Source organism: Ceratotherium simum, chromosome 29 (genome assembly GCF_057802395.1).
Source record: "Ceratotherium simum simum isolate JZ-2026a chromosome 29, ASM5780239v1, whole genome shotgun sequence".
Classification (NCBI taxonomy): domain Eukaryota; kingdom Metazoa; phylum Chordata; class Mammalia; order Perissodactyla; family Rhinocerotidae; genus Ceratotherium; species Ceratotherium simum.
This window is the reverse complement of record NC_141928.1, coordinates 23,876,120-23,948,208: the sequence shown is the minus strand read 5'-3', so window position 1 is coordinate 23,948,208 and position 72,089 is coordinate 23,876,120. Positions and strand designations below refer to the sequence as shown.

Sequence of the window (72,089 nt, the reverse complement as noted above, 5' to 3'; positions counted from 1 at the left end):
TGAATGCTAGATAGTGTGCATAGAAAAACATAAGAGACTGAGATAATAATATTTATACACAGAAATGAATGTACCTCTTCTTCTATTGGACTAATATTGTGAGGGATTGAGTCAATCTAGTCATGAATTGAGCTGGGTGTGGGTTTTGTTGTCATTTTCATTAGTTTCAGTGCACCACAATCTTCATATTCCCCAACAGTAGGTTGCTTATGCTTATAGTAGGGCTTGGGGTCCTAGAAAATTTATCTCAGTTTTCTTGCTCCCCTCTCAGCTTTCAGCACTTCCTGTATACCTGTGCCACAAATAGGGTCTCTCTCCATGCTCTTGCCCCTCTAAGTAGTAGACTAAAGTTGCTTGTTACTTGATGCTAGACTTATAGGAACAGGGAGGTTCCCTGTTGTTTTGGTCCAGCCTCAGTCTTAGGCAGGTCCTGTGCTCCTGTGTTTGGGGTTGGGTTTTCTCAGCATTCCCACCCTTTCTTCATATTTCTGCTTTTCCTTCCCATGTCAGTTAAACTCTGACTTTTAACTGTGCTTCATGTTGGGCAGGAGAGTTTCCTGCTCCTCCTTCAAGGTAGCAGATCACTGCTTAGTTTTGGTGCAGAATCGTGGGCCCAAAGGAGACTTCCCACTTCTTCTTCTTTTTTTTTTTTTTTTTTTAATAATTTTATTTATTTATTTTTCCCCCCAAAGCCCCAGTAGATAGTTGTGTGTCATAGCTGCACATCCTTCCAGTTGCTGCATGTCGGACGCGGCCTCAGCATGGCCAGAGAAGCGGTGCGTCGACACGCGCCTGGGATCCGAACCCGGGCCGCCAGCAGCGCAGCATGCACACTTAACCGCTAAGCCACAGGGCCGGCCCCCCACTCCTTCTTCAATATGGCATTTTTGCTTCTATCCTTCTCCCAGCAGCAATGGGTCTTTGCCTTTGTCCTAGAGGTGAGAGGATTTCCTCTCCCTTACTCCAGAAGCTAACTGAATTTGCTACTACTCCTCTCCCACAGGCCATGGAATTTTGCCTAGCTCTGGAAATGAAAAGATTTGCTACCCCTTCCCAGTGGCTTAGAGCTTTTGTTTCCTTTGAGGGAAGGATCTGGGAAATTGGGTGGTATTTTGTGCCTGTCCCCCAGTAGTAGCTGATCACCTTCTTCATGCCTGCACCACCTAGGGAAGGCTCTCACAAGTTTCCTGCCCTGCCCCTAGTCTTTCTTGTGAGCACCCAGTAGCCACGGAATAGAGTTTGCTAGTGAGTGCAAACTTTTCTTGTGTCTGGGGCTTCTAGCCATTTCAAAATGACACTAGATCATACTTGGCTTTTAAGAATTTGTTAAAATTTTAGCCAATTTCTTCTTACCTGTTTTTATTTTGGTACCCTTTTTCTCCCATGATCTGCCACGGGTGAGAGTTTGTGTGTTCCATCTCTCTTTGGAGTAGCTTGTCACTCTTTGGAATTCAGTTTACTTGGTTGCCTTTTGACCTCAGGTCAAAGGCAAATGTGATGGGCTCAAGCAAATTTAAGATTTTGTAGATTATCTGGCTTTTCTGTGTTGTTAGAATGAGAGTAATAGTTTCTTGAGACTTTCTACATCCTAGGTCAAAATAAAACTCTCTTCTTATAGCTTCTTCACCAGAAAGATGCTACAGTTAGGAAAAAACACCAGGAAGAACCTGATTTGCCTGGTTGTAATTGGGCTTGGTCATGTGCTCTTCCCTCCACCAATCACTTTCCACAGGAGTTGGTATTATGATTGGCCTCACCTGAAACGGGAGCAAGAGATTCAGGATCTCTTACCAGAAGAGACAGAGACAGTGCCTAACAAGCAAAAACAGTAGCCTGAAATTTGATAAATACCGATCATTTCTAAAATTATTTTTAATGAAAAAAGTAATATTTGCACAAGCAAAAAATTCAGACACTACAATGAGATATCATTCTTTCTCCCAAATCATACTCCAGTCATCCTTCTCAGAGGAAAGAACTGTTAGCAATTTCTTAAATATCCAACCAGAAAGTTGCTCCGTGTATACTAACACGTACACACACAAACACATAGCTCCACTTGAAATAGATGCTTTCTTAACCAAACCTCCACTTAACTGACTCACAAGATTAACACTCTTCATTCTCTCTTTAAACACACAATGCATATGTCTGCTTCTACCAGGTGAGCTTCATTCTTATCAAAAGTCAGTTGTGTTTATTTTATGCCTTTTTACACCAATTGTGGTTATTATTAAAGTAATTAAATTAAATGTTACATAAACTGATTAAAAAGTGACCACAAAAGAAGCCATCATCTATATGAAATGAAAGAAAGACTTGATAAATATAAGTTCTTAAAAAAAAAAAACTATCAAATAAGCTGTGGGAGAAACAGCTAAAAGTCATTGGGGAGAAAACTGAAAAATCAAGAGGGATTTTGTGCTCAGATTGCTTCAAAGTTGTTTAAGTCTTCCTTCTACCTAAAGAGACATACATAATGTTTTAAAAATTACAGTCTTACTTTAAATGGAAAGCATAGAAAGTACACTTTGTGTGTATTTTTACAAGAAAGACAACATGGAACTGTAATTAATAAACTCACGCCCAATGAAAAGGTTTTAAGTTAAAATTAAATTTTTAAAATACATTAAAAATATATCATTTTTGGGCCGGCCCCGTGGCTTAGCGGTTAAGTGCGTGCGCTCTGCTACTGGCGGCCCGGGTTTGGATCCCGGGCGTGCACCGACGCACTGCTTCTCCGGCCATGCTGAGGCCGCGTCCCACATACAGCAACTAGAAGGATGTGCAACTATGACATACAACTATCTACTGGGGCTTTGGGGGAAAAATAAGTAAATAAAAAAAAAATTTAAAAAAAAGTATATCATTTTTTATGATGTCCTATTTTAACGTTTTTGATTAAACAACCAAGTAATAGTCTAAACTTCCTTGGATAAAAGAGTTTCTACTGTGTGTATTTGTATGTTTGTGTGTATGAAAAGGCAACTAAAGAGTACTAGTGTGTGTGTGTGTTCACACATGTGTACACATGCACACTATCTTAGTGGTCAGCAATCAGGAAATGCGTGTCTAATAAAACGGCATTTGGTTCAGATCCCGGGCGTGCACCGACGCACCGCTTCTCCGGCCACTTCTCCGGCCATGCTGAGGCCGCGTCCCACATACAGCAACTAGAAGGATGTGCAACTATGACATACAACTATCTACTGGGGCTTTGGCGGAAAAAAAGGAGGAGGATTGGCAGTAGATGTTAGCTCAGAGCCGGTCTTCCTCAGCAAAAAGAGGAGGATTAGCACAGATGTTAGCTCAGGGCTGATCTTCCTCACAAAAAAAAAAAAACGGCATTTGACCAGAAATCTGAAGGAAGTGAGTCAACCATGCAGCTATCTAAGGGAAGAACATTTCAGGCAAAGAGAACAGCAAGTACGAATGTCCGATACAAGCCCTTGTTGGTGGGTGACTGGTTAAAATAAAGTAGGAGTCACTCACACACTAGAATACTGATTAAATACTAGTAGCTGATTAAAAATCGAAGTAAATGACACAAAAATATCTCCAAGATATGTTGTTAAATAATAAAAGCAAGGTATAATTTTTCTATTCAAAGGGGATCATTAGAACTTATGTCCTATATAATTGTACAAAATATATAAATAAAAAACTATTAGAAATACAAACTGAAAGGGAAATAAACAAAAAACGTAACAGGAATTTTAACTCAACGTTATCAATTGGTAACATTAAGTAGACAGAAAATAAATAAGGTTAGAAGATTTAAATAAAATAAATATGATTTAACTAATAAATATGTGATTTGCACCCTAACATGTACTTTAAATAAATAATTTTAAATTTCTCTGATTCTTTTCCAGTTATACCTTTTATTTCTATTTTACATCTTGCAACATTGACTAGAACTTTCAGATCTGTATTAAAATTTAGACTAAAGGACTGGCCTGGTGGTAGTGTAGTGGTTAAGTTTGTACGCTCTGCTTTGGTGGCCTGGGGTTTGCGGGTTCAGAACCCAGGTGTGGACCCACCCACCACTCATCAAGCCATGCTGTGGCAGGCGTCCCACATATAAAGTAGAGGAAGATGGGCACAGATGTTAGCTCAGGGCCAATCTTCCTCAGCAAAAAGAGGAGGATTGGCAACAGATGTTAGCTCAGGGTTAATCTTCCTCACACACACGCACAAAAAATTTAGACTAAAAATCATTTATGACCTAAATGATCTAACCACTGTCTATCACTCTGATTTTGTATTGTACCAATCTTCCTTCTGCCATAGAGCATAGAAGTATTATTTATGATGACCAAAGGGGATAAAATGTTATTAACCTTGGCAATATCAGTGTATCTGGCCAAAGTCCGGAAGTGGAGGAGTAAGGGAAGTGGTGCAAATGTAGAAAGTGGGACAAGAGTTAGGAGCAGGAATTTGTAAAAAAGACATTCACTTTTAATTTTCTGTGTTTCTATCCTATTTTGAACAATTTTAAAATCACATCTCTGCATTACTTTGATAATTTAAAATCAACAAGTAAAAAAGTACCAAAACCCTGAGAGAAACCTCACTTGGTGATAGTGGGTAATTTATCAATTTGCAGTTGTATTTGTTATTCCGGTGTTTTATTTAGAATTTTCACTAATAAATTTGGTCTGGCCAGTATTCTTTTTGTAAGTGCTAACTCTGATTTTGGTCTAGGATTATGTTATGCTATGTTTATGTAACAAAGTGAGAAGTTTATACCAATTTTTTCAATGTTCATTCATCAATTCATTTATTTTCTTTTTCTTTTTTGTGAGGAAGATCAGTCCTGAGCTAACATCCATGCTAATCCTCCTCTTTTTGCTGAGGAAGACCGGCTCTGAGCTAACATCTATTGCCAATCCTCCTCCTTTTTTTTCCGCCAAAGCCCCAGTAGATAGTTGCACGTCATAGTTGTATATCCTTCTAGTTGCTGTATGTGGGAGGCGGCCTCAGCATGGCCGGAGAAGCGGTGCCTCGGTGCACACCCGGGATCCGAACCCGGGCCGCCAGTAGCGGAGCGCATGCACTTAACTGCTAAGCCACGGGGCTGGCCCTCATTTATTTTCTTAGTCAATAAATATCTATGTCCTGTCAGGTATAATTTCAGGTTTTGGGGCTACAGCAGTAAACAAGATAGACAAGGTTCCTACATTCACGGAATAGAGCTTTCATTCTGAAGTAAGGGAGACCAAAAATAAAGAGATAAATCAATAAGTTAAAAAATCAGGGGCTGGCCCTGTGGCTTAGCGGTTAAGTGCGTGCGCTCCCCTACTGGTGGCCCGGGGTTCGGATCCCGGGCGCGCACCAAAGCACCGCTTCTCCGGCCATGTTGAGGCCACGTCCCACATACAGCAACTAGAAGGATGTGCAACTATGACATGCAACTGTCTACTGGGCCTTTGGGGCGGGGGAAAAAAAGGAGGAGGATTGGCAATAGATGTTAGCTCAGGGCTGGTGTTCCTCAGCAAAAAGAGGAGGATTAGCACGGATGTTAGCTCAGGGCTGATCTTCCTCACAAAAAAAAAGGGGGAGGGGGCCTCCCTGCACAAGATCAGATCTAATAAGTACTTGGCAAAAATTGAAAACTGAGTGACTTTAGTCTTGATGGTCTGAGCAGGCCTCTTTGAGGAGGTGATATTTAAGCTGAGACCTAAACAAGAAAAAAAGAAGCAAAAAGAGAAACATGTAAGTTTATGAGTCATGCCGCTGCTATAATCAGAAAAGAATTTCACTGACTTAAAAATCATGTAATCTGTGTATGATCGTATGATGTTAATTCTTTCCTCATATTAAAAATAAACCCCTCACATGTACACAAAAATCCTTCTTCAGATGGGAGTATAGTAAACTCTGTTTTTTTGTTCACTTAGTCAGTGTCTAAGCAAGCAGTATACTCTGTCTTTGTTTTTTAATTGTAAGTGAAAACCATAAGCATATACTTAACTAGATTTAATATGTTTACCCTGGGTGGTCACTGTGTCACTCTGTTCCCCTTTCAGAGGAGCACATCCTCTTACCTTCAAGATGTTTTCTCTTTCATTTCTCCTTTCCAGAGCATAGCCTGCCACTGGGAATATACCAGATAAACTTGCTGCAGTGAGAAGCAACTTAATTTCAAATCATCATTTATAATTTTGGAATATCCTTTTTTACTTACATACTGTCAGAATGAAACAAAAGTTTGCTGGGAACTTTGAAAACAAAGGAGGTCATACCAGAGAATCAGTGATACCCTAGACATACATACTGATTCCCCTTTACTGTACTCCTTGGAAATACACTATTGGTTGTAATTATTATTAAATTGTATTTTGTTGTAATTGTAATTTGTTGTAATTATTATTAACATTATTATTTTTAGTGTGGATTCTGAGCACTGCTTAAATGATAAAAATATCAGCAGCTCTGGGGACTTGGTCATAAGCTCCAGTTGGAACAGCACATTTCTTTAGGCTTTTCCACTTCAGGGTTCAAAAGTGATCACAAAGTTGACATTGACCCGGCATAAAGATTCTTTAGTACAATTGAGTTGGAGCTCATTTTAAAAACCACTCTTAGTTTCCACTGTCCATGGAGTATTAATATTAATGACCTTAACACTGGGCCGCCTTGAGTATAACTATATGTGGTAGCCCTTTAAAAAAGATACGTGCTTCAGAATGACCTTCAGATACTCTCAAGATGACTTTCTTTTTAGCTTCTACTTATAAGGAACTCAGATTTGTTTATCTTTGAGATAGCATTTTGTCTGGTATAATTTCTTACATGCATCCACAAAAGGAAAAAATCCATAGCAATTATTTCAAAATATAAATAAACATGTTAAGCCCTCCTTACCTGCCCACACTCTCCAACATAAAAGCATGGTAAAATCTTGAAACTTTCCATATTTGAACTCAATTCGCTAGGCCTCTACAAGCTTACCTTCTTATTAATATTTACCAAAAGCCCTTTTCAAAGTAAGAGACAAGATGACAAATTTTCTATTTATTGTTTCTTTGTTTGTAGGGCAATCAAGTTATAGCTAGAAAGTTAAATAGGAAGAAACTTCTCCCAAAGGAGTACAAATAAAGTTCTGTTATATTTCCAGTTTCAAAAGAGGGACATGAAACTGAAAGATGCTTCTTCTGCTTTAGTCTCCTAATGTCTACATCTCACCATTTTCGTTGTGTACTTGGTCAAACTGGGTCTTCCATATCACAGGTATTCCAGGAATTCCTGGTGGACGGTATACCTGTTCTCAGATTTGGGGAGCACCCAGGATTTGATTAAGACATTTGGAAGCCCTAAACATTAGGGCTTATCCCTAAACATTAGGTCTACCAATCTACCACAGATGCCTAATAGATATCTCACTTGTAACATGTCCAAACAAAACTCTTAATTTCCTCTTCAAATCGGCTCCTTCTGGTGATCACCATCCCAGTATAAATTGGACCACTATTCACCCAGTTACTCAGGCTCCATATCTTAGAGACATCCATGATTGTTCTCTTTTTCTCATACTCCTATATCCTATTTATTAGCAAATCCTGTTGGCCCCACCTTCAAGACACATCCTGAATCCAACTGCTTACTCTCTTCACCTCCATTGTTCCTGTCCTCGTGGAACCTGTATTCTAATGGAACAGGCAGGCAATAAAAATAAATATACGCCAATACAGTCCACATCATCCTTTTCCTGGACTACTTAATAGTCTTCCACCTGGATTATTAGCTACCACTCTTATCCTCATGGACTTTTCTCTATCCAACAGCCAGAGACATCCTTTTAAAATGTAAGTCAAATCATGTCACTCGCGTGCTCATAATCTTCTAGTGGCTTCATATCTCAAAGTAAAATCCAAAATCCTTACTATGACCTTCAGAGCCTTATATTTTCTAAACCCCAGCCATTACTCTGACCAATTTCCTACTTTTATTCCCTTCACTCACTCTACTCCAGGCCCACTGGCTTATCTGCTCTTCATCCAAGAAGCCAAATGTGCTCCTCTGCAGGGTCTTTGCACTTGCACTTCTCACTAAATGGAACTCTCTTTCCTTGTATATTTGTGTGGCTTACTCCCTCACTTCATTCAGCTCTTTGCTCAAATGTCATTTCTTCAGAGAAGCCCTCTCTACCACTGCAGCACCCATATTTACTCTCTATCCCATCTCCCACACTATTACATGTATTTATTTATTTTTATTTCCTGCCTTCCCCATTAGAATATAAACTCCAAGAAAACAGGAACATGGTTTTGTTCACTGCTATTTACCCATCACTCAAAACAGTGCCTGTTACAGAATAGGTGTCCAATAAATATTTGTTGAATGAATCAATGAATGAATAAATGTGCTTAGTCTACCTGTTGAGTGATCCAACACTGGGATCCAGAAGAGGATGTTCACTAAAATCTTGAGGGTAATTTGGCTCAGTGTGGAGCAGCACTTTCCTTAATATTAATAATGAGGAGCTTCCATTGCAAATCAAATAAAGGTATAAAATTTTTTAATCTGCTTCTCATTCTTTCTCTTGTAAGGATCTAATAATAATTCATCTTGGAAGAGTTATGAATCGCCAAACATTAATGCAACTGCTTTACTTTTGTTCCTTCTTCAGGATAAGTTATTTCCTATTTCTTTCAGGCATATACATTTTATAGCCCTCTGGAAGGATTCCAGTTCCACTGATAAACGTATGTACCCTAGCCAAGATTAGTTAGTGATATAAATTATGGAGTAAATCAAGGCCCAGGGACTAGATGAGCTGGTCAAGGTGATGGAGGGGCATAGACATAAGAAGAGATTGGGAAAGATGCTGTAATGTAGGAGGTTATAAATGCTATTGAAAATTTCCCTATCCTAGTCAGTCTTAAGTTAGGACATAGCCTGACTCCCATTGTATCATATATGCTAAGTGGTTAGTAAAATATCCCAAGTTAACATAAAAATATTAAATCCAATCTTTTTGGAACACTAAAAGCAATGTGAACACTAGCAAAAATTGTCAAAATAAACTTTTTTAGAACTCTGAAAATTAACCAAAGACCTACAGCCATCTAAGGAGCTTTTATTTAAGAAAAATGGCTGAATCTAGGTAAGAATAGTTAGCTTTGTGACATTTTCACGTGCCCTATTTGCATACTTTGAGGTGAATGGAAACAAACTACAACATACCAAAACTTATAGGATACAGCTGAAGCAGTGGAGAGAGAAATTTATAGCTGTAAACACCTGTATTAAAAAAGAAAGATCTCAAATCAATAATCTAAACTTTCACCATAAGAAACTGGGGAAAAAAAGAGAAAACTAAGACCAATGTAAGCAGAAGTAGGAAGATAGTAAAAATTAAAGTGGAAATAGATGAAATAGAGAATAAAAAACAATAGAGAAAATTAATGAAACCGGAAGCTGGTTCTCTGAGAAGATCAACAAAATTGACAACATTTAGCCAGACTGACCAAGAGAAAAAGAGAGAACTCAAATTGCTAAAGTCAGCTATGAAAGAGAGAACCTACTACCAAGCCTTCAGAAATAAAAAGGATTACAAGGGAATAATATAAACAACCATTTATCAACAAATTAGATAACCTAGATGAAATGGAAAAATTTCTAGAAAGACACAAACTACTGAAACTGATTCAAGAAGAAATAAAATATCTGCATAGACCTATAACAAGTAAAGACATTAAAATAGTAATTAAAAAATAAAAACCTTAGCCAAAAGAAAAACCCAAACCCAGATGGCTTTGCTGGTGAATTCTACCAAACATTTAAAGAAGAATTAGGGGGCTGGCCCAGTGGTGTAGCAGTTAGGTTCACGCGCTCTGTTTTGGCGCCCCGGAGTTTGCTGGTTCAGATCTGGGGCGCTGACCTACGCACCACTCATCAAGCTGTGCTGAGGCAGCATCCCACATAGAAGAACTAGAAGGATCTACAACTAGGATATACAACTAGGTACTGGGGCTTTGGGGAGAAAAAAGTAAAAAAAAAAAAAAAAAGAGGAAGATTGGCAACAGATGTTAGCTCAGGGCCAATCTTCCTCAAAAAATAAAAATTAAGAAAAAAGATAAATGGGGACGGCCCCGTGGCTGAGCGGTTAAGTGCGCGCACTCCGCTACCGGCAGCCCCGTTCGGATCCCGGGCGCGCACCGACCCACCGCTTCTCTGGCCATGCTGAGGCCACATCCCACATACAGCAACTAGAAGGATGTGCAACTATGACATACAACTATCTACTGGGGATTTGGGGAAAAAAAGGCGGAGGATTGGCAATAGATGTTAGCTCAGAGCTGGTCTTCCTCAGCAAAAAGAGGAGGATTAGCATGGATGTTAGCTCAGGGCTGATCTTCCTCACAAAAAAAAAAAAAAGAAAAAAGGTAAATAAAGACGAATTGACATAAATCCCTCAAAAACTTTCCAAAAATTAGAAGAGGAGGGACTACTTCCCAGCTATTCCATGAGGCCAGTATTAGCCAAAACCAAAACCAAAGACATTGCAAGAAAATACAGCTACAGACCAATATCATTTATGAATATAGGCATAAAAATTTTCAACAAAATACTAGCAAACTGAATCCAGCAATATATAAAGAGGATTATACAACATGACCAAGTAGGATTTATTCCAGGAGTACAAAGTTGATTTAACATCTGAAAATCAATCAATGTAGTACACAGTACTAATAGAATAAAGGACAGAAACCACATGATCATCTCAGTAGATGCAGAAAAAGTATGTGACAAAATTCAACACCATTTTATGATAAAAATATTCAACAATCTTGGAATATAAAGGAACTTCCTCACCCTGATAAAACCCACAGCTAATATCATAATTAATGGTAAAGGACTGAAAGCTTCCCCCCTATAATCAGGAGCAAGACAGTGATGTCTGATTTTGCCATTTCTGTTCACATTATACTGGAGGTTCTAGCTAGAGCAATTAGGCAAGGAAAAGATATAAAAGGCACCCAGATCGAAAAAAAAGAAGTCAAAGTATTTCTGTTGGAAGATCATGATCTTATATAGAGATAATCTTAATGAGTCCACAAAGAAGCTATTAGAATTAATAAATAAGTTCAGTAAGGCTTCAGGATACAAGATCAATATATAAAAATCAATTGTATTTCTATACACTAGCAATGAACAATCCATAAATGAAGTTAAGAAAATAATTCCATTTATAAGAGTATCAAAGAGAATAAAATACTTGGAACTAACTTTAAGAAAAGAAATGTAAGACCTATACACTGAAAACTAGAAAACATTGTTGAATGAAATTAAAGAAGACCTAAATAAATGGAAAGTCATCCAACGTTTATGGATCAGAAGACTTAATATTATTAGGATGGCAATACTACCCAAATTGATCTATAGATCCGTTGAAACTCCTATCAAAATCTCAGCTGTCCTTTTTGCAGAAATTGACAAGCTGATCCTAAAATTCATATTGAAACTCAAGAGACTCCACAAGAACCAAAACAATCGTGAAAAAGAACAAAGTTGGAGAACTCACACTTCCCAATTTCAAACTTACTACAAATCTACAGTAATCAAGACCATATGATACTGGCAAAAGGATAGACATAGAGATCAATGGAATAGAAATGAAAGTCTAAAAATAAATCCATACATCTATGGTCAACTGATTTTCAACAAGTGTGCCAAGACCATTCAATGAGGAAAGAATAGTCTTTTTAACAAATGGTGTCAGGGCAACTGGATATCCACATGCAAAAGAATAAGATTGGACCCCTATCTCACACCATATCAAAAATTAATTCAAATTGGATCAAAGACCTAAATACAGGAGCTAAAACTATAAAACTCTTAGAAGAAAACAGCAGTAAACCTTGTGACCTTGAATTAGGAAATAGCTTCTTTGATATAACACTAAAGCACAAATGACAAAAGAAAAAATAGATAAGTTAGACCATTAAAATAAAAAACTTTGTGTTCCAAAGGACATCATCAAGAAAGGGAAAAAGACAACCCAAAAAATGGGAAAAAATATTTGCAAATCATATATCTGATAAAAGACTTGTATCTAGAATATATAAAGAACTCTTACAACTCAATAATAAAAAGATAAAAACCCAATTTAAAAATCAACAGGGATTTTAATAGACATTTCTCCAAAAAATATATACAAGTGCCCAATAAGCATGTGAAAATATGCTCAACGTCTGTCTTAGTCCATTTGGTCTGCTAAAGCAAAATACAGCAGACAGGGTGGCTTATAAACAATAGAAATTTATTTCTCACAGTTCTGGAGGCTGGGAAGTCCAAGATCGAGATGCCAGCATGGTCGTGTTCTGCTGAGAATCCTCTTCAGAGTTCATAGCATGTGCCTTCTTACTGTATCTTCACATGCTGGAAGGGGCTGGGGAGCTCTATGGGATCTCTTTTATAAGAGCACTAATCTCATTCGTGAGGGCTCCTTCCTCATGACCTACCCACCTCCCAAAGGCCCCACTTCCTAATAACATCATCTTTGTGGGTTAAGATCTCAACGTATGAATTTGGGGGGTTACAAACATTCAGGCTAAAAGATTTTTCTGTAGACATACATTTTTATTTCTCTTGGGTATAAACCTAGGAGTGCTGAGTTGTGTGGTAACTTTATTTTAACCTTTTGAGGAACTGCTAGACTCTTTTCTTAAGTGGCTGCACCATTGTACAATCCCACCAGCAATATATGTGGGTTCCCATTTCTCCACATCCTCATCAAAACTTGTTATAGCCATCCCAGTAAGTGTGAAGTAGTATCTCATAAAGATTTTTTTTTTAAGATTTTATTTATTTATTTATTTTCCCCCCAAAGCCCCAGTAGATAGTTGTATGTCATAGCTGCACATCCTTCTAGTTGCTGTATGTGGGACGCGGCCTCAGCATGGCCGGAGAAGCAGTGCGTCGGTGTGCGCCCGGGATCCGAACCTGGGCCTCCAGCAGCGGAGCGTGCGCACTAAGCCACGGGGCCGGCCCCATCATTAAGATTTTGATTTGCATTTCCTTAATGGCTAATGATATTGCTATGGTGTGAATTGATTTCAATTCAGTGACTTTTAGTACAGTCATAGAGTTGTGCAACCATTACCACTTAACTTCAGAGCATTTTCATCACTACAAAAAGAAACCCTTTACCCATTAACAGTCATTCCCCATCTCTCTCTCCTTCTAGCCCATGGCAACCACTAATTTAATTTCTATCTCTATAGATTCACCTATCCTGGACACTTCATAAAAATCGAATTATACAGTATGTGGCCTTTTGTGACTACATTCTTTCACAGCATAATGTTTTCAAGGTTTATCCACATTGCACCATGTATCAGTACTTCATTTCTTTTTATAGCCAAATATATTCCATTGTATGGACATACTGCATTTTATTTATCCATTCATCAGTTGAGTTGGATGTGGGTTGTTTCCATTCTTTGGCTATTATGAATACTGTGTGCTTTAAAAGAGTGAATTGTACGGTATGTGACTGTATCTCAATAAAGCTGTTATTTTAAAAAATAACAAAAATAACAAAAGTTGAAAGAGGTTAACTAGGATCTTTCATATTTAAGACTTCCTAGAAATTTTCTGTTGTTTTGGAAAAACTCAGTGTAGTGGGTATTGTGGTTATCTCTCCAACTCTATTTTTCCCCATTCATTACATAGCTACCATGCAGTTTGGGTGTGATTATCCTTACTACCAGCTTCCACGGGTCTTGATTTAACCATTCTAGTCTTCTTGTCATAGCCTGAGCCAGTTAGCAAGTGGCATCACGGGTATTCCAATTAGAGGGAAAAAAAAAAAGCTTACGATTTTTGTTGGGTAGTTGCGAACACTAACTCATTTTGTGTCTTCCTGCATGTGAAGGGAGAACCATGAGGTACGGGTAACTGTTAACAGCCATCTTACAACCATGAGAGAAGTCAACTTGAAGACAAAACTGACACATAGAGAAGGAGAGAGCCAGGACTATCACAGAAAAAAGAAGAAGAGCCCTGAGTGAGCCTTGCCTGACTCTGTGTCCTTTAAATAGTGTGTGACTGTATGACTAATTTGCCTAGGACAGTCTCAGTTTACACCAGTTCTCTGAGCCTGATTGTTAAAACAGTAGTCCTCCCTTTCTTTCTCAAAAGTGTCCTAGTTTAGAGAATCATTTATATGGTCACACTCCCTATAACTGGATTTTCAGTTACATATAAATCAATTTATCAGTTAACCAAGGTCAACTGTTTCTCAGATTGTGTCCATTCAGACTGTTTTCTGGCTGACTCGCAGCATGCTCCCTCAGATTGTTCAGTAGTTGGAAATACTTAGATTCAAAAAGTAACCACAGAAGACAGCTGGCTTTCCTCTCACTCTTTACCTGGCAATCTCTTACCCAGGACCCAGGACTTCTCCATGAAGTCTTTCTAGATTTTCCTAAATAAAAGTAATCATTCCTAACTCCCAAACAGTTCTCCTCATTCCTGTTTATTAACACTTATAACATTGCATTACAATGATCTGTTTTTGTGTTTATCTTCCATAGCCAACAGTGAACTTTTCCTGAAAAAGGATTATACCAATTTTAACTTTGTATCCAAAGCATGAGAACAATGTGCTCTTGGAACATAGTTTCTTCTGATATTTGTTGCTGAGTAAAGGAAAAGAAATAACTGGATAGGAAAGCTGTTCGTTTGTTTACCTCGTCGTCTTAACAGTCTGTTCAAAAAATTTTGCCCAATATTTTTCATTATATAGCAACTAACCCTTAATGATGTCTCCCAAGCCCAGATGATCTCAAAATAATCAAACTAGGCAATTGAATTTAGGGATGAGCTTAGTGTAGAAAAGGCCTCAATAGTTGTTTCTGTTTCCTTGAATTGGGCAATGGACTGTTTCATGCTTCTTCACATTTGAGATCACACCTCAAATTCATGCCCGCAGTGAAATAAAGGCTTAAAAATAATCTGATATGCTTTTTGAAGCATAAAATTACCAGACTTGGTGGAGGGCTCAATCTTCACAAATTCATTGTTCGTTTCGTACTCATTCATGCAAATGTTGTAATCCTTTTTAAAACCAATTCTAAGCTTAAGAAAAAATATGTATATACAGTCATATAAACTAGACTCTGAAAACTTTGCCTTCTGTTAATCTTGATATCCTGATGCATTTTATTCTGAATATTTTAAGTTGTTTATTACCAAAAATAATATTAACACTTATTCAATATCACTGTTTCTTTCATACCAGAAGGCCCCATGTGTATCTAAATACCTTTTTAATCTTATTCTTTGCTTGTGTGGAATATTTTATTTCAAGGCCTGAAATTTATTTTTCTCATGAAATAAAAATATCTTTGTTTGCTTTTTACTATTTAATTACATTTTTCCTATTCCATACAATTGTCATCTAATTGTATTTGTTTCTGATTGGCTAAACCAGTTATACTAGCAAGAAGATGAGATCTATAGGATATTCTGGTTTGTGTAATAAGCAAAAATTGTGGAGTGTTGTGTGCTTCTGTCACAGAGACTGATCTGCTAAAAAAAAACTTTATAAGTATAGCTAATTTCATTTTTTATAGGTAAAAACAGTAAAGAGAGGGGCCAGCCTGGTGGCGTAGTGGTTAAGTTTGCGTGCTCTGCTTTGGTGGCCCAGGGGTTCGCTGGCTCGCATCCCAGGCCCGGACCTATGCATCACTTATCAAAGCCATGTTGTGGCAGCGTCCCATATAAAGTAGAGGAAGATGGGCACAGATGTCAGCCCAGTGCTGATCTTCCTCAGCAAAAAGAGGAGGATTGGCATCGGATGTTAGCTCAGGGCTAATCTTTCTCAAAAAAAAAACAGTAAAGAGAGAAATGGAGAAAACAAGTTAGTGATCTAGAATGCACTCTCTCTATTAAGGAAAAATAATAAAACTTTCATAGAATTCATATGTGTCTGAAACTGTTCTAAATATTTTACATATGTTAACTTTAGTCCTCACAACACAGGTCATATAGCTAGTAAATGGTAGAACTGGGATTCAAACCCAGCCACTTTGACATTCACAGTGTATGTGCTTAACCACTAGTCTACAGTGTAGCCTAAAACAAAGCATTCCTAAGATAGAAGATATTTTACAGAGATCCTAAGCTCAGGTGATCCAGGTTATCTCAACAGCCTTTGTTCCTTAGTAAAAGTTAAATTCACACTTTAATTATATTGTTGTTAATGCTATGAAATAATACAAGAAGAAACAGATTTTATTGGCATTTTCCTGAATTATTTTATGAGAAGAAAGCACTTATGAAAAAGACTGTTCCTTTTTTTAAGCTTCAGTGCATGGTTGTGTATCCTAGTTGTTAGTTTAGTTCTCTATGTGAGCCGCCACCACAGTATGACAACTGACGGTGCGGTTCCCTGACCGAGAAATGAACCTGGACCATGGCAGTGCTGAATCTTAACCACTGGACCACTAAGTCTGGCTCAAGACTGTTCTTTTTAATTCTTGTACGTGTTGTTTACTCTCTTAGATGAATTGTTCTGAAACGACAGTATATTTCATGAAATTCCTCTTAACTGAAGCAAAAGAAATGGTAAAAGGAAAGAGAAAGACGTTTAAATTGCCAGTGCATCGTAGCATAAAATATTATGATCTATTCTTAATATACTGTCCTATGTCTCAGGTGGTGAAATTGACTTATACAGAACATTGGTTACCAAACTAAATAATGCTAAACCAAAATCTACTTTGCAATCTGAACTTTGAGGATTGATCATCCACTATATAATGTTTAAATTCACTTGATATTATACTTGCTTATATAAAGATCATTGGCTTTGGAGTCTGACAGACCTGGGTCCAAACTGCAGCTCTCTTATCAAATGTGTCACTTGGGTAGTTAATCTTTTTGGCTTCTAATTATACATTTCATGACTTTTGTGAAAATCAAGCCAATTTAAAAAATTTACCTGGCACATAACTTATGTTCTTGTGTTCAATAAATATTAGAGTCTTGATCTCTGTTTCTGTCTCTCTCCAATAAACTTATCAAGTTTGTTTACACACTCACACACACACACAGCCTAGGTGAAAGTTTTAACATTATAAACTTTAATAAATAAATTGAATTGAGTCATAACTACCTATCTAAAAAGAAAGCAATTTCAAAAACATTGTGGAAAAGAAAATAGTTGATACTTACATGGGACATATTTGGAAATCTTTTAAATTTAGCTTCCTTTAAGAATGAACATTAGTGCTTCAACCTAGCACACTATGGATTAAAACAAAATCAAATAGAAATTTGAAAAGAAAAATGAGTATGAGGTAAAACATTTTAATTAGTCATTTGAATATGAGTTAGCAAAACAGCTGAGAAAGAAATGAACTCTAGTAAACTCCAGGCACTCCCATGGACAACACCCACGCATACAAACACACTACACCAGTGGTTTCTCAAGATCAGGCCCTAAACTGACAATTTGCCTAGAACCTTTGTGCATTTGAAGGCTATTCACAGTAATATAGTATCTGTGTCTGAAGACTTTTACAAAGTTACCATTTCATGGGTAACAAAGCCAATGTAAGTTAAGCACCTGAGCTGATAAGTAGTAGATAAGGCATTTTTCTACCAATTTCAAACGTGCTCAGGCAAAAAAAAAGAAAAGAATTAAATTGCTTCTTTTGGCATTCGCACCACAAATTTCAGATCAATTGATTCTAACTTTGTCTTTGAAATTTCAAATTTATCCAATTTCTGGAGGATCACCTTTTTTACCATACTTTTTTTTACCTTATTATTATCATTATTTTTAGTTTTCACAGGGCTGAAAATTTACAGCATTCCTATCTTTTAAAAATAACAACATTAACCATAGGAAACTGAATTGTGATCTTTAAAATGTTTATGTGAAAGATTCTTTATAATAATGACAAAGATGGAAAGTATGTCCAATATCGACATAAAAATTATGCTGTTAACTCTGTCAAGTAGAGCATGGGCTTTGGAGTAGGTCTTCAGGTTATGATTAGATGAGCTGATATGTAGTTACCCTCACTCTAACTCTGTGGTCTAATTTTGTAATATGAAGGAGGTGGTATGGTACTTAATGTGTATTTTTTCCACAAAGAAAAAACATTTTTAAAGAATTTGCAAACAAAGGAGAAAGTTGAGCAATTTTTCCAGTGACTTCTCTCAATGTAGATTATTTATTTACTCGTTCAACAAATACTTGAGGGCCTGGAAGGTGCAAAGCCCTAGGAGTAGACAACAAACTAGTTTATCTCAACTTAGACACTTATAAATTCCCTATATATATATTTTTTTCTTTTTTTTAGTGGAGCACTCACTAATTTTTTTTTAAATAGACTATTTTTTAGAGCAGTTTTAGGTTCACAGCAAAATTGAACAGGATGCACAGAGAGTTCCCGTATACTCCCTGCCCCAACAACACATACACAGCCTCCCCCACTATCAACATCCTGCACCAGAGTGGTACATTTGTTACAGTTGATGAACCTGCACTGACACATCATTATCACCAAAAATCCGCAGTTTACATTAGAATTCATTCTTGGTGTTGTACATTCTATGGATTTTGACAAATGTATTATACATGTATTCACCTTTATAGTATGGCACTGAATAGTTTCACTGCCCTAAAAGTCCTCTGTGAAGTGCCTATTCATCCCTTCCCTCCCCCCCACCCTTCCCACCCCTACCCCGGCAACAACTGATCTTTTAACTGTATCCATAGTTTTGCTTTTTCCAGAATGTCATATAGTTGGAATCACAGAGTATGTAGCCTTTTCAGATTGGTTCCTTTCACTTAGTAGTGTGCATTTAGGTTTCCTCCATATCTTTTCAAGGCTTGATATCTCATTTCTTCTTAGCGCTGAATAATATTCCATTGTCTGGACGTACCACAGTTTATTTATCCATTCATCTGTTGAAGGATGCCTTGGTTGCTTCCAAGTTTTGACAGTTATGAATAAAGCTGCTATAAATATCTGTGTGCAGATTTTTGTGTGGACATGAGTTTTCAACTCATTTGGATAAATACCAAGGAGTGCGATTGCTGGATCATATGGGAAGAGTATGTTTAGTTTTGTAGATAACTGCCAAACTGTCTTCCAAAGTGACTGTACCACTCATAATTTTTAAAAATAAATTATTAAAAATTTCTACATTGTTTTCATCATTGATTAACTCCTTTGTAAAATAGAAAAATGATCATTTTTCATCATTAAAACAATAATGCTCATTATAGAATACCAACAATATAAAAAGGCAGATTTTAAAAAGCAACACATTTCATTCCTCAAAGACAAATGCTCATAATCATCTGGTGTAATTTCTTTTAATCTTCTTTCTGTGCATAGCTTTTCAGTGTCACATTTTAAATTTGATTTATCTAGAAATCTCACCAACGAAGAAGTTTTTCTTAGATACAACTCACATCAAGAATCCTGATTATTGAAAATGTAGTAACCTTTAAAAATACAATATCAACTTTTAAATATAGGCATTGGGACACAATGTAACTAAGAATATCAACTTGCCAAAGAGCAATTGTTTTGTTTCTCTGGAGTAATTTATATACCTGTGTTCTCCTAGCCTTCTGCTCTGGTTTTTCTGGGACATGGGGCCAGAACCAATACAATTTCATTTCAGTTTCAGTTTGGAATCAGCTGTAAGTAAAATCTTTTGGTTTGTGTTTGACTCAAGCCAAAAATACGTTCCAACTACTTGGTTTGAACCAGACATTTTGAATTCTTTTCTTGTTAAGGTTTTATAAACTATCTAGGGTCATTAAATGACAGCCAAATTTGGATTCTGTTGCCTCTAAAAACATAGCTCCATAAAATGTATGAATTCTAATATATACTTATGTTACTGGATTGCCAGTGGAAAAAGTCAGAAGCCCTGAACTTGGTGGAATTTGTTTTCTAAAAGAGAGGAGGGTCCTTTAGCCAAACAACTAAAAAAAGGTTAACTGACAAAAGTGAGCTCAGTGGGCAGGGTCTTTGCGAGACTCCTATGCTGCTGTACTACACAGAAAACATTTATGCTTTTGCACTATCTATAGAATGTTAGGATTACACATTTAAAGCTGCTGCTTTAAAATCATCACCAGGTTTGGACAGACCAAGTTTAACTCTGCTCAAGCATAACATAGCTGATCTTTACTGATTATACTCAATCATAGCAATTCTGTTAACTCCTGAGACTATCTGCTTCTCTCTTGTTTCTTTGGGCCTCATTTTCCATGTTATTGATCACACTGTATAAAAATCCTTTGTTGTAAGGTTCCAAAAAAATTTTGGAGAAATGCAGGATATAATAAAATGCTTAAATTGACCAATTGATGTGGTTCATCAAATCTAAAAGAGCATTAATTGTAAGAGCACTATTATTTTATATACGATTAAGAAAAAAACACCGACCAGTTAATTGTAAGATGCCATTGACTGTGAGATGCATTCCCGTTTCAGAAATGTTAAAATGTGTTAAAGTGTTTTTCAAAAGCATCTTAGAATTGATTAACTACAATAGGGACATTTTTAAATTCCCATTTGTAATGTTATTTTGATGTTAGTGTAGTGTCCTGCTATAATTTTAATTTATCAACCAATAATTCTCAACAATGGAAGTCTGGTTTCTAAGCACTGTTCTTTCTCACTGACTTGAGCCCGGTGAATCAAAGGGTACAGGGAATATAGGATTGGTTCTCAATAGGGACATTAATTTGAACTCTTTTCTGATTGTAGTTTATCGTTTAACTGTAGATTGAGGTAGCTCATTCAATCAATATTAACTATAATAAATAGCAGTGATAAAATAAGACTTCTTTTCAATTTTGAATTCAATTCTGAAATCTCAAGGGAGGTCATGCATTATTTAAAAGGAAATCACTTGAAATAATAAACATTGTCTAAACATAAAACAATCAAGAAACAATATAAACTCATCTAAGCTAAAGAAACAAACAGAAACATTTAGTACTAGATTAAAACATCTCCCTGGACTGATTTAAAATTATGATGAACACTAAATTACCTTACTCTCCACAGTGCCACTTCTTTCCATTATAGAGCAGCGCCATCCACATGTGTGATTTAAAATTTTCCAGTAGCTAGCCACATTTAAACATTAAACACAGTAAAACAACCACAAGAGCAGTGAAATTAAATTAGTAACATTTAATTTAACCCAATGTATCAAAAATATTATTGTTTCAACATATAACCAATATAAAATCAATGAGGGGGTATCCGGTGTAAGGTTTGAACTCACAGCACATCTCTATTGGTACTAGCTACATTTCAAGCGCTCAATAGCCACCTATGGCTACCGATCTGACAGTAGTCTTAGGGGACTTCGATATTAACTGATTCTTTACATTCTCAGTTTGAGAATTTCTTTTAAAGTACACGCTGGGGCCGGCCCGTGACTTGGCAGTTAAGTGACTTAGCGGTTAGGTGCGCGCGCTCTGCTACTGGCGGCCAGGGGTTCAGCTCCAGGCACACACCAACACACCGCTTCTCCGGCCATGCTGAGGCCCCGTCCCACATACAGCAACTAGAAGGATGTGCAACTATGACATGCAACTATCTGCTGGGGCTTTGGGGAGAAAAAAGGAGGAGGATTGGCAATAGATGTTAGCTCAGCCAGGTCTTCCTCAGCAAAAAAGAGGAGGATTAGCACGGATGTTAGCTCAGGGCTGATCTTCCTCACAAAAAAAAAAAAAAATTTAAAGTACACGCTGTCTCTGAGGGGCTTAGAGATCTATGAGGCACAAGGAGATTATTTCCTCTCCGGTTTGTTGTGATCCAAAACTCCACAGCATTAAAAGTAGTGAGGGAGGAAGGCAATGGGACACCCTTGCGCCCAGTAACGTGGCGTCGAGGAGGGCCTAAGCCGCTCCGAGCAATGCCGGCGGAGAGGCTGCCGACACAGTGCTGGAAGTTGGATTGCGAGACAAGGCAGGCGGCTGCCTGGAACCTCGTGTCTTTTGCTGGGGCGCCCTGGAACACCAGAGCCAGACAGAGGGGTAGCAGCCTGCGAGCCGGACACAGGGTCACGCTGCACCGCCCCCGCCGCCGCGGGAGGCCAGCCCAGGGCTGCGACGCTGGCCGCCCGGGGCTCCTCCACCAGACGCGGAGAGGTGGGCGGTGGCCGGGGACAGGAGCCTGGGGAAAGCCCGGCTCGCGCCCATCGGGAGAAACCTCCCCGGGGCGAGCTCGCGACAGTGACGCAGCGGGCGCTCGGGCGGCAGGCTGGGCGGGGAGGGGAGGCGCGCCCCGCCCCTCGGAGGGCGGGGGCGAGGCGGGGCGCGCCGGGGAGTCGGGGCGCAAGCTGCCGGTTTCGATTAGAGCGCGCAGCTGCGGCGGCGGAGAAGCGTGTGGAGCTGCGCGGCCCGGAGCCCGGCGGCGAGGCGGAGGGGCGGCGGCGGGGGCGCAGGCGCCCAGGGTCCGGCTGGCGGCCGCGAGGGTGTGGAGGGGCGAGCCAGGGCGCCGGGCCACGGCCACTCTGACCACGGAGCCCGGCCACCGCAGCGCCCGCTGCCGCGAGCGCGCCTAGGGTAGCGCGCGGGCGAGGGCGCGCGGGCGGGGGCGCGCAGGCCCTGCCCGCCCCTTCCGTCCCCACCCCCCTCCGCCCCTTCCTCTCGCCACCTTCCTCTACCCTCCTGCGCCCCCGCGCCGGGCGCCCACCCTGTCCTCCTCCTGAGGGAGCGCTGTCCGCGGCGGCGGCGGCGGCGGCCGGAGAGGGCCGGGCCGGGTCGGGCCGGGGGATGGCGCTGCTGGACCTGGCCCTGGAGGGAATGGCCGTCTTCGGGTTCATCCTCTTTTTGGTGCTGTGGCTGATGCATTTCATGGCCATCATCTACACGTGAGTGAGGGGCAGCTGGAGGAGCCCGTGGCGAGGGTCAGGGCCTCGAGAACAGGAGAGGGTGGGAGGGATTGCGCTTTGGAGGGGATTGGGCTCGGGTGGAGGTGGAGAAAGCTAATTCTCAGACTGTTCACCCCATTCGCTCTCCCCTTGGACCAGCTGGGGCCGGGGTCTTCGGGAAGGAAAAGTGGCGAGTGAGGGGGTTGCGTGGCTGCGGGCGACTGCACAGCCAGGGCAAAGGAGACTATGCTCTTCTTACCCGTCGGTCGGAAGGTTGCTTGCTTGGTTTGATTGTGTTGGGGATTCGTGTGATTTTTCATCTGGGCCAGGATGTATGGTGTATTGTTTTTTTCTCTCGACCTGGGCCACATTTCTATTATGGTGATGATCGTTTCCACTCTTTTGGGAGCTGCACACGGCTACCTCGAGACCTCCCTGTGGATTTTCTTCTTCCTGGAAGAGCTCTCTGCCTTTACTTAGATGGGTGTGAAGCACCTGTGCACCTTGAAAAATGTCCACCAAACCTCCGAGCTGGCGTTATAGCCTTGAGTCATGTCAGCTTGTACATTTCAGTGTGGTTTTCTTTCCTGTTTTCCAATTCCTCATTTACTGTCTTATTTAGATTTGTACCCTCCCCAACACATACACGTCTTTTCATTTATTTAACAAATACTTCTTGAGGCCTACTAGATGCCATTCACTGAGGACAGTGATGAGCAGGACAGAATTACTGCCTTCATAGAGCTTACATTCTAGAAGGGAGAGACAGTAAAAATCCGAATAAGTTTATTTCAGATAGTGATACAGCCTATGAATAAAATAAAACAGGATGATAGGATGAATAGGGACAAGGAGTATGTGGCTAGTTTTGATATTTCAATTGTTTAAACGTCTTTAAAATGAAATCAGCCTTCAGTAAAGGAATGAAAGAATTGTATAGAGCACATTACTGATATGGATTCACTGGCTTTTTAGCCTAAAAAAAAAGATGACTGTACATAGTAATTTTTACCACCAACTAGAATAAGATTATGTTAGTAGAGGAGAGGGGAGGACTTTTAAGAAATTAGTTTTAGGGATTTTTTTTACTTATTGCTGTAGGAAAAGTGTGCTTTCTCTTTTGGAAATGCTGCATTTTAGTAGTGTAGTGTGGCATTTCCCGGTAATGGAGAAAGATGCTACATTGTATGAGACATACTGATATTTCTTTGAAGATAAAGAAGAGATGCCACTCGGCTATTGTTGATCTTAGTGTTTGGAGTTTGTGAGCTGTAGTCACCGAACACATTCTGGAGTTCATTTTAAATATATGAGTTCTTAAAAAACAATTTTGTTACTTATTCCAATCATAAAAATAAAAAATGCTTACTATATAAGGAATTTAGACAATACAGAAAGGAATGAAGAAGAAAGTTAAAGATGGCACACCAAGGTCTATTACCTTGTGAGCCTTTTGTGACTATCCTTCCAATTATATTTCTGTGTGTCTTTGTGTGTGTGTGTGTGTGTGAGAGAGAGAGAGAGAGGGAGAGAGGGAAGAAGGAAGAGAAGGAGAGAGAAAGGGACCATATTATGATTATTGTTCTGTAACCTGCTTTTAAAATTCATTTATGCTTTCTGGGAAGCTCTTTTGTACAAGGCACTGTTCTAGGTGCTGGAAATAAGATTGAAGAATAAGACATCCAGAGCCCCTGCTCACGTAGAGCTTCCATGTAAAATGTCATGACCATTTCTTTCATGTCAATAAATGTATGATCTCTGCATCATTTTTAATAGATGCATGGTATTTTCATTTATGAGGTACTGATATGTATTCGTTGTTATTACTGATGGGTATTTAGGTTGTTTCCAATTTATCAAGATTACAAACAACGCTGTGATGAATTCATGTGCATACACATTTCAGAGATGATCTCCTTAGTTTACATTTCTGAAAGAGGAATTATTGGGCCAGAAGTGGAGCACATTTTAAACTTTGATACTTTGTTGCCCTATAGGAAGGTTGTATCTATTCATAGGCCTGCTAACATTATATGATAGTCCCCATTTCCCCTTTCTAAGTATCAGACTTTTTACTGTTTTCTGTTTTTTATTTTCCTTCCTTTAATTACTAATTCCATTGAACACGTTTCGTATATTTGTATGCTAGTTACTTTTAGTTGTAAATTGCATACTCATAATTCTTTGCCTTACTGCTATCTATTGCTGCATTAACCTTTGCATATGAAGATTCTTTTTCTGTGATATGTTGCAAGTTTTTTCCCAGCTTGTTTTTTGTCTTTCGATTTTGTATGTGTATTTAACATGGAGAAAAGTGTGTGCCTGTGTATTTTAGGTAGTCAAATTATTTTTTTGTTTTCTGACTCTGGTGTAATTTTTATATCTTATCCATTCCCTCCAACTATTATATAGTTAGTATCTGTTTTCTTTTAGTATTTTGAGTTTTCTTAGTTGTCTTTTTTTTTACATTTTGCCCTTTAATGTACTCAATATTTTACTTTGTTAATGACGAGATCTAGAGCCTTAATTTTGGGTTCACCTACATATTTAGCCACCTGTCCCAAAATCATTTATTGAATGATTATTTGGCTATTCCACAGTTTTGAAATCCTCTGTTTATTATTAACTGAATTCTTCTGTATACTTGGGTATGTTTCAAGGCTCCCAGTGCTGTTTCATTGATCTATTAGTTCTTGTACCAGTATCCATTATTTCAATTAGCAAAGTTTAATTACCTTTATTACCTTATTACTGGTGAGGCAAGCCCCTCCTTATTCTTTTGAAAACTTTTTTTGGCTTTTTACACATTTTTACTTAAAGAGGAACTTTAGAATCTTTTTTATTTTCAGACTCTAAGTAATTTTGTTGTTTTTTTAATTGAAATTGTTAAATTTATGGCTCAGTTTGAAGAAAATTGACTTCTTTCAACATAGGACCATGATATATCCCCTTCCCTCTATTATATACACACAATGATAAAGTCACACTTCTTTAATTAAAATTAACACTAGTATGTAGCCTAATATTCCAAGTAACCGTCTGGGAGTGTTTATACTCTTAGAATTGAGACAACTCCAGAATTAAGTTATTTATTTTGTGCTCAATGCTAAAGAGCAAAGTTTTCTTAAAACACTTTTAGTTGTTGGGAGTATTGCAGACATTTAGTTAAGTATTGTAGAGAGGCTTCATATTTATTTTCTAATGCCCCACAAAATTACCTTTTTTATTCACAGTAACAGGATCCTGAAAAGTTATGTGAAAATAGAATAAAGAATACGCAATTAGTTTATAACAGATTATAATGACTAGCTAATTAAAGCAATCTTGTGAACACCTTTCTGAAATGGATAACCGAACATAAAGCAAATAATCAACAGCTTAATTGATGTATAAATTAAATCTTACCCTTTTTTTTGATAAGTTCCTTGCTTCTGGTCCCACCTTCAGAATTATTTACCTGTTTGATTTGATTCCTTTCTTCTTCAAGTAAAGATACTTCCCAGTTTAATATGAATTGTTTTCAAGCAGAGAACTAAGTTTGTTTTTTTCCTCTTCCTCTCTCTACTGTATTTAGTAAAATTGCAAAGTTGGCATCTTAACATTTTGACAAGCAAGTTTAAGGAATGTTGGCAACAATACTTTGGTTAAAATGCTGTGCTAGGGCCGGCTCCGTGGCTTAGCGGTTAAGTGTGCACGCTCTGATGCTGGCGGCCCGGGTTCGGATCCCAGGAGCGCCCCGAGGCACCACTTCTCCATCCAACGTGAGGCCGAGTCCCACGTACAGCAACTAGAAGGATGTGAACCTATGACATACAACTATCTACTGGGGCTTTGGGGGGAAAAAACTGAATAAATAAAAATTAAAAAAAAAAAAAAAAAAAAAAAAAAAAAAAAAAAAATGCTGTGCTAAATATTCTGTATATTATTGAAGAATATATTTTTCAACGTATGTTCTGTGTCCTCTCAAATCCTTTTTGAAATAAGGTAAAGTATAAATAAATTAAAATTAGCAGATATCGATGCTCTCCTTCAACCTTGTGCTTGCAACTACTGGTAGAAATGGAGCCTATTTTCAAGAATTTATGTATCTCCATATCTGGTTGTCAGATTAAGGAGCATAATCTGTGGGCTCCTAATTGTTAAAATGTTTAAGTAATACAGATATTGTAGTAAAATTGCTGAGAAAAACTATAAAACATTTTTAAAAAGAACAGTTGGTTATTTTTTTTAATTAAATACAGTGTGTAAAGGTATCTAGTTAATTTAGATTCAGTGTTCTATTGTATTGTATCTTAAAATGAGATAAAGTGCTCAGTATTGGCTTGTATTAAAAAATGGAGCTGAATGTGATCAATACAATGAACAGTTCTCATTCAATGCAATTATTTGTTCTGATTTCACAAATGTCTTACAATTCGTATAACCCTGCAATTAGAAAAAATTGAGGTAATTTATAGACTAGAAAACCATTAGTATTTTCAGTATTTTGAAACTATCTCTACTCGCTGATAGCTCTACCTACTGCTTTGCTCCTTTCCAGTTTTAATATTGAACTGATGCATAGTCATTTTATAATGTACTTTAGATGGCAGGCGTTTGTGGGATTTCTGCCTGTAATGTTAAAGATAACATTCAGATTAGAGCATTTGAAATTCAAGGCTCTTATTCCAAGATTTTTTATTTCCTAAAAAGGACTAATGATTATAGCCTCTGTAGGCAGAGTTGTTAAGTGGACTTTATGAGTTTTTTTCCTTTTTTGAGAGCCAGTGTGGTTTGATAGCCTGGGGGCTGCCGTGAAATCATATAAAAGTCTGGAACCAATTGTTTTCTTCCCTTTTTAGCCCTTTGGAGCCATATTGCTGGAAAATAAGGGTTTTCTAAGCAAGACGACTTGCATTTTTCTCCTGCATCTCCATTCTTTTTCTCTTCTCTCTGTTCTCCTTCCTTTCCCTCCTCAGATTATCATTTTCTCTCCTCAGATTATCATTTTCTCTCCTCGGTACATAATGTCCTAATGTTTAGTGTTAGGCTTTTTCTTTTCTGTTAATTGACTGGAGGTGCCAGGCTCCTGTGGAAATACTTCTTGAATCCATAAATATTAACTACCCTCTAGTAAAGCAGGGGTCCTTTTCCTGGAGATTTTTTTCAAGTTAATTCTGCTTTTTCTAACTTTTCTAGTATAGCAAGTTTTCTACCTGCTGCATAGCTTTAGAATGGAATTTAAATACTCATTGTACCCAGATACTGTGATAAACTACCTGTCAGAAAGCAATTGTGTTTTTAATGTAAATTTTAGCATTTCAAGTATTATTTTTAGATAGTTTGATTTTTTTTTTTTTTTTTTTTTTTTTTTTTTTGCCTTAAGTTCATTTATACATTGGTGTTCTGAGCCTTAGTGGAATGTAAATTGAGAGCTGCTTTTCTGGGTGCATCTGAAGTCCTGAGGATGCACTTGGACTTTGGTCCAGTGTTGATCAGTCAGGGTCATTGCTGCCAGGACCACTTTCGGGTGCATGAATGATGCGGTTGAGCCCTTTTAACCTGAACCTGGGGAGGTACAGAGTTGGACTATAGTGAGAAAGCTTTAAAAAAGGACAATGGAAATTGTAATTCAGTTTTAATATTCAATGATGGTTCTATTGATTCATCCCCCCCCCCCATTTTCCTATATAATTAGTTCAGTACACGTTCTCTCTATCCTCGATTGCTGAAACTATCTCTACTCGCTGGTATCTCTACCTACAGCCTTGCACCTTGTCTACTTGATTTTTTATTGTAGCCTTATCCTTCTGGAGCACTAATCTTAGATCGTGTGCTTAAAATCTTACCCGTGGTTCTCCATTGCCTTCAGGTTAAAATTCAAACTCCTTAACAAGACATATATAGTTGTTTTGGAGCTGAGCCATCCCCTGCTACCTGTTTCTCCAGCAACATTGAATTACTGGCATTCATCTGAATAAGCAATGTACTTTCTTTAGAATTCTTTCCTTCCTTTCTTTTTTCCCTCCCTCCTTCCCTTCCTTCCTTCCCTTTTGTTTAACTAACTCCTACTCATTCAAATCATTGTAGACTTTAGCTCCTTACCGGGTTAGGCACCCACTCTATGTCCTTCCATAGTATCTTGAATTTACCCATCTAAATTGTAAATGTGTGTTCAATTGTTTCTTTTCTCAATTAGATTACAAGCTTTTGAGAGTAGAGACAGTGTCTTATTTACTATTTTATCTCCAGTGTCTACTAGGCACTCAATTATTGCTTGTTGAATGAATGGTCTTTGAATTTTTTCCAACAGTAATGGTGGATTTTTGCTCATTCATTAATTCACTGTCATTTAGCCATTGTGATTTGAGGTAGATGGTCAGAATTTGGGATGTTTACAGTGGCCATGGACTTTAATGAAATTAATTGGACCACACGGAATCTTTATTTCGCTATTTCTAACTAATTGCAGGTTAAAACAGAAACGTTTACCTACAGATTCTTTGTTAGATCTGAATTTCCCCCCAAGGTTTTTACAAAGGGGATGCCTGTCTTGCCATCAATGATCTTTACACTTAGATCTGTCCTTAAGAGAGTGCAGAGCCCAGGGCTATCCTGTGTTGGTTGACATGCAAATCATAACAAGTGTCCCCCACTTTTCCCCCCATCCACAGAATTTTATTTTGTACACAAAATAGTTTAATTTAAACATTATGTTCAGCTTTAAAAGGGTAACTTTAAGGAATTGTCTAGAAGAGGATAGGGACAATCCCATTAGTTTCCCTTTGATGTGAAAAGAGTGGATTTTGAGTTTATGGTGTGTTTGAGGGTCTCTTGTGCTTCTGAGCACTATCTGCTAGGGCCACATCTTCTGCTGGGTGCCTTTCTTACTTAGTTGCTGTTAGCAAAATACAATGCTCTATCCATTTCCCATACACTAGGGATAACTATTGTCACTCAAGGATTAGTGAGTTGGGTTTGGTTTTTTTGGGGGGGGGTGAAATTGATAAAGATCTTCTATTTGTTTTCTATGGTGATGGAATCTTTTATATTCAGTAGTATATGTCTATTTATGGTCCAATGAAAATAGCTTGTGTTTTCCTATAAAGCTAACTCACTATTGGTTATTTGGTGTTCTCTGGGGAATCTTGTGTCTGCAGAGTTAAGGTTGCCCCAGAAGGTGTGCCTCGTGTTGCTGATGAAGTCCATTTTGATGCAGTACCATTTTTGAAGGATAAGTGCTGTCTGGAAGTAACATTAGTCATCACACATACTGATCATAAAACCCACAGTAACAGCCTTCCAGGGCACAATCATAAGTAATAACAACAGGAAGAATCATTGGAAATTGCTGGCATGGACTATGTGAAATAAAGGACCTGCTGATACGGCAGTCAGCCTAATTTTACAGGAAATATTAACAAGCTTGGTGTTGTGGAGCTGAGGAGATAAATTCCCAGAGTCAAATAAATTGGTTAATCTGAATCACCCAGCGGAACTATACAAACAGCACATTCTGGGGCTGTTAAGCAAGGTGAACTTCGTCCTCAAGGAATCTATAGTCTCCCTTAGAAGCCTGGAGCGCGCTTCTCGTGCCTCACTTCTGGGAGGTGGAGCGCTGAATTAAGGTCACTGCCAAGGCTGCAGCCAGCAGAACGAAGGGGAAGAAAGCCCGCCTTCTCTCCAGGGGCTTTCCTCTCATACCAGGCTTTCCTCCTGCTCAAAACTCAGTTCGAATACAAAACTATAGAATCAGTCCTTCACAAATGGTACAAACCATTAAATAAACTGTTGAGTGAGTGGGAGCGAGAGAGCAAGAGAGATGGGACTAAAAGGTTAGAAGGATAAAACAATAAGCTAAAGTGATGAAACAGACAGGAACAATTTTAGAGACTGAGATGTTAGGACATACACATCAACTGGGAAAAATAAGGCCATCCCATCAGCTCAAAAGTTGAAAAACCCTTGTGCAGAGAGGCAATTAGGATTCCTGAAGCTTAAGCAGCTGTCAAGTCCAGCAAAACTCCTGAATATTTCTTCCCATCGCTTGCAGTTATTTGAAGTGTTCCCTGAATAGATGTCCTTCTAGCTCACCATGGAAAGCAGGATCTGGAAGGCCTCTCTCTTTTGCCTGTGATTCGTCCCTCACAACCTTTTGGACTGAAGTTAACTCTGAGACAGCGTCCCAGATGGTACCTGCACCCCTGTTTCCTGTCCCCACTGCTGGCAGGTGCAGCCCTGCAGCCACTTGCTGTGAGCACCTCCTCCCTGTCCTTGAGGGTGACATGCCTTAATTACATGAATGCGATTTTTTTTTTTTGGACACAGAGTGACTCTAGCTCCTGACTTAAAATTTAATTTAGAAATAATTCCTCAGGAAAATGACACCTATTGAGAATTTACTCTGCTTTTTATCTCTCCCAAATTGCTCGTTTATGTTTCAGGATCATTTTATTATTTAAAAATGAAACAAGTGAAACCCATTGACTATCATATAAGAGGTCCACTCCTTTTATACCCAGTGTGTTCCTGAAAATGTAATAAAATCAAATTCCTTAAAATTAAATGGGGATACATGTTAGGAGGGTACATTCTATTTCAAGAGAACTAAGAATATTGTTAAAATCCCAAATTTTGGCTCTGCTGGTCCTGATGCCTGAGACACGCTGCCGCTGATCGAGACCTTTCTGGGTGTTAGGGGTTGTGGGAGGGAGCCCGGTGGGAAGGCTGTCTTGCAGTCTTTGCTCTGGGGACTGTGCTACTTGTGGTGATTTTATTGGTCAACAAAACATAATAGAGTCTCTTCTGGAAACCCTCAAAACATCTTCCTACTAGAAGGCAGTGTCCTTGGATTACATAGTAACCAATAGTTACTTTGTACGTTGTATTTGCTGCAGTGTGGAAATTATCTTCCTTTGCCTCCTCAGCTCTGAAGGTGGCAACCTCTCTCTGTAGCAGAGCCAAGTGAGGGAGATTCTTGTGGCTGTGAACCCAACATTTCGAGTCAGGCTCAGAGGATAGAGGAATTAAGAGAATCAGACTATATGTGGCACCTCTGCCCAACTGGGAACCCATCTAATAGTTTAAAAGGAGAGCTCAGCTGAAAAACAGTAACAGGCCATTTTCAGTAGATAATAATTTGTGATATTTAATGTGTCTCACTCATACTTCTTATTCTTTCGTGGTTTTTACACTTTTGGATGATGTCTATAGAACTTTAAATTGGTTCCTAAATATTGGGTGTAATTTTAACTTTGAATATAATTTTAGCCTAAATATTGGATATAATTTGAACTTTGCATTAAATGTGTTTTATGCCATGTTTCGATTTATTCTGTTTTTACCATGATTTGGGGCATTTGATGATTCCCCTTCTCCTTTTCATCTTTCTTAACACGCAAGAGTTGGTTTTATGTTTTTTAAAGAAAGCCATCATAATGGCCTAATATTGAAACATATGTGAATCTTTACATAGATGACTTTCCAGTCCTTCCATTCTGGTGTATGTTTCATCAATGTTTGACATCTCTAAATCTCTTCTTAGAACTATGGTAATTCTGAGAAGTTACATTTGGTGGAAAATGTTAAAATTAGCAGAGTTTTTTTTTTTTTTTTAATTACCGATAATAGCTGTCATTGAATGTTTACTTTATCGTTTAATCTCATCTATTTCTCACAATTACTTTATGAGGTAGGTACTGTCATCTACACTTTTTTTTAAAACTTGAGATAAAGAAGTAACTTGCCCAAGGATACACAGCTCTGAAGCTCGTGTAGCAATCCAGGCAGTCTGCTCCAGCCCAGGCTCTTAAACCAGTATGCTGTATGCTGCCAGTGATAACCTAAAAATAACCCCGGAAGTGATCCATAAGGATAGGGTATCTGTATGGGAGTTTCTCCAGTTGCTGTAAATCTCAAGTTTCTGATAATTGGCCACATTTAGATTACTGTGGAGAGAGCCCCCCTACTCATTCTCTTCTACAATTCTTCCCAAATCTCACATGACTTGTACTGCTCTTTTCACAGGCTTCTCGTTTTCAATCCATCCCGTAACTCCTGATCTTTCTAAGAGTTTCCGCCTCAGCCCTCTTGTATTCCTACAGCAGTCTAGTTTTCCTAGGTCTGTGGTTCTCCACTTGGACTGCACTTGGCAGTCACCAGGAGGGCTTTGAAAAAAAAAAAAATACTGCTGTCTGGGTCTCAACCCTAAAGATTCTGATTTGATTGGTCTGGGCGTCAGGATCTTTTTTTTTTTTTAACTCCTTAAGTGATTTTCCTGTGCAGTCAAGGTTGAGAACAACTGCCCTTGACTATTTATCAGCAGTTGTGGCCTCTACCTGCTACCTCTTGGCTTCGTTTAATTCTCCATCTAGCCCAGAACTCACAGTTCATCACTTCATTATCTTGCCCCTTGCCTTCCCTCATATCGGCCTGCCCTGTTATCCTGAATCCATCTCATAATTTATAGCTTCTCAACTTGCAAAATCCTGCAGAGGGTAAGACACAGCCACGTGGATTAGTACTACTACACATTCATGGTCTCAGATCTCAGCTAAGCCTACAGTGCTATCTGGCAATACTTTGTTGCTATATTTAGCCCTGTCATCCATTACTGACAGAACCTCTTCTAAAACTTCACCCGTCTCTCCTCATTCTTGTCAGATTACCTTAACTCCTACTTCACACTGTGGATCCTGTCATGCCATTAATTATTTTTTATTTTCTCTTTTTACCCAGTGACTAGCTTTTCCCCTTACGGTTTATATTCAGGTATTAAAAATTAAACTGAAAAACCCTTCTCCATCTAGTTACTCTTTAGCCCTTTTACTCAGTCGGGTTGCAGAAGAAACTAGTGCTTATTCACTGTTATCACATCTCACCTCCCACTCATTTACTTCTTAACCTGTTTTTATCTGTCTACCCCTGTCCAAAGTGCTCTGAGGTCACCAGTGTCCACCCAATCTAGTGGACATTTCAGTTCTTGTCTTGACCTCTCGGCAGCATTCAGTGTTGTTCTTTCTCAAACTCTTTCGAAAAGAAAACAGGCTAGCCAGACAAACCCTTCTGTGACTTTACTTTCTTCCTGGCTATCTTTCTCCTTCTCTGGGCACTCTCTCTCAGTCCCCTTCATGCATTACTCGTTCTACAATATTAGTTATATTGATTTGTGGCCACCTGCTAATGGCATGCTCTACCTAGGAGAGCCTGTATTTACTAAACTGTGGATGGCTCCCATATTTTTATCTGTAGACTACCCTTACCTTCGGAGCTCTATGTAGCTGTTTATTTACCCTTCATTTATTCAACATTTAAAAAAATTGAGAACATACTCTGTATCACTGTTTTGCTGGACCCTGGAGAATTTATGGTCTACTGTAGTGTGTCTTCAAGCGTGCATAGCCTGCATCAGAATCATTTGGGATGCTAATAAAAGTGCAGATTCCTAGGCTGTGTAACTGGTCCATTAAGTTGTGATTTCTGCCTTCGGGCACTATGTATACTAAATGTTGAAAAACACTAGTCTCTTGGCCTGGAAATTGTCTCAAAGCAGTAAGCTGGAGCAGTTAGAGGACTCACTTCATTTGTTTTCCATGTCTCAGGAATCACTGTCTTTCTTTACCTGATGTCCAGTATCTTAAAAATCCTTGTTTCCTATATTTTGTCTGATTTTTTTTTAATTGTTTCAGGTGGGAGAGTAATCCAGTCCTTGTTTCTTCCTGTCCAAAAGTTGAAGTTCTGAGGGGTGGGAGAGGGGAGGCCAGGGGTTTTGACACTTATGTAAGGACAGAGACAAAGCTGCAGGCTATTAATAATAGTCAAAAACTGGAAACAACCAAAAAGTCCATTAACAGAAAGTAGATAAATAGAATGTGGTATATTAATACAAGGAGTACTATACTGTAATGAGAATGAGTGAACTACGACTAAATGGAACAACAAGGATGACTCTCATAAACATGATGTGAAGTAAAAGAAGCCCGAGACAAAAGAGTTCATCCGATGGGATTCCATTTAGACAAAATTTTAAAACCAGCAAAATCAGTCTATAGTGTTAGAAGTCAGGATAGTGGTTACCCTCGAGGGGAGGGTGGTAAGCAGGGGCTTCTGGTGTTCTGGTAATACTCTGTTTCTTGATCTGGGTACTAGTTACATGGGTTTTCACTTTGAGAAAATTCATTGAGCTGTGTATTTATATGTGACTTGACTATATGTATGTTATGCCTCAATGAAAAGCACCCCCTCCCACCCCCACAAAAAAGGTCAAGGCTGTAAGCCAAATGCACGATAGGGAGGTAGGACTGGATTCCCGGTGTAGAACCTGAAACTGAGCAAGTGCTGTACCCAGGACTCTAGAAGAAAGCAAGTTACCTGGTCCAGGCTGAGGGTGGAAATGGGCATCCATGGCCATGAAAACTCCTGTGTAATGTATGGGTGCAATGAGTTCAAGTTCATATTGTCTAGGTAATGCAGAAACCCTGACCCGAGATACTAAATAAAAGCAGGTTTGAAACCAGTAAACCTTGTAGGACCCTGTCAGAGCCACTCATAAAACCGGTCCACTTGGAGGACTCCAGCACTCAGGCTACCTTTGAGATACCAGGCAAATGGGCTGTTGATCACGTTTTGAAATATACAGCTGTAGATTAGTTTACAACACGCTGGCCATGGCCAAAGCACCCCTGGCATCATTTCTGTGTGTGGCAAGCAAAGTTAAAACATTCTTGCTCCAGAGCATAACTTTGTTGACATTGTAAGAGTTTCACAAGGAGAAGAGCTTCTGTACCAGTGCAACTCTCGCGTTGAACCGCAGCTCCTTGACAGGAGGGAATTCGCCTGTTTGTCATTTTATCTCCAGTGCACAGGATCATGTCTGGTGTACATCTGGGGCTCAAGATAGGTTTGTTCAGTAAGGGAATGTGAAGTAGTCATGGAGCACCACTGTGTGCTGAGCATAGTGCTATGTAATTTTGTGGCTGTGATTTAATGTATATTCTTTTATTGTTTTGATAAACATTTCAAGTAATTTGTAACAAGCGGCTATGTCAGTTGTGTTACGTAAGTCAAAACAGTATTCTCTAAAGTAGGATTCTTGTATCCTAGGAGGTACACTGCAAGATGACCCCTTGGGGTATGGAAAGAAAATATGAGAGACAGAGAGATATTGAGATTGGAGGGGGGCCACAAAGGAGAATATTTTTAAAGGTCCTGCCATATAGTCTGGCTTATAATATTTTGAGTAGAAATTTCAGATGTAGTACCTATCAATTTTCTTCACCATAAACCTGGAGAGGGCTTCATGGTTGTTTTGCAGATCAAAATGTCTTTGATAAAATACTGCATTCTTGATATGAAAGGATAGGAGGTGTATCTATACGTATTAGCATTTAAAGTAAAATGTCTTAATGAAGAAGAAGGGGAAAATAGGATCAACACTAGACCATTTAGCAGTTTAATTTACCCTTGTTGTTGTTATTCTAAAGCCTTGCCACATGTAGTGTGTTATTGGGCTAGGTTTCTCTGTAATTGGTTATCACCTCACATGCCTGTTTTGATACAGTGTAATAGCACTTAATCATACAATGGGACGAATAGGTAAAAATTACTGGGATCTTAGACTTCTTATTGTAGCCTCCATGTCTTGAACTCTTTCATGATCTCGATATCTTTGCCTCTCATTCTTTCTGAGCTACATTCTGGATAATTTCTTCAAATCTAGATTCTAGTTCTCTTTTAAACTGTGTGTATGCAATCTTCTGTTTTACCTGTCTATTGAGTTTCTAATGTCAGCAATCATAGTTTTCATTTGTAGACCTTGTGTGGTTCTTTTCATATATTCGTGGTCACCTGTGATGATCTCTCTCATTCCATCTCTTGGGTTTTGTTCAAGCAACACAGGTAGTTTCGGTTCCAAACCCATGTGGTAGGTGCTCTCCGGGGAGACTTTCTCCTTTCATTCCACCTCACTCAGGACTGAATCCAAGATAGGCAGCATCCCAATCTTCCCTCTATGGGTCAGGATTTTTCTACTTTGTCTTTCAGGGATTCCATATTTATACAAGGTTCTCAGAATAGATTTCCTGTCATTCTCGTCTCAGGCTTGTCTCCATCTCTAAGACCAACAGATGGTCTCAGGAAAGACATCGGCTCCAGTACTCACTCACTCAGAGGTTTCTCATTTCTAACCTGGGTGGCTTTCCTTTATTTTCCTAACAGTTCAGTAATAGATTTAAAAAATGCTTTTATGGACCAGCCCAGTGACATAGTGGTTAAGTTCACACGCTCTGCTTCGGCCGCCTGGGGTTCGCAGGTTCAGATCCCAGGCGCAGACCTACACACTGCTCATCAAGCCATTCTGTGGCAGCGTCCCACAAACAAAACAAAGGAAGATGGGCACAGATGTTAGCTCAGGGGCAATCTTCCTCACCAAAAAAAATCTTTTAGTGCACTTTTATTAAAAAGGAGGGAAGAAACACTGCTGTACGGTATATAGGAAAGTTAAGAGAGTAAATCCTAGCAGTTCTCTTCACAAGGAGGAAAATACCTTTTTTTTCTTTTTCTTTTTCCTTTTTTTTGTATCTACATGAAATGAGGGATACAAACTAAACTTATTGTGTTATCTCACAATATATGTAAGTCAAATAATTATTCTGTACACCTTAAACTTATACAGTGTTGTATGTCAATTATATCTCAATAAAGCTAGAGAAAGAAAGAAAGAAAAAAAAAAAAGGAGGGAAGAAATTATAAATATTATATAATAAGTGTGTGTGTGTGCGTGTGTGTGTGTGTGTGTTTTGCCTTGTATAAGTATTTAAAAAAAATTTCTGGAAAGATAAGCAAGAAACTAATAATGCTGGGGAGGTGCTGATAGGAACAAGGCAGATGGGGGACAGCGGTGACAGGGAGACTTTTATGTGAAACTCTTAATATTTTTAGTGATTTGAGGCATATGGATATATTACTGGTTCAATCAATTAAATATATAATATAAACTATTTTCCCTCAGCAATCTAGATGTGTTTTGTAGTGAGTGACGTCTCGTCTACCATTTTGTTAGAAATGGAATAGTGGGGGCCGGCCCCGTGGCTTAGCAGTTGAGTGCGTGCGCTCCGCTGCTGGCGGCCCGGGTTCGGATCCCGGGTGCACACCGACGCACTGCTTCTCCGGCCATGCTGAGGCCGCGTCCCACATACAGCAACTAGAAGGATGTGCAGCTATGACATACAACTATCTACTGGGGCTTTGGGGGAAAAATTTAAAAAAAAATAAAAAAAATAAAGAAATGGAATAGTGGTCATTTTTGTGGTTATATAAATTTTAGATCATGGTTTTACCTCTGTCCAGCCCTCTAGATGAACTCTATACATCAGTATTTTCCAAACTATCTGTGGCAAAGGATCGGGTCTTTAAAATTGTCCAGGGGCCGGCCCCGTGGCTTGGTGGTTAAGTGCGTGTGCTCCGCTGCTGGCGGCCTGGGTTCGGATCCCGGGCGCGCACCGATGCACCACTTGTGCGGCCATGCTAAGGCCACATCCCACATACAGCAACTAGAAGGATGTGCAACTATGACATACAACTATCTACTGGGGCTTTGGGAGAAAAAAGGGAAAAAAAGAAGGAGGAGGATTGGCAATAGATGTTAGCTCAGGGCCAGTCTTCCTCAGCAAAAAGAGGAGGATTAGCATGGATGTTAGCTCAGGGCTGATCTTCCTCACAAAAAAATAAATAAATAAATAATAAAAAATAAATAAATAAAATAAAATCATCCAGTCTGTCATGGACTGATACTTTGGTAAACTACAATAAAAATAAATTTCTGATCATGTGATTGGATGGCATGGCAATGTCCGATTTCTATAAAAGTTTCTAAATACTTTCAAGTTCTTCTCGTCGCAGACCAGTATAAAGCAACTCATGGACCGGTGCTGTGCTGAGCAGCACCTCTATAGATGGTGCTCATTATTTTCTGGCATTTGGTGTTGTGGATCAGAAACTGATACCACCCTATCCTTTAAATTTTCTTGTTGGTTTAAAATTTTTTCCATTGTGGGTAACCTGTTTTCTTTCTGTAAAGATATGTTATGGCCTTATGGGAAACATTAGGTGTTTGCTGCAGCACACTACTAGCTTAGTTAGCAGAGCGAGCCTGTGGCTACCTGCTGTGGATGATGGTACTGGTGTACTTCCAGAAGTCATTCATAGATTAATAGTGTATTTTATCGAACCTAAAGATGCATTGCTAGTGCTGTTTTCTTGATCTTCTAGAAGGGTCTCATTGGTTGGCTTTCATGCTACTAAGTCAGGTCTGCCAGCTGGCCACCAGCAATTATAAGATGCCGTTGATTTCAGATATGTTAAAACGTATGTCTTAAAATATCTTGCAGCTGGCCCTGTGATTGTTCTAGCTTCTAATTACTGTTGAGTTCTTGGATACTTGCTTGTGAGGAGAAGCCTTTGGTGATTTCCTTTAGAAACTTCACCACCCTGCTCAATGGCATCTGTTCTCTTTATTGTGACAGCCTGACATTAACTGGGGCACATCTTCTCTTCTCCAATTGACATGACTTCCCTCATTAGGAGCCTGCGCTGCAGCACCCTTGGGATGGACCAGCACTGAGAACCTTGGCCAACGTATCTGTGAATTGGTGGCACTGGTATATCTTCCAGTGTCATTAATAGATATTTCTCTCATCAGTGAGATTTTTTTCTTACTTTCAACTTCCCTCTGTTCTGCCCTTGCCATTCTGAGCTTGTGACTATTGAGAGTGCTGCTAATTATCCCATTTTCTTGTTTGCCATGCAGGCTGCTTGGTAATTCTTTTAAGCGTGTGTTATGCGAACTGTTTGTTTTAGAAATTTCTCAGATTTTTCTGGTTACCCTTCCTTAGGTTTCTGGTGCAGACAGGGATTTTTTTCCTCCTATTTTCCTAGTTCTTGGGCCACTTTGATGGCAGTTTGGAAGGAAGGGCAGTTAATGTGTGGACTAACAATGTCATTCATTTCTTCACCCTGTATTTATTGAATGCCTACTCTATGCCCAGCATAGTCCTCGCACTGAGAGTACAACAATAAACGAGTATTAAGCTCCGGCCTTCACTGGGACACTCATTCTGCTTAGTTCTGGTTTTCCTAAACTGGAAGCTTACATGCTTCTACTTTCTTTCATTTTTAGATATTCCTTTAGAAAGATGTCAATTAAAAAAACATTTAACTTAGAATTTAGTGATTTATTCATAGCTAGGTATATACTGTATGTCAATTTGGCACTAATATATTCTCCAGAAATAATATATGTTATCGTTTGCTTTTTAGCCGATTACACCTCAACAAGAAGGCAACGGATAAACAGCCATATAGCAAGCTCCCAGGGGTGTCTCTTCTCAAACCACTGAAAGGAGTAGATCCTAACCTAATCAACAACTTGGAAACATTCTTTGAATTGGATTATCCCAAAGTAAGTACAGCGCTGTACTCATTAGGAATGGGCTAGACCATGCCTTTTTTTTTTTTTTTCTCATAGCAAACACTTAAAGAATTTTGACACTGTATAAGGTGAAGGTATTAAAAATTCTTGATCCTGTTGGCCTCATAAAATTTAGGCTTTAGTACTAGTAGTCACAGGACAGAAATGGGGTTGAAGAAGGGGTGTAAATTCCTTTTCTAACCACCTGTATGTCCATCTGAATTAGAAATCCCTGAGTAAGCCTCCTGGAACTCAGACATTGTTAAGTGCCTGGTAGTTTGAGTATAAAAATCTTGTTCCAAGAGCATTACATGTGAACAACAGGAAGAGGAGGCAGTGAGAGTGAAAAAGCAATGCTCAGTGGTTGGAAATGGGATGCAGGACAGCCAGGACTACACGTAACTCCCCTGGAGAATCTGTCTTTTGAGCCAAGAATAGGTTCGAGTTAGAGTTAGTGGTAAGATGGAGCTTCATCATACTTACTTTTTAATTTATTTATTTTTCTGGATTTTAATACCTAATTGTATTGCTCATATCATTTATCTGTATAATCTGTATAGTCATGCATCACTGGATGATGGGGATACGTTCTGAGAAATGTGTCGTTAGATGATTTCGACGTTGTGTGAACATCATAGAGTATACTTACACAAACCTAGATGGTCTAGCCTACTAAACACCTAGGCTTTATGATACTAGTCTTATGGGACTACTGTTGTATATGCAGTCCACTGTTGACCGAAATTTCGTTATGCAGTGCCTGACTCTATATCTATAAACTCAATGTACTCCCTTCATTGGAGAACTTCCAGGTTTCTTGAGATGGGAGGATTCTTTTTATCTCTTCCCTTTAGTTTCTTAGGAGAACTTAATATTCCCTGATTTTTGTATGTGGCTTTACTGTAGGTTTTTGAATTTTCATTTGGGAGGCAATTTTTGAAAGGGCGTTCTGGTGGTAGTAGATGACATGTGAGATGAATGTGTCTTTAAATTGCTACCTGCTTGATTTTCAGTCCAGTTTACTTTTCCCTCTGTGGTCTCTATTCACTTGTCCAATTTTTACCCTTATTGCCTCAGTTTTTCCATAGTGTTTGCCACTTGGAGACCCTTTCCCTCCTATATCTTTAGGACTGTGTAGCCAAAGCAGTGAGAGGGAAGATGATATACACACTGCCCTTCCCATGGTGACTTGTTTTTATGCTCTTGTTTCTTTTCTTTTAGCCCTCATTTTTCTCAGTAGCACCAATAAAAAGAACAGAGAAGACACAAACGTGATCGCCTTACTGCAGCTCTTATTAAATGTGTAGACATGAGTATAAATATAAATATAGACATGAGTATCATTCAGTTATTTTTTCAGTGTTGTTATAGTATCACTTTCAGAGTTTTGGAGTCTAGGTGTTTGAAGCAAAAGATTGTGTATTTCTTCTAGTTGTGTGTATATATATATATATTTAATAATTTTAGAGATCTGAATCAAATGCATGTATTATCTGTCCAATAAATTAAATACTTAATTTTCTAAATAATTATGTACTTGATTTTTTTAAACTAACAATGCAAAAAGTGGCCTTTTATAATTCAGGAATAGTGATAGAAATAAAATTAATTGTAAAATAAGCTTTGCAATAAGAAAGTGGAAGTTTTTCAAGCCCCATGTTATATAAGTAAATGCAAAGGAAAATTTATTTTCATGAATGAAAGAATATTTTCATTAATTACAAATAAATCTTGGAGCATAGCTTAGAATCATATGAATTTATCTTTGTGAAACTTAATCTCACATTTCAGTTTTTTTAACCATAATCCTACCCTTTCCCTTTCCCCATTCAACCACTCTTAAAACTTAGTTATGGGGGCCTGCCCGGTGGAGTATTAGTTAAGTTCGCATGCTCCGCTTCGGCGGCCCCAGGTTTGCAGGTTCAGATCCCGGGTGTGGACCTATGCACCGCTTATCAAGCCATGCTCTGGCAGGCGTCCCACATAAACTGGAGGAAGATGGACACAGATCTTAGCCCAGGGCTGATCTTCCTCAGCAAAAGGAAGAGGATTGGCAACAGATGTTAGCTCAGGGCTAATCTTCCTCAGAAAACAAAAACAAAAAAAACTTAGTTATGGAATTTTTATGTTACAGCTCTTGTGAGATGATAGTCATGGAATTTAAATGGTTTCGGAAGTTAGTGTGGGTTTCAGTTGTAGAAAGACTTTTTAAAAATAACCCAGGAACATATGTATCCATTAATTATGAACATTTGGGATGAATCAATAATTGATTTCTTCTTCTGAATGAAGTTTTTTTTAATTACAATTTGGGATTATCTCAAGAGCTCTAGTTTTCTAGTTCTTTTTCCCCTTATGTCATTAAGGCATTTAAATTGGTTGAGGAGAAAGCTATTTTGACACTTACTATAAAATGAGTAACAGTGTATGCAAGAGATTATTTTTATTCTTTTTTTAGTTCACAATTTTATTTTCTAACTATAAGTATTATTAGCTGCATAAATAGAAAATTTAGAAAGCAGAGAAAAAGTACAAAGTACCTGCAATCTATAGGAAAATTTTGATCTCGTGGCATTTTAATTGCTGTGTAAAAGAGCAAATGCAAAGGCAAATGCGTCGCAAGAGACTGAAGTGAAACCACTGAAATCACACAAATCTGAGTGTGAACAGATGAGTCATCTGTGTCACCAAGGAGGCAGGTATCTATGAAATGAACACTCGTGTGCCTGCCAGGCCCAGCCCACTTTCATATTTGCTTTTTGTTGAATGTGAACATTTTACAAAAGTATAGAAATGTTTCATTCTGGACATAACTTTTTCCTCTGTTATTTGATTCGGAACATTATAGGCCGTTTGGGAAAAAAATAGAACGTGTTGAAATTCTAAAATTTTATTTAATTTTGGACACGTACAAGATTTACTACTGGTACTTGTTCTGAATTTCTAGGTTTAAATTTTGGTGAGACTATTCCTATACTAATTGCCCTGGGAGATTTCTGTGCTTTAAATATCTTATAAATCTACTTTATATTGATACTTACTCCTTGGAAAAAATATAAGAGTGAAAGAGTTATACAATTCATTTTTCACAAAATGGAGTACTCATGTGGCATCAGCATAGAAAAAGGCATTTGGGGAGAGATTCAGGGGTAGCAGGAAGATTCAGTCATCTGTGTCTAAGGAGGCTTAATGGCTTTAGTTTAGTAAATTTTGGCCACATGAAGAATTTTTAAATTAATGATTCGAGTTCTTAACAGAGTGAGGCCATGGTAATTGTGATTTTCTTTTTCTTTTTTGCAAATTTAGAATTGGTTTAAAATGTGACAAGTCCAGTGCCGTGTTTGGGTTCTTTACTGTCAGTGCTGTAGCTGTTCTTAGGAGGAATTGTTTTCTAATGGAATAGTCTTCTAACAAAGAATTAAAAAAGATGGAAAATAGGATTGGTTATCGAAAGATCAAGCATAATACATGTAGTATAACTACTAAGTCTGAAAGATTAGGGATTTACCAAATAAATTTGAAAAAGCTGTATAAACTACCTAGTTCTTGAAAACAGATAAGTATTTAATATTACCTGTCAAAACTTTGAATTCAGAACAGTTTTCTTACAAAACATGCCTTCCTGGTATCTATCTTTCGCTCAAAAGTTACGCTAGGACAAATGCCTTAACTTAACAAATCACCTGCTCTGTGCCAGAGAATGTTCTAGGCATTTCAGGTCTAAGTCCATTCTGTTATAAAACTTATATTCTACTGTAATCCAAACACCATCATAAAATTTTTCTGTAAACATGATGTCTAGTTATCTATAAATAATGTAAGATATTCCTACTTGATATGCAATATAATTGATTAGTATATATTAAAATAATTTTGTATTTTAAGAGGCTATTTTGTGTTGTTTACTGTAGTAAAAAGTTTATATTCCTAATGTCTACAGGGCCGATCAATGAAGAGATTTTTCTAATATTATTTATACATCTAAGTCTAATATTATTTATGCATCTAAATTTATTTATAAAAGCAAAAAAGCAGCATTCATGATTGTTACACTTTCAGATATTCAGTTCTTAAATATCAAAGGGCCGACTGCTAGTTTGTGGAATTTCTAGACCTCTCTTGTTCTCAGCCTTTTAGTCATTTCATTGTTTGAAAAGAAAAAGGGAAAATTAGTCAGTTTAGCTGTTTGTATAACAACCTTCCTAAAGATTGATGGAGGCTGACCTTCTCACCCACAATACTCTGGGGTTTATTTCTAGATTTTACATATTCATACTGTGCCCACTGATAGTGGAATTTACTACACCTTGTATCCCTTTCAGATTTATAAAGTAAATGTTTTCTTGAAATATTTTTGAAGTGTAATATTTTTAATAAACACTATATTTTTGAATATATATATTTATGGGTAATCATTTAGATAGTGTACAAATATCTGAAAAATTATTTTTGTGTTGGCTAAGAAAGCCTTTACCCAATTTAATATCTTGTGTTTTGCCAGTTGTAGTGTAGTTGGAATGATTTAACTATTCTAATAGAGAGATTCCTAGCAAATAAAATGTTTGATCAAATTGTGAAGACACAGAGGTAATTACCATAGCTGAAAAGTGAAGATTCCTGGTTAAAATTTAATACTATAGACAACACTTGGAATGCTGCCCCCAATTTGGTATAATTTTCAATATCAGAAACAAATAAGCGAAAGTTATGTGTTTAATAAGAGTCTAAACCTTTTTTAGATAATGTGAATTGAGTTTCAGTTGCACTCTGGCTAATCAGGAGGTGTTTTTCATTTGAAATTAAGTTTAAGAGATGAATCAATAAAAATAAAAACTTTAAACCAGGAGGTGTTCTTCATTTGAAATTAAGTTTAAGAGATGAATTAATAAAAATAAAAACTTTAAACCTTGCTTTTGAATAAAGGTAAATTGTACTTTCCTTATTTATACTAACACCGTATATATCTCAAAAAATGTTTGCTACAACCTAGGATAGCTTTTTTCTTCCCATTGAGTACATTTCTAGTATTATATATTATAAAGTTTTCTCTTGCTGGGGAAAAAAGCGAAGATTAGCTTTTTAATTACGTTTTATGGAATTGTATTGCTTATAAACATTTCCTTTCACTCTTGTTCACTCATACCTGCAAAACAGCATAACTTATAAAAGCATTAAAGAAACTACAGTATTTTGGAAAATCAATAAACTCTTTAGTAGGAAATAGCAGCTCACCACAGTAGGAAAACTAATTGTTACTTTTACCCTTTAGAAAGCCGCTTAACCTTTCTAATCTTCATTGTTATGGTCACTGCCTTTTGGCTGCTCAGCTAAACATTGTTTTGAAAGTCAGGTGGGGAGGAAGGCTGATGCTTTATGGGACTTAGAGTCAACCCTTTGGGAAATTTCAGGGATGTGGCAAGAGGGGTGCACTTTCCATTCTCAGATTTTTATCTGGTCTCTAGAGACCAGGTAGCTCTGACGTTGATTATCTCGATACCTATTGAGTGGCAATTTTGGTTGGTCATCATTAAAGGTAGATGTTGGATAGAATGTATAACAACAGTAGGTAGAAAGCATGAGGAAAGTATGCATTGTTTTTCCCTCTACTTAATTATTGAGAAAACATTTTTTTTACTTGAAAAAAATCTTACCTTATTCGCTAAACCTTCTTCATTGACCTTAGTCCTGGTCCTGATGTGCTCAACCACTTTGAGCACTGTTGCCAGTTTTTGCTAAGATAATATATATTAGGCAAACAGTAATTAATTATTTTGCTCAAGGGCTCTGTAAACATTTTATTTCCATTATTTACTTGTGTATGCTTATCAACAGAAGTAAATAAAACAGGCCTTCTCATTACCTGAGTCAGTCCCTGTATGCTAGACACTTAAAGAGTTGTATCCTTAGCTTTTTATCTTTTAGAGCACATAGCTTTGTTATTTTTTTGTGGACATAATTAACATTCCTCCTTTGCTTAAAAATATTCAACCTGTTTTAGAAAGACAGTTTGGTAGGAAATTTGTCATTGAGTCAACATGAATTTATCACCACTTTTGAAAAAAAATACTACTTAAAATAATACATATCCCACAAAATAATAGAGTAGCATCTTTGTATGTGAAAGCAAACACTTTTTAAAATCGAGTAGTTTACTAAATGTTAACTTGGAGGTTTAACTCAAGATTTTATAAACCTGGTTACATGTCAGAATCACCCAGAGATTCTGATTCAAAAGTCTAAGAATGGGCCCAGTATTTTCTTTTTTAAATAAATGTCCCAGGGTAATTTTGACACAGCCAGTTAAGTGCTAAGAAATGACTTCCTTAATTTCCTGTCAAAGAGTAAACATAGCACTGGGCAAAATGAATTCTGTGTATTTTCATAGTGAATAGACTGAGCATGCTTTTCAGGATGATAAATTTTGAATCAAATCAAATTCTATTTTATTTCAAAAAATGTTATACAACAAAAAACATCTAATCTCACTTTGTCCTTTTCATGTGAAGGGTTTGGGAAAGCCCTTTAAATATTGTCATAATGGGATTTGACATATAATTTATAGCATCTTCCTGAAATACTAAGTTCAGAGAAATTTTCTAGAGAATGGAGGGTGTGTTTATTTTGCTTTCTTTCTATGTTGCTTTTACACTGCTAGGCACCCTGTGAGCCTTTAGTAAATCTTCAATGATGAAGACAGTGGAGAAGCTTGAGATCTAGTTTAATTACTAGGCCATGCCTGTCTGGGAATGGCAAGACTTCAACTGTGGACACTGCCAATCTCTTCACTATCTCTTCCGCTTGCAAACAGGCCCCTGTTCTGGAGAAGCTGCTCTCGATTAAAGGAACACTTGATATCATAAGTGTTGGCATCCGTTATGAATGCTCTCTTAACTTTTAGACTGTGGGTGTACAATTGCTTATTTTTCTTAATGCTTTTTGATCAGTCCGTAAATGCTAATCATAAGTGCTTATTTTTGTAAAAGAGGTTAATTTACATAAAATATGTTCTTTGACTAGTATGAAGTACTCCTTTGTGTACAAGATCATGATGATCCAGCTATTGATGTATGTAAGAAGCTTCTTGGAAAATATCCAAATGTTGATGCTAGATTGTTTATAGGTGAGTAACAAATAAATTCTGCAATAACTGTTTTGCTTTAATAGTATTAAGAATCAGTAATCTTCTTTACATTAAACATTAGATTAAGGTGTGAGCCACCCATTGAAGTTATTAGCATGTTTAACTACTTTATATATGTTTGTTGGAGTAATGGAAGGTGTTTCTATCCTTTTGAGAAAACTTAAGTTATAGAAGTGAAGATTTTTTTTTTTCCAAATCTGGGATTAACAAAATAGCAAAAAAAAATTACCCAAATTATGTTTTACTCATCAATCGGACATGAGTGTCTGTTATTTTTGTTTCTTTAATATTTTCAATGTGTGGCCTTTTCTATGTCTCACTCACTATAATGGGCATTGAGCGATAGAATTCACTTCTATTATAATGCAAAAGGAATATTTTTCCAGAAGCCTACAGGCTTATTCTAAAGATTTGTAGAGGTATATTTGCCATTAATATTGATTCATACTATTAATGCAAGAACTTAGAAAACGGAAACTAATGAATTTTCAAAGATAAATGATGTAATTCTCTTTTTGAGAATGAACAATTTTTTCTAAATATGTTATTATGGATAATAAGGGATGTAAAACAATGTTAAAGTATGTTTGTTTAAATTATTAAATATGCAAGTACTTTTCAGTTCTCTCTACCATATATCTGTATAATAGAAAATATTTTCAGTGTTGCATGAATTTTTCACTGCTGTGCCTTTAAATTTTTAGGTGGCAAAAAGGTTGGCATTAATCCTAAAATTAATAATTTAATGCCAGGATATGAAGTTGCAAAGTATGATCTTATATGGATTTGTGATAGTGGAATAAGAGGTGAGGTTTTTCTTATTTATTTTATAAAACTATTCATTTGGTGATAAAATGTCAGAAGCAATTTAAAAATACATTTATCGATCTTTTTTGTTTGCCTAATAAAGTAATTCATTTCACCATTATTTCATGGTAATATATCAAGTTATATTTACTAAAATTTTGATTTTTTTTTATGCTAACCTAGAATGTTACATGTATAAAAATGTTTTCATTTTGATGAGAAAATTCCAACTGTTAAAAAAAATAGTCATGGTCCATTATAAGGTCTACAGCCTTTTTCCCAGGTGTAAATTTTCTCTTGTTCAGATGACACTTATATTTTACTTTAATCTGTTTGTGGTGTGCATAATATACTATCTCACACAAAGGGACAGAAATTAATAGGTTCATATTTTATTAGAATAGATACATTTTTTAGAATACCTCCGTGGCTTTTTACTTAGATAATTTTAGCAGGAAGCCTTTTATATGCCGAAATTATAATATGCATTTTTGCATTTTTAAACATCTTATAATAACTTCAGTGTTCTGCAATATTCTGTTATATTCTAGTTACCTTAAGTTTCTCAAGCTCAACACTGTTGACATTTTCGGGGATAATTCTTTGTTGGGCTGTCCTGCAGGGTGTTTAGCAGCATCCCTCTGCTTGCTAGATGCCAGTAGTACCCCTCTCTCAGTTGTGACAACCAGAAATGCCTCTAGACATTGCCAGATTTCCCCTGCGGGCCAGTGGTTGAGAATATGCACTAGAATATGCGTATTTAAGGTCCAAATACACTTTTATACAATTGTTTTAGTTCTTAAATACTTGAAGGAAATAAATGAAGTCGTGTAAAATGATATGAGATTTTTGCTATTTGAAGACGGGCGAATGATTTAAATTTTTTTATTAGCTTAAAGTGCAAATTTGAAAATTAATAAAAGTGTGGCACTGCTCATTAATCAGGATCATTATAAATCTATGAATTCATGGTCAGGGATTATGTTCTTTCTTCACATTTGCTCTCAAATCATTTACTGTCGTATATTTGTTGTGTTTTCAGTGTGCAAATCTCTGTCAAGTATATTCTCATTCAATTCCCACCAGCAGTTTTATGAGACAGGATATCTCATACCCTCTAAAAAAGTGGAGGCTATGGTTGGAGAATGGAGGAACCAGCATAAAAGCTGAGGTCCTTTGACCTCTGCTCCTTTTCCACTAGGCCACATTGTCCATTATTCTAGTTTGGAGTTTCTGAAATGGAGGGAGTATTGTTTTCAAGGTATATCCCGCCTTTGGTACATGTTAGGTATATACCAGCCTGCAAATGTACAGGGTAAATTAGCTTATCATAAATTATGCCGTTTTGAAATTTTGTATTCTACTCAGAAGGATGATTGAGATTCATTTTATTAGATCCAAATGTAAAGAATTTATTAAGAATTTAATAACAACTCACAAAATGTATTTTACATGAGTGGGCATTTTACTTAAAAGATTTTTTTCTCTCTCTCCCTCTCTACCTTTTTTTGTTTTTTATCGTAGTAATTCCAGACACACTCACTGACATGGTTAACCAAATGACAGAGAAAGTAGGCCTGGTTCATGGGCTGCCTTATGTAGCAGACAGACAGGGCTTTGCTGCCACATTAGAACAGGTAAGTGTGATGGTCATAAATAATATTCTTATTATCAGACCCCAAATCTCCTAGAAGCTGGAGACTATCCTAAGTCTGAGAGTTGGGATGAGCTACCTGAAGTTGACTATTAAGTCCATTTTAACCTGCCAAGTACTGAATCCTCAAGTTGAGTAGCTGTTTTTATTAGTGCGGAAATTCTCAGCTGAACTTCCTGCACTCTGGCAGTGACTGAACAGGAAACATCTGTGGTCTTATTGCCAGCCAAACAGTCTATTCTTTTTCTTTATGGTCCTCGCTTTCCACTCTAGAGTTCAGTTCTAGACTATTGACTTACATAAAAGTACATGTTATACAGTTCTTTCAAAGATCCAATCTGAAAAGAATCCTTTTTATGTATCCAAGTATTTCAGCAAGTATTTCAAATATATAGGAAAAAAAGGAAAACTGTTCATACAAGTCATTATAAAATCCATTTGATTTCCTTTTAAAACAGATTTCTAAAAGTTATCTGAGACTTATTTTATGTTTTCCATTTTTTCTCTTCACCTTACAACAGAAACGTAAACGTCTGTGTAGGAAACTATAAATTATGGAAAAATATAAGAAGCAAAAAACCGAAAAACAAACCACTCATAACCCTACCGATTAAAGGAGGTTTCTATTTTTTAAAAATTTTTTTAAAAATTTGTTTTTGTTATAGCGTTTTAGCACTAGGATTCTTTTTTTTTCCTATGTACCTTTTAAAAAACAAAATTGAGTTAGCACTCTAAGAATAATTTGTATCTTATTTTTGTCACTTCATAAGGTTTTCCCCATATCATTAATAATTTTTTATGACAGTAATTTTTATTGGCTCGTAGACTATCATATGTATATCCTATACTTGACTTAACCATCCTGTACTGTTAAACATTTAGGAGGAAAAACTTGTCTTAATGTTATAAGGTAAGGATATATGGTTTCAGTCTGTAAATATATCAACTTGCTTTTAAGCGTATCTATATTTATATTCTTTTGAATCACAATCTTATGATTACCACAGATCTGAGGGGGTAAAGGTACCTGGTGGAAACTTGCGTTTAACCTTTGGCCAAAAAATAACCATGAGCTTTCTTTTTTTTTTTTTTTTTCCCAAATGTTCATAGCAGCTTTAATCATAATAGCCAAAAACTAGAAATAACTCAGTATGTCCTTGAATGGATACATACCAAAGAATACTAAAGATAGTAAGGAATACTAAGCAGGAAAAAAGAATAAACGGTTGATATATGCAACAATTTGGATAAATCTCCAAGGAATTATGCTAAGTGAAAAAAGACAATCCCCAAAGGTCACACACTGTGTAATTCCATTTATATAATATTCTTGCAATGAGAGAATTATAGAAATGGAGAACATATTAGTGGTTGTCAGAGGTCAGAGAAGGGAGTCTGTGGCTATCAATGGACCAGGTAAGGAATCCTTATGGTGAAGCCGTTCTGTATCTTGGCTGTATCAATGTCAGTATTCTGGTTGTAGTATTGTACTGTGGTTTTGCAAGATGTTACCGTTGGGGAAAACTGGTTAAAGGTTATGCAGGATCTCTTTGTATTCTTTCTTTTTTTTTTTAATTGAGGTAACATTAGTTTGTAACATTATATAAATTTCAGGTGTACATCATTATGTTTCGATTTCTGTGTAGACTATATCATGTTCACCACCCAAAGACTAATTACTATCCATCACTGTGCACATGTGCCCTATTACCCCTTTCGCCCTCTTCCCTCCTCGCTTTCCCTCTGGTAACCACCAGTCTAATCTCTGTATCTATGTGTTTGTTTGTTGTTGTTTTTATCTTCCACTTACGAGTGAAATCCATGAGCTCTTTCTTAATATTGCCTATGAATATATCTGTCCCACTGCAAGAAATTGTTAGTCTTAGATACCAGAGTTTTTGTTTAGTATAAGAAACTCTGGATAGTTACTTTAAAATAAAATACTTTTTATTCTTATATGCCACATTGTGTTTTTGTTTTAGAAATATCCAAGTTGATTAGTATGCCAATGATAAACATCTCCCAGATCACACCCACTCCCTTAGTTTGGGCTGAATCCCTCAAGATCACTCTCCTGTACTTGGAGTGAAGGAAAATGGGCCAGAGGAATTCTTCCAGTCTAGAAAGAAATCCTGGGAGCCTTCAACACAGTCCCTAGTCCTACCTCATTCCTAACACCTCATTTCATAACTGCTTAGGGAATTAAGATGTGTGCTTCTGGTCTTAGAGGTTTGGTTCAGTTCAGTCCCACAAACACCAGGGCTTCATTGCAGGCTGGACATAGGGCAGGTAGCAAGAATCGTATTCTTAATCGCCCCGATAATTCTCTTGTCCCACGCTGTGTGTGTAACTCCTGCCATTGAGAAAGATCACTGCTCTCTATTTCAAGCTAATGAGGAAAGGCTGCATGTCTAAGATGTAAATCAAATAGGGTTTTATGTCTAATAAGTAGGGTGATGACCGTCTTATTTCTACCATTAATTTAGCTGCTTGCCTATCTCATGACTTCAAAGCATATCTAGGGAAAGGGCAGTAAAATGGGAGACAGAATTTTAGCGTCCACCCTGTTTATGAAAAGTGTATTGAAAAATAAAATTGGAGGAATTGGGAAGAAGCTTAGTGGCTTGGGCAGGAAGCAGCTATCTATGAAAGGATACAAGAAAAGGAATTAAGAAATAGGATGGTCCTGTAGGTTGATATACCTTTAAGTGGTGTTTGTATGTATGCATGCGGGTTTATCCACACGTGCATATATATATACACACATGTACACATAGTGTACACCTATTATGTGTGTGTGTGTGTAGATGAATATTTGAAAGCAGGATACATTAAATATTAGTTAATATTTTGTATGTCAATGAGTGATATTTTTACCTGTCTTATATCCAAATTAAGTTTATTTGGATAAATCTTTGAATCTTGCAGTTTTAGGGCAGACAATATTTACTTGAGAATAGAATATACTTTTCCCTCCTAGAAATACATTTTTCTTTGTCGTGGTGATAATAACAAGAGTAATCAACCAACTAAGATATTACTGCCTGCCTGCTATATGTAAACTTTATTTTGTACCCATTTTTATTTAGGTAGTTTATGTATGTAAGAATAATAGGATAGTCACTCAATCATACGTAAAGGACATTCATTAGGAAAAAGAGTTTATAAACACCACACTTGTAACCTAAAATTCTAGTTGTATACTATATATGTTTTTGTTTTCGTTTTGACAGGTGTATTTTGGAACTTCTCATCCAAGGTCCTATATCTCTGCCAATGTCACAGGTTTCAAATGTGTGACAGGAATGTCCTGTTTAATGAGAAAGGATGTGTTAGATCAAGCAGGAGGGCTTATAGCTTTTGCTCAGTACATTGCTGAAGATTACTTTATGGCCAAAGCAATAGCTGACCGGTAAGAAAACTAAATTACATTAGGCTATAGTATTTTTAGTACCTAACTTCTGTTGGTTTATTCTATTTGTTAAACCCATGGATTAGGGGCTATTTTATTTTATTTTTTGCTAGTGAGTACAGAATAGGTTAATATTTTTAGAAAGTCGTTCCTATTAATTATTCATAAATATGTTATGCTAAGGAAACAAAAAATATTGTGATTCCTCTACGTTGTTCAGATTAGTGTAGTCTGAAGTGATTACAAGGAAGCTTCTTTGTGATTGTGAATTTTCATTATTATGGATGTAAATTTGTGTGTGTTTTAGAAGAATTAAAAATATCAGTGCAGTTGTAAGCCAGTAGGTGAAGATTTAAAGAACATGATTTCTAATTTTGAAATCTCAGTCGATTATTTGGTCCTTTGATAAGAAGCCACCTAATGATTCACATGATTGACTTAACATTTCTCTTTCACAAAATGATACTTGTCTGCTTTTAAAGGGGTTCTTTGCCTTGTGTGATTATTTATTAAAGATGTGATTTTAAACACTGAAGTATGTTTTTAAAATTTTCTCATGGTGGTGTTCATGTGGTTCATGGTTTCATAGTATTTCCCACAAGATACATAATGCCACTTTTTGTTTACATTTCTTGTTGAATATCCACACACATGTTCTCCCTTCCTTTTTTTTTTTTCTGGTTAGTAGTGATCAGAGACTAAACTATTAAATACAGAATGCTCTCCATTTAGTACTTTTAGAATACCTGTATTTTAAGTTTCTTAAAGTGTGAACTGAGGGGTTGTAGTTCCTTCCAGCTCTTAGGTGGTACTATCAGGGGCCTAGGTAATTGCTAAAACATCCATAAGTATGACATACCCTAAGCAGGGTGCTGATCCTGAGGACTAGGCTCACTCTGAACACCGGCAGACACTTGCTCGTTATAGTGATGAGTAAATGCATAACCAGTCATACCTGCGTGTGTTCATCATCATAGCTCATTTTATAATTGTCTTAATTTTCAGAGGTTGGAGGTTTGCGATGTCCACTCAAGTTGCAATGCAAAACTCTGGCTCATATTCAATTTCTCAGTTTCAATCCAGAATGATCAGGTAAATCAGCTGGCTTTCTTCTATTTATGCTTGGTTAAAAGAAAAGTAAGGGGAGTAATTTTTACCTGGTCGAACTTGGTTTAAAAAAAAATCTAAAAGTCAGATTTTTGTTTAGTTCCAAGAAAGAGAATTTAGCTTATTAAAATAAATTTAATGTCTACATATATTTTCCTTACTGTGTTAACACTGAAAGCACTCAAAAAAGAGATGTTGAGACTTTGAATTTTTTTATATGCTGGTCTCTATTTTCTAACTTTCTACTCTTTGAATTTTATCATCTTTACTTGTGTCAGTGTGTAGGCCATACAAGTGAATTTATAGACTTTTTCTTTGATATACTAGACAAAAATAGAAAAGAGATTCATTTAATACTCTTTAAAGACGTGAGCCGTTATATAACAGGGTAGAGAGTTGACCATTTTGGGGAAAAATTGATTGGTCTTGTAACCAGGTTGTTGTTTAAAAAAAATCCATTTTTTTTTTTTTTGAAGGTGGACCAAATTGCGAATTAACATGCTTCCTGCTACAATCATTTGTGAACCAATTTCAGAGTGTTTTGTTGCCAGTCTAATTATTGGATGGGCAGCCCACCATGTATTCAGATGGGATATTATGGTATTTTTCATGTGTCATTGCCTGGCATGGTTTATCTTTGACTACATTCAACTCAGGGGTGTCCAGGTATGTGGATAAGCATGAAAAGGTTGGCAGTCATTTGAGTGGAACTAAAACTATTTTAATTTAGAAAAAGTTAAAGAAAATCTATCTAAGCCATTCTTCAGCTTTAAGATATTACTTTCCTTAATGGAATGTGGACACAAAACTAAACGTGATTTTCAACTTTCAGTTGGTTATATAATCACTTTCATTAAAGCTCCAAAAAATATGATGTTCAGCAAATCAACAAGTATTCAAACTAAGAATATATTAAGATAACAGTTATTTTCGTGCTGCTTCTACTCATAATTAACATTTCTTAACTGATAGCATGACATGAATAAATTATTGAAAGAAGCAGACTTGATTTTGTGTAGTGTACTGAAAAGAATGAAATCGAAGAATTTAGTTTTTTAACTGTGGCTTTAGTCTGACAGTAAATCAATTTTTTTGTTTTTAAATTCCTAGGGTGGCACACTGTGTTTTTCAAAACTTGATTATGCAGTAGCTTGGTTCATCCGTGAATCCATGACAATATACATTTTTTTGTCGGCGTTATGGGACCCTACTATAAGCTGGAGAACTGGTCGCTACAGGTTGCGCTGTGGGGGCACAGCCGAGGAAATCCTAGATGTCTAACTACAGTTTTGTGACTGTACATAAAGGAAAAAAGAGAAGTATTATAAATTATGTTTGTATAAATGCTTTTAAAGATCTACCTTCAGTAGTTTTATCACATGTATGTTTTGGTATCTGTTCTTTAATTTATTTTGCATGGCTCTTGCATCTGTGGGAAAAAGAAAAAAAAAAAAAAAAACCACATCTGTAGTCTTGGCCAAATGGTACACTTTATTTTGTGGAAGTAGAGAATCAAGAGAATTGGTTCTAGGAACCTGGGCTTGGTTTTGTGGTTGTTTGTTTATTTTTTAAAAATAAATAAATATATATACATATATATATATATATATATGAGTGCTCTGCAACAAACACTATGACAGTATCCTTCAGTAGAGAAAGTTTCTTATTTGTGAGTACACTCTTTTAGAACACTTACAGGATGGCAGCAGCTTCGTTTGGGGGTTAAGAAAAGACTAGAAGGTAATCGCTCTTCATGTCTAAAGTGAACGATATTACGCAGTGAACAACCCGCTGTGAGGTACTATCTGAGAAACTTTTTCGTGCTTTCTGCCTACCTCTTGTAGTTGTTGCAGAGCAAATAGAAATTGTAATAAGGTAGCTAGGCCTTGCAAAAACAAACGGAAAACCTTTAAAAATAATAATAATAAAAGAGCTGGAGTCTAGTATTTATATGAATCTGTGAGAGAGATTTTTTGGTCTCACTGCAATGAACCAAAAGTGGTTGATTTGGGTTTTTAATTGTAGCCATGTATTGAAGGCATCTTTTTGACCAACTCTCGTTGGTTCTGTCTTGAACCATTGTTAATCACTGTGCTGGTAAACCTTCCCTTCCCTGCTCCTCACCGGACCCACTCCATCTTTCCTTAACTTTTCTTCGGGGGGGTGGGGGGTGGGGGGTGGTTTTGTTTTAGTGTGAGTGGATGTTTTGATAGTCGTGAGGAAAAATGCATTTCAGACACATTTCACACATGAGCTATTTTCTTACACAGTATGTCTTATTGTTAAAAAAGAATGTAATTTCATGATACAGGTATTTAATATCTTTTTTAAGTAAGTAAATATTCTAGCCATCAATAAATAAATTGCAGTAGAGTATTAAGAGGGGACAGGATGAGTTTTACTCTTAAAATTAATCAGTATCCAACTAAGTCTACTGTGTGTGTTTTTTTTTTCTTTTTTTTTTTTTTTACTGTTATAGTCTAGTCTTATTTAAATTGGATTTTTGTATTCCAGTTTGTATGACAAAACAGACTAGATACGTGCTAGTTGTAAATGCATGCTGTATTTCCCTCTTCTCTCCCCATGATGCCGCTAAACTTGCTTGTCAAGTTATGCTTAACTTGTGGTGAACTGGACTTGTTTTTGTTTAAAAAATTAGGCAAAAACATAAGGGACAGTGCATAAGCCTTTTTTTGTTTTTCGTAGTGGAATTTTTGCTTTTTCTTCAGGATTGGATGGCATGTTGTCTGTATGAATGCCTGCTACAGGGCTGACGCTGGCAATATGGCAGCTTTCCATTCTAAGTTAACTACAGTTTCCATGTCAAAACATGATGTACAGCATATTAGCAATAACTACATATTTATAGAAAATGAACACTTTTTCACTTCACTGAGCCAATTCGTTTAATTGTCTGAGAACTATATACGTGTTTTAAATTGCAATATATTTGTCAATGTGTATATACTGTGTATACACATTATATATAAGCTTTCTCTGGGCCAAACTGCTTCATTCAAATTTTTTTTTTTTGCCTTATGATGAATTTGTTGGAAGGGCATTTTCTTCACGAACAAAGGCTTTGATGCATATTCCTTTCTATGTGAGATGGGTAGTATTGTTCCCTGAGGAAAGTTGCACAGTGAAAACCAGTCTAGTTGTGACCCACTACGTGTTTTATTTTTTTTAAATCCCTATGACGCAAGTTGACTTTTGCTGACCATGTTTGTAATTCGTTGGTTTGTTTCATGAAGTTTGGTTGATGCCATCTTTTGCACTGCTGAGGTGAAGTCTCGCTGATTACGTAGCTGCTTGCTCATCTCAGTGTGGACAATGCAACAACAAAACCAAAATGGCTGGACAGACTTCTTGTGTTTTGTAAATATAAAAAATAACTGTTCTGTATGTGTGTTCTATGTTGTAGTGAAGTATTTCCTTAAAGTGAAGCTTCACTTAAGCAGATAGAATCATTCTTTGTTTAGCAAGGTTAGAGTGGTGATAAAATGGTAAGAAATAATGTAAATGTTGAAGAAAGCATCACGACAGAACTGTAGGAGTCCAAATTTAATGAACTGTCTAAAGAAAAACACCAAGTGTCTAGAATGATCATGTTTTATTATTTAAAATCATTGTCTTAAGTTTTTTGTTCAAAAAATAAAAATTTGAATACAATCAAAATATTAGCAGTAATGTATTTTTGTTTCCTGTCTTTCCTTTTATTTTATGTTTTTGTAAATAATCTAATATGTTCCACCATTCACACCAGAATTGTTAGAAGAATTCTGTCAAGTGTTAATTTTCAAACATTTTTTTTTTCCCATTTGCCACAGGCAGATTTATGACTCAAGTCAGGCTTTTCTACGTTGGTTGCACGTTAGAATCAGCTGGAGAGCTCTAAAAAATACAGATGCCTGTGGCTGGCCCGGTGGCGTAGTGGTTAAGTTCATGCACTTCCCTTCAGCAGCACAGGGTTCGCGGGTTTGGATCCCAGACGCGAACCCACGCACCACTTATCAAGCCATGCTGTGACGGGCGTCCCACATATAAAGTAGAGGAAGATGGGCATGGATGTTAGCCCAGGGCCAATCTTCCTCAGCAAAAAGAGGAGGATTGGCAAAAGATGTTAGCTCAGGGCTAATCTTCCTCCAAAAAAAAAAAAAAATTTACAGATGCCTGGCCCCTACCCACAGAGATTCTGGTGTAATTGTTCTGGGCTGGGGCCTGAGTTCTGCTCGTTGTTCTACTCTGCAAACAGACCTAAGAAGCAGTGGCTGGTAATAACATTTAGAAAAGACCCAGTGATCCCTTTGGGCCCCCTCTCCCTGGGTTTACAACCTGAACTCAGCCTTCTAGATCTTTCCACTCCAGTGGCTGGGAAAGGCAGATGCCAGGAAAGGAATGGAATGGCTTTGCTGCTGGAGACCTAAATGGGAGATAGGCTAAGCTGCACCCCACACACCGTCCAGGGCCAGACTCTTCCCAAGCTAGAGGCATTCCCAGGCCTGTTTTACCACCAGCCCATGAGAGAAGAGGACTCTTACCTGGAGAGCCAATCCCAGGGGTGGGAGACTAAAAGGAGTCTGACCGTGGCCTGCCAGAGGCCCCACACCTGGCTCCTTAACCCAGTAAACAAGCTCATTCCTCCTAGTTTGTAAACTATACTTCTAACCCTAACATTTAAGAAGTGATCGACGCAAAGTTGAGTGTAAGTCTTAGAATTTTATAGCTAGGCCAACTTTGAAGAGCCTCCGCTCTTATTTTAGAGTAAAGAAGCTAAGACGGCCACTGTGAAAGTTGTGATCACAAGGGTAAGTAAACTGTTGGGAGAGCTGGGATTGGCCCCAGTGTATATCAGGTCATCAGGTCCCAGTGTTGTGTATTACTCATGGATCATGTTGTTTAAAGTTTTGCCTACAACAGCTTTAAAACTTGGTATATAATCCTTACAATTTTTTTAAAAATTCATAGTTTTAATAACCATCATTATTAAACTCTTAAAAATTATTCTAGAGAACCAGATTCAAACCTGCAGAACAAGAATGTAAATTATTATAAAGCTAGTTTAAGGTAAAATACATACATTATTTGATAGAGAAGATTAGTACATACCACAAGACTAGGTTCCCATGAATGAAAATCATTCAGACATTTCCTTCTGAAGTTTATTAGGATGTAGTGTTGGAATTATCTGTTCATTTCAAGTTAGAGTTTATGGTGACATCAACTTCATTTTGTTAGAAAGAATGCAAGTGTGGCAAATGGTGAGCAGTTACCCCTGCAGAGCTTCAAGGGTATGCATTTAATTGAGTCATTTGCCTTAAGAATATTAATATCTGCGAGATAGTTTAAAATCACTCTACCTTTTCTAAAAATAAATAAAAATACATATATGTGCTAAACCTTTTCATGGCCCCTCCCCGGTCCTGGGAGAGATTGATAGAGACTGTGGATGTCTGTGGGGTAACATGTGGTTATGCTGTTCAGACTAGTCGTTATCAAGGCATCCGTGCTAACAGCATGGACTTGTAATTATCTAAACAATTTAAGGATATCATTTCTTTCTATCTAGGACTGGAAGTATCTTCCACCCTCCTCTGCTGCCTCCATACCTCCCATTGTCACCTTGTTTTTACTTTGTTTCCTCACCCTTGTCATCAGCCCTGGAACTTATACCATCTCCCCTGGTGACTGACCAACACCAGGCCAGCCAAAGAACGTAGGCAGAATGTTGAAGTCCAGCAGACTATTGACGTGTCACTCTGGAGCATGGAAAGGAGTAGGTTTAGAAGCCAGGACCTGGGAGTCATTTCCATAGAGATGATCGTTGAAGACAGGAAATGTGATAACCACAGAGCATCAATGGATGAGAGCTAAGAACACCATCTTGGGTTGCTATTAGAGATACAATGGGAGAAAAACATCTAGGAGAAGAGGCTGCCAAACCTGGGGTCCGACTGAACCTTTCGGTAGCTATGGGACTTTGGGCAGCTTACTTAATCTTCCGAGCCTAAGTTTGTTACCGTGTGGATTGGGAGGTAATGTATATAAAGCATAGTAATGGTTAGTTCCTTTCCCCTTTCAAAGAAGAAAGAAGTAGTAAAAGGAGTGCCACAGGGACCTTGGAAAGAGAGATTTCAAGAAGGAAAGGGTCAAGAGTGGGGTCACAGGCAATAAGGAATGAGAAGAGTCTGGGGAATTCTGGAGCAGAATTACTGCTCCAGAAATACTGACGTACTTCCTGTGGTGTCACCAATGTTGTTGGATCTCAGTGGCTTGTGAGTTGTCTCAGATGATGATAGGTGAAGCAGCAGCATGTGAGTAATATAGCTCCTTTAAGAAGATCTGTCTTGTTTTACATTATAACATATTTTCTTCAGTGAAGGAGAAAGGGGTGGGACTTGCAGATAGAGCCAGAAATTGCTCCTGACCCCGAGAGTGCCCATCTGGCTCTTATGCCAGAAAAACATTTTAAGAATGGCTGCTCCAAGGAAGCCATTTCAGAAGAGTGGAAGCAGCAAAAATCAGATTTGGGGGGCTTAAGGAGCATGTGAAGAAAAAGTGAAAGCTATGGGTGCAGATATTTGGAAACTCCAGCAGTGATGCCTTTTCCACTCAAGGTCACAGTGCTAAAAAGAATTCTGACTTGAATTTCTCAAAATGACGAAGGGTAATTTTTCATCCCAATCTTCCAGTCTTTTGACTTTATTCTAGACGAACCCTCCTACCCCATGAGTGTCATCCAATAAGGAGCTGTGGGCTCTGCAGCCTTGCCCACAGTCTGCACCTTTTTATTTTGATTTTGCTTTTTTTACCCCCTGCTCTCTCTATGTTGACTTAGAGCATAACCTCTGACTTTGGCTTCTCTTTCTGACCCCATGTTCCTCAGTATTATTCAAAGTCCAATAAAAGGTAGACCTTTGTTTTCTCATTTCATTCCACCTTCTCGCCCACTACCCCACCCCACCCCACCCCATGCCTCCCTCTCGCCAGACCACTGTTCTCCAAATGGAACCAGAGCTTGCTGGCTCGAGTGCTGTTTGCTTGGCCTGAAAGTTCCTGTCTCTCCCTCTGTCTTCACTTTCTCTGCCTATTGGGATCCTCTGTCCATTAACCCTCAACTCACATTCGGTCCAAGACCTCTCCAGAGCTCTGTGTACTTACATTATTGTCTGCTTCATTTTATCAGGCTGTGTCTGCAAGTTATTTCCAGCATTTTAAGGGCCTACACTTGGCATGCCTTAATAGGCATTTTTGTGCCCTTTTCTCTTTTCACCCCTCTGTCTTTTCCAGTGCTTTCACATAATAGTTGCTCAGTAAATGTTTTTTTATTGCTAGTTGAGGAGAAACTCATTAATTCTGCTTCAAATGTCGTGTAACACTTTTTCACCTGCTCATTGTGTTAGCAATGCATTTGCTATTTCATTTCCCCCTTCTGCTTAACAAAAGGATTTCTCTGCATATGAGTAAAATACTAAATTTTTGTTTCACTCTTCTGGAATTTTCTATCTTGTTTTTTTGTTTTTTTACTTTGAGAAGCCAACAATTATTGGAAGGAATCAAGGTGACCATGGTAAATCATCTCACCAACACCCTATAAGCTTATTGGTTCTTGTTGTGTTTTATTTTTTTAAGGTAACATATTGCTTTTCAAATCATAAAAATAGTACATATTTTCTGTAGAAGACCTGAAACATAAATGAATAACAGCACTCCTAGGTATATACCCAAGAGAACTGGAAACAGGGAACATATGGTCACACAAAAATTTGTACGTGAATGTTCATAGCAGCATTATTCATAATAGTCAAAAAGTGGAAATAGTCCAAATGTCCATCAAATGATGAAAGAATAAACAAAATTTGGTATGTCCATACAATGGAAGATTATTCAGCCCTAAAAAAGGAATGAAGTACTGATACATGCCACAACATAACCTTGAAAACTTGATGCTAAGGGACCGAAGCAAGACACAAAAGGCCACACAGTGTATGATTCCATTAGTATGAAATGTCTAGAATAGGCAAATCCATGGAGACAGGAAGTAGATTAGTGGTTGCCAGGGGCTGGAGGATGGGAAGAATGAGGAGTGACCCCCAGCAGATACAGTTTCTTTTTGTAGTGATGAAAATGTTTTGCAATTAGCTGTGATGGTTGCACAACCTCATGAATTTACTAAAAACTACTGAATTGTATACTTTGTTGAATTTTATGGTTGTGAATTATATTTTAATTTTTAAAATAAAGGAAAAATAAAAATCACTGCTAGTGTATTATTTCCTTTCAGTGTTCTGACATATATTACTGAAATGCCTTCCAGAGAGGGTGCATGTAACTGTTCATTATTTGGCATCCTTGCTACAACTCAATTGCTATTTTCTAAATCTTTCTAAATTTGCCAGATGAAAATATTGTACCTCATTGTTTAAATATATGGATTTTTGTAGTGACTGGTAAGATTATTTCTGTATGTATAATTTTTAGCCATTGGGATTTCTTCCATTTCTTAATCTTATTTAAATGAGGGTCTTAACGGTTTTCTTATTGCTTATTCCATATCTCTTTTCTTTTTAACCATATAAAACAATTTACATTACCAAACAGAACACTCTGCTAAAACCTTTCCATTTAGGATAATGTTTCTCCAAGGCAAGATGGGGTAGGCATGAAAATAATTGATTAGCGTTTTGCAACTAAACAGCCCACGCAAGTGTCCAGATCAAAGATCAATTTTCCCAAATGTCATTTCCCTCCCTGTTTGCACAAAACCATTTTCAGCTTTGAAGTAACAGTATTTTCAGAGTCTGTGTATATTTACATTTTGGAAATAAAGCTCACTTGGCTTTTGAGTATTGTTTTTTAAATACATTTCTGAACTTCATTTGCTAGTATTTTATAAAATATTTCCTAGGCTTTAGAGTGAGGTTATGCTAATGGTGCAAAGTCAATTGGGCTTTTTTTAATCCATGCTCTAGAAAAAATTTATTTAGAGCCAGCCCTCATGGCCAGCTGGTTAAAGTGCAACGCTCTCACCACTTGGGCGGCCCAGGTTCTTTTCAAGGTCGCAGAACCACGCTACACAGTCACCATGCTGTGGCGGCAGCTCGCATAGAAGAGCTACAAGGACTTACAACAGGGATATACAACCATGTACTGCAGCTTTAGGGAGGAAAAAAAGAGGAACATTGGCCACAGATGTTAGCTCAGGGCGAATCTCTCCCTACCAAAAAAAAAAAAAAACCTAGCTAAAAAAAAGTTATTTGGCAGGAATTATCTGTTCCTTGAAAGTTTGACAGAATTTATCCATGAAACCTTAGGGGCCTGGCACTTCAATAACATTTTCAAGTTTATTTCATTGATAATAATCAGTTCATATTTCTTACATCTTTTGAAGTCAGTTTTAGTCATTTACACCGTAGAGATGCATGTAGCATTTTCATAATTCTTTGCAAACTCTTTCTGGCCACATATGCTGTTGTGCAGGAGATTTGCAGCCCCTCTGCCAGTTGGACTTGGGCCTCTGTGATCTGAGAGTAGAGTTACAGGCAAGGCCATCCCTCCCGTGGCCACCAGGATCCTCTTACTATAAAGAAAACCTGACCCTGTTACTCCTCTTAAAACACTTTGATGGCTCGATATCACCTTCAGGATAAAGCCCAAGCTTTTCTCACGGCAGAGAGGCCATTTTAGGTTAAGTCCCTGCCAACCCCGGCAGCCTCTTCTCTTGCCACTTGCCCTAACCCACTTACACAGACTCTCCTCGTAGAAAACTTCCTGCAGTTTCCCAGAAGTCTGACCTTTCCTGCTCTAGGCCTTTGTGCTTGTTACTTCCTCAACTGAGTTCCCCAGTTCTTCTAACTAACCCCCACCCCGCCCCTGAGACTCCACTCAGATGCCAACTCCTCTGTGACTTATCTTCCCACAGGGTGTGTACCCCCATGTCTGTGCCTCCTCAGCCTAATCCCTCACTCCTGCTCGAGCTCTTAACATGAATTATTTTAATTGCCCCTTTAGTTGTTTGTGTTCATCATTAGATTGGGAACGTCAAGGGCAGGGAGGGTCAGTAGCATTCCTCCTTGTATCCCAAGCACCTACTTTAGGACCTGACATGAAGTCCATTTTATTGATTGAATTAATGAACAAATGAAGATAAGCATGCCTTCATCACTAATCTTATGCCTACAGCTAATCCTATAATGGTTAGGGGTGTAGACTGTGAAGCCAGACTGCTTGAGTTCACTTTCCAGCATCATCATTTGCTTCCTGTACCTCTCTGTGCCTCAGTGGACACCAGTGTTATCTACTTCTCGATGTGAGAATTAAAGGAGAGAATGCATATGAAAAGCCACATTCACAATAAAAGCTTTATGTGACTCTGATAATGATCTCAAGTGCTAGACTGCAGTCACTAAGTGAAAATGAAAGCTTGGTTACCCAGCTGACAAAGTAGCTCTCCTTCCTTCCAGGCCTGAGGAAAGGAATTGTTCACAATCTAATGAAATGGTTGCATAATCTCTTCTAGGGCAGCTGACCCTCAGCCCTTGGTGGTTCAGAGTAAATATTCCAGTGTTCAAGGAGAAAATATGATTTCTTTGAACTATTATAAATAGTGCTATTGTAGCCCATATAATAGTACCCATAATTTTAGAGCCAATGGACTGGCAGGCAATTGCAAGACTTCATTGTACAGGCCTACATTCCTACAAGAATAGTTCACGAACTCTGAAGGCTGAGAGAACCTGGCGTTCACAGCACAGCATTGCACACACTACGTGGAACAAGATGCACCCATGACACAGGCAACATTCAAAGAATTTTACCAGGCTGGAACTTTTTCAGCTATTATTCTTTTAATGGACAACTGGTCCTGTATAATTCATAGACAGTTTCCCAGGTGTTCTCTGACACTGGGCACTGACAGCAGTGAGCATGGGGGGGGCTGAGGTCTCCAGAAGTGGCCATCTGAAAGGGAATTTTCTTCCACATGGCTTTGTAGCTTCCATGGTTCCCAAACTGTAGTATGAATGACTTATTTTAAATGCCAACTGCAGTGCCCCACTCCTATGTGATGGAGCCGAGAACTTCAAACCTCTATAAGCTGCTGAGATTCTCATGCAGGCACTTTCCAGTACACTTTGAGCAACAGTTCAGGGAAGGCGTGTCACCAGGGGGATGCATTTTACACACGTCAAGGACAGTGGAGTGGAGGTGATGGCCTTGGGGACAGGAGGGTTGAGGCTCAGCTCTTACGACATCATTTTGTTGATCTCTAGGTGAAGAGGCTATGATATTGTGATTTATGATAAGAAATGTATATTTCCTCTTCGACCCCCTTTCTGGCACAGAGCTCCTAAAACCCTTAGAATTTCCTAAGTGATCACAGCGGTAAAGATAGCTTTGTTATGTTAATGAGGTGACTTTTGGACCACACCTCTGGTGGGGGCTGGTTGCCAGGGGAACCAACCATGTGATTAGAGGATTGGAAGTTTCAGTCTCACCCCCCTGACTTCCAGGGAGGGGAGAGAGGCTAGAGCTTGAATCAGTTGCCAATGGCCAATGATTTAATCAATCATGCCTATGTAATGAAGCCTCCGTAAAAACCCTAAAGGACAGGATTTGGAGAGTTTCCCGGTTAGTGAACACGTGAAAACTTGGGAAGAATGGGATGCTCCGAGAGGGCACAGAAGCTCCGCATCCTTTCCCCATACCTTGCCCTAAGCGTCTCTTTCATCTGGCTATTCCCAAGTTATATCCTTTTATAATAAGCCGGTAATCTAGTAAGTAAAATGTTTCTCCGAGTTCTGTGAGCCGCTGTAGCAAATTAATCAAAGCAAAGGAGGGAGTCGTGGGAACCTCCAATTTATAGCTGGTGGGTCAGAAGCACAGGGGACAACTTGGACTTGGATTGGCACCTGAAGGTGGGAGGCAGTCTTGTAGGACTATCTCCGGCTATGCTATCTCTGGGTAGATAGTGCCAGAATTGAGTTGAATTCTCGGACACCCAGCTGGTGTCCCAAGCATTGGTTGGTGGTGCGGGGGCAACCTTCCCCTCCACATATTGAATTATGGTCAGGAACCAAATAGTGGCCCAGTAGAAATGTAAACACCAGAGGTTGCCACAACACGCAGGAATCTGCCAGGCAGGCCGAGGGGAACAGCAGATGTAGATTGGCAAACAAGAGGTCTGATAACAAGAGATACAGAGGCAGAGGAAAATTCATTGAAAAGTTAGCAGGTTTTCTTTTCAAATAATTTTTCTTAGAAACCAGTTTTGAACTTTGTCACCAAGGCAACTGGAACTTAAAATTTTTACTTTGTTTTCATGGATTAGCCCAAGGGGAAGACATGTGTGGAGGAATACCATTGCTGTGTCTAATGAGATTGAACCAAAGCTGCCAAATCAGAGTCCCACTGATTTGGGTCAGCAGTGCCACACTTGCCCGTCATTAGGGAATTCAGGGAAAATGACAACCTGTATATCACTGCTGATCTCAGAACCTCCCAGCTAGGACAACTCAGTCACCAAGTGAAGAGTCCAGACACAGCCAAGAGCTCATTGTTTGACGTCTAGGTCTGAGGATCCTATTCTGGCTGCCTTACCTCCTTGCTGTGACCATGTCTGGGAGAAACGTCCACTGATGCCAATGGCACTAGAAGGAAGGTTTTGCTTTCTCATATCTGAGAACAGAGACCCTGCCCCTAAAAGCCTCAACAGAAAAGTCTCAGCTTCCTGTCCCAGTTACTGCTGGCCCATATTACAGCGGCAGTCAGCCCACCACTGCTTGAGGGATGCCAACAGCTGACTTGCCAAATTATCAGGCAAAAGAGATTGCAAATGAAGAGAACACGTAATTTTCAGAAAAGAGACCAAGCTGGCCAGAAGATGTGAGTAAATAGGAGCGGAGTTAATGAGAGAAACAGAAGCAAAACTCAATTAAAACATAATGAAGAGGAAAACATAATGAGATCTCTTAAGAAGATAGAATTAGAGCATAAAAAATGAAATTACGGAACTAAAAAGCATGATTTCCAAATTTAGAATTTCAATGTAGAAATTAAAGAGAATGATTCCTTCAGAAACTCAAATTAGTGTTTGGGGTGGTGGGGGGAGTGTTCCCATAACCCAGAGCAAAACAACACAAGACACACTAAAGACTAGAATGCACAGATACAAGAGAGAGAGGACCAATTAGGTGGAGACTCAATAGTCTAATAATAGGAGTTCCAGAAGGAGACAGGAGAAGGCAGAAGAAAACTAAAGAAAGACTTGATGATTTAGATTTAAAGGACTCCCTAGTCCCAGGTGGATTTAATGAAAAGACACAAACAAAGAAGTGTCCTGGTGAAATTTCTGAGCTTCAAGGATAAATGTAACTCTCATCAACCACAAAGAACAAGTGATTGACAAAGGAAAGAGAGGCCATCATTGGAGTATTAGCAATATTGGAGGCTCTTGGGAGACAAAGGAATCATATTTATAGGCCATTAGGGGAAAAAATGGATTATGATCTGAAAATCTTATACCCAGTCAAAACATTATCATACGAGGGCAAAAAAAAAAAAGGCATTTTTGGATATGAAGGGCCTCAGAAAGTATGTCACCCATGTACTCCATCTAAGGAAATTAGCCAAGAAAGTACTCAAGAAAATAACCATGAACAAAAGTCTCTGCATGGGAGAAGACAAAGAATATAAGAAAACAGTGGTGACTAACAAACCTTGTATTAATCATGATCTAAAGGGATGATGCTAGCATGACATGGAATAATAAGAATTTTTGAACCCAATAGCACGTAGTATAGGGGAAATTTCAATAGTCTTGGCTAAAATTCTAAGTTATCTTGAAACCTAGGGATAGGGATGTGAAAGAAAATAGGGAAGTAACTTCAAGCGTTGTTGAAGTTGCTGGGTTGTAAGAGAGAGGTTGCAATGTCATTCCATGGTGCACAATGAACAGCTTAAAATTGCTCCTTAGACATCAAAAGTCTTTTGTCCGTTCTTCCACTGAGGATCTCTAACTGGCAGTAATACACCACCCCTCTCTTTTTTTTTTAACCTAGCTGTCTCCTTTCTTTACCTTCTTAGCTCCTCATCCTTTTTTTGTTTCTGCCCACATGCATTTCACTCTTAACACAGGGCAAATTAACTACAGATGGCAAACTTAGCTCCGGGCTCACCTGTGTAGATCCAAAACCCACCAAGATGCTCAGCTGAAAAGGAACAATTTCTCTCAAGTAATAAAAAGGACTAGCAGAAAGCTTGTGATGATGGTCTTTCCTTTTACAGAATCCACCCTCATTAGAAGGCTGTGCATTTTTAAAAAATATTTCTCCCCCTCTGTTACAGTTCAGGCTCATTGGAAAGCTACAGGGTTGAGAATAGGGTAAGGATGGAGGTGGAGACAATGAAATGAAGATGGGGAGTGGTCGGCAGGGCTGGGGCATGCCAAGCCTTGACATACTAATTAAAGAATTTAGGCTTTATCCTGAAGGCCCTGGGGAGCCGTGGAAGGTTTCGTGTGTTAGAAAGGTTTCTCTGGCTCCTATCTGAAGACAGATGAGCCTGTAATAATAATGACCCTGCAGATAGAGAGACCAGCAAGAAAGCTGTTGCTCCAATCCTAGTGAAGAATTCTGTTTATTTGTGGAAACCATCCCCACCCCTATGACCTCAATGTGGCTAGAAACTTTCTTTTTTCCCTTTGGGCAAGTCAGATGGGAATGTGCCACTTACAAACTGCTCACTTTCTAGTGGGAATCCTTCTTTGTTGCATACTAACCCTAAGTCTACCTTTATGAGGGTCTGACCTCCCAAAGTTCCAGGAGGCTGACACCCAAGAAAAACCCATGTCAGGATCACAGGCCACTTCATCTAACTTCCTGCCTTTACCTGACCTCCCCAGGACCTCTGTCTCAGATTTGTTCCTGCGTATGACTGGCTCTCAGCACTACTGACTTTATCTCCCTGTTCCAGCCTCCTCCTCTCTCTTGGATATCATGACCAGCTTGACATTCCCTACTGCTACCTAATAGTCAAAGTTTGATTCTGCAGCGTGTTAAATTAAAACCTTAGTTGAATGCAAAGCTTCATCAGATCTATTGCAACAGTTATGGCATTGACAAGAAAGAAGTAGGTCCCCGGGAATCAACTTGGGGGGATTCATGTGATTCAGTGTATCCCAAATCCCACTGAGCTTCTTGCCAGCAGATGCAGCTACACTTCCTCCTCTTCCATGGGGAACCAATGATCTTCTATAGGGAGTTATTTTGCAAGAGGAAGCCAATTTTCTTCATGCCCCATCCTTACCATCTCTGTCTCCAAATTTATAACCAGAATTATATCCTAGCATATCCCCAGGGGCCCAGAACTAGTAAGAAGGTGAAGACATCAAAAGACTTTTAAGTCTTTGCTAATTTTTATCAGCAAAACCCTGGAGAATGTGAGTGAGATTAAGGCTTGATCAAGGAAAGAGGGATGTGAATAAAGATGAGGCTACATTTTTCAATATGGTATTGTTTCCAGAGATTTTGGATGAAAATGCTAGCTCCAACAGCTAGGAGTGAGTCTAGTTGTTTTTCTCAATTGGCTGACTGGAAACTGACTCAAAGATGGACCACACCAGATGAAGCCAAGAAATCAGAAATTCCAGGGTAAATTGGAGAGGAAGGACTAAAAAGACTTAGGAAGATGGGGATTTTGGAGGGGGTTTATCATATGTGATTCAGCACCCCTCCCAACGAAGACCAAGCATATACTCATATCACCAAACCGTTGAGAAATACTTTGGTTTGGGAAGAGCCAGAATCTTTGTGGGCCAAGGATACAGATGGGCTGTGCTGAAATAGTCTCTCTGATTCCGATAAGGGTGATGGGAGGGGGCTGGGGCACTTGAACAAAGCCAAGCATTGCACTTAACCATCAGAGGCATGGTGTGTATAGTTATCATAATTGGCAAAGGCACTACAGTGGTAATCCGAATGGTCTGACTCTTTGATAGTATCTAATTACTTAATCAGAAGATTCAAAAGCGAAATAGATGAGCAGCGCACCACAAGCTTTTAGTTGACTTATGGAACCAAAAAAACCCCAGTCTGGTAGAAAGAGACCTTATTTGAGCCACTACAATAGAGAATCCCACTTCCTCACTCAATGCCCAGGCCTAATTTATTCCAGAGACTCTGAGCCCCGTAAGTGAAAGGAAGGGTGCATTCTCCAGCCAAAAGACTCTGTGATAACACGACAGCTTTATACTCTGCCTCTTCCTCCTCATCTTCTCCAAAGAGACAGCTATTTGTTAGGGTAAATGTACACTCAGAGAAAGAAAACATCCAAACCTTTGGCTTTGAAATAGTGGGAAACGAGAATGCCACTATGGATTACCAGTCAGTGGCAGCCTTATGGTGATCATATTATAAAATGATTTAATTCTAATCAGCCTCACATTGGGCCCTATGAAACCCCAAACCCATTTTGTGGTTGCGTGTATAGTTGGAAAATATAAATTCAGCAATTGGCACAATTTCCAAATTGGCTTCCTAACCCCTGTCATGATGGCTATTGTGGTAAGAAAAGCAATTAAGCTCTCAAGTAGTACCACCCAATAGAAATATAATGTGAGCTGCATACCTAATTTTAAGTTTTCTAGTAGCCGTATTTTTAAAAGGTAAAAAAGAAACAGGTGAAATTAATTTTTATAGTACATTTTATTTAACTTAATATATCCAAAGTAGTATCATTTCAACATGTAATCAATGTGCAACTTATTAATATACTTATTGTACTAAGTCTTCAAAATATGGTGCAGATTTTACACTTACTAGAACATCTCATTATGGACTAACCACATTTCAAGTGCTCAATAGCCTCACGTGGCTAATGGCTATGATATTGGACAGCACAGTTCTAAAGCTTTCCCTCCCTACCACGAGAGTAAGCCAAAAGCAATGCCACATTCCTAGAAGATTCTCAGAAATGCGTGAGCGATCAAAAAACAGTTGAGGGGCCAGCCTGGTGGCGTGGCGGTTAAGTTTTTGTGTTCCGCTTCAGCGGCCCAGGGTTCGCCGGTTTGGATCGTGGGTACGGACCTAGGTACCGTTCATCAAGCCATGCTAAGGCAGTGACCCACATAGAAGAGCTACAACTCTACACTTATGATTCACAACTATCTACTGAGGCTTCGGGGAGAAAAAAGAAAAAAAGGAAGATGGGCAACAGATGTTAGCACAGGGCCAATCTTCCTTAAAAAAAAAAAGTTGAAAATTGCAGGGGTCATGGTTTCTCTCATACCTGTTTTTAACATACCTGTTTTGCCTATGCAGCTGTCAGATCTCAAAAAAATTTAGAGGATTATTATAGGCTTAATTAGGTAGTGACTCAAGTTGTATCCGCTGTTCCAGATGTCGTCTCTTTCGTGAGCAAACCAGCACAGTTCCTAACATCTGGTATGCAACTATGGTTGTGGTAACTGTTTTTGTCCATTCAAATAAGGAGAAAGCATTAGTTGTAATTCACTTGCACCTGGCAGGCAGAGCTGTCCACCCTCACTGTCTCACTTTGGGACTATGTCAACGCTGCATCTGTGCCACAATTTGGACCATGCCTGACTTTCTCCCTATTCCATAGGACATGATGCTGGCGTTAGATG

The 72,089-nt window shown here is 38.1% G+C and overlaps 1 protein-coding gene across 1 annotated transcript; it reads left to right on the top strand.

The window, feature by feature from the left end:
- Positions 1–22,432: 22,432 nt before the first annotated feature.
- Positions 22,433–58,126, top strand: UGCG (UDP-glucose ceramide glucosyltransferase). Its single transcript, XM_004423330.3, has 9 exons — positions 22,433–22,884; positions 40,177–40,318; positions 47,345–47,447; positions 48,173–48,274; positions 49,800–49,912; positions 53,163–53,341; positions 54,347–54,433; positions 54,925–55,114; positions 55,559–58,126. The coding sequence occupies exons 1-9, from the start codon at positions 22,787–22,789 to the stop codon at positions 55,727–55,729; spliced, it is 1,185 nt and encodes a 394-aa protein (XP_004423387.1). The 5' UTR covers positions 22,433–22,786; the 3' UTR covers positions 55,730–58,126.
- Positions 58,127–72,089: the final 13,963 nt, after the last annotated feature.

Coding starts and splice junctions, on each gene's coding strand:
- UGCG (XM_004423330.3), top strand. CDS start 22,787: ATGGCGCTGCTGGACCTGGCCCTGGAGGGAATGGCCGTCTTCGGGTTC. Junction 48,275..49,799: donor TTGTGATAGTGGAATAAGAG/GTGAGGTTTTTC, acceptor TTTTTATCGTAG/TAATTCCAGACACACTCACT. Junction 54,434..54,924: donor TTTCAATCCAGAATGATCAG/GTAAATCAGCTG, acceptor TTTTTTTTGAAG/GTGGACCAAATTGCGAATTA.